The 72,089-nt window shown below is 43.2% G+C and overlaps 1 protein-coding gene and 1 pseudogene across 1 annotated transcript; one reads left to right on the top strand and one right to left on the bottom strand.

The window, feature by feature from the left end:
- Nucleotides 1-25,522: 25,522 nt before the first annotated feature.
- igfbp5b (insulin-like growth factor binding protein 5b) lies at nt 25,523-42,017 on the bottom strand. Its single transcript, XM_034221495.1, has 4 exons — nt 41,343-42,017; nt 31,439-31,653; nt 31,136-31,255; nt 25,523-30,196 (listed from the first exon to the last, which is right to left on the bottom strand). The coding sequence occupies exons 1-4, from the start codon at nt 41,674-41,676 to the stop codon at nt 30,056-30,058; spliced, it is 810 nt and encodes a 269-aa protein (XP_034077386.1). The 5' UTR covers nt 41,677-42,017; the 3' UTR covers nt 25,523-30,055.
- Nucleotides 42,018-59,160: 17,143 nt separating this feature from the next.
- On the top strand, nt 59,161-70,924 carry LOC117549485 (annotated as a pseudogene).
- Nucleotides 70,925-72,089: the final 1,165 nt, after the last annotated feature.

Raw genomic sequence — 72,089 nt, 5'->3', positions numbered from 1 at the left:
TTGCTTTTTTGTAATCATTATTTGTAATACTTTCTGCTGTCACTAGGTGGGGCTGAACTTGAAGATCAGCTTGTTTACGTCATTTCTTCATTTACTTTCGTATATTGACTTGAAATCCATGTCCTTGATGTTATGGTGTTCCGGTGCAGTTTTCAGAATGAGTCTTTGTCTGTTATAATCCGGGCAGCTAAAAAATACATGATTTATTGTCTCTGGTTGTTGGCAACCATCATAATTGCCATTTGGATGTTTTCCAATCAGATGCATTGTTGATTTTAATCCAGAGTGACCCAATTTTATCCTGCTGTTAATGCTCTGTTTTCTTCTACTACTCCCCCAAGTGCTTCCCGTTCCTACTTCCCTTTGTATCTGGTATAAATGTCTTCCTTTAGTGTTACTGTCCCATAGTTTTTGCCATTGTTGCTTGATAACAACTTTTGTTACAGATTTGACTTCTGCTCTACTGATGGGTACCATAATATCAATCTGGTTTGCTTTCAAACCACATTATGCCAGTTGATCCACTACCTCATTCCCTCTAATTGTTACGGTTATCTGAGAGGACCCAAACGGCAGAGTGTTACAAAGGTTTTATTTTGAGGAGAAGGAGCGTGGAGAGTAATCCGGTTGTTAGCGGCTGTTGAGGTGGAGGAGCGTGGAGAGTAATCCGACTGGAGAGTAATCCTGGAGCACAAGAAGAACAGGTAAGAAGAACATTCAAGTGTAGCGGAAATAGCTAACTAATTCTAAGAAGGCTGAGAGTTTTACCACTGGGGTTTAAACAACGATCTGGCGCTGACAGGTTGTGGAGCCTCCGTTGATATGCCATTAGTAATGGCTGTGTAGGTTGGGTGATTATTGATGATGCGGGGGGGGTGGGGGAACACTCACTGGAGGAGACAAAGGACTGCTGGCAACAGGTTTCAACAGAGAGACATGAAATGTCGGATGAACCTTCATGTGTGAGGGAGATAATAGAGTCGATGATGAAGGGACCAACATACCGTGGAGTAAGTTTCTTCGACTCTGTCTTGAGTGGGAGATCTTTGGAAGAAAGCCAAACACTCTGACCTGGTAAGTAGTTGGGGGCCGGGGTCCTGTGGCGGTCTGCGATGAGGCGGTTGCGGGCCGCGGAGCGGAGCAGGGCTGCTCGGGTGTCCCTCCACACCTTACGACAGCGACGAAGGTGGGCCTGAACGGAGGGAACAGCAACTTCCTCTTCCTGGGCTGGAAACAGAGGTGGTTGGAGACCCATGGCACAATGAAAGGGTGAAATACCTGTGGCTGCACTTGACAGGGAGTTGTGGGCATATTCGTTCCATGGCAGATGTGGGCACCATGACGAAGGGTTCCTGAAAGCCACACAACGAAGGGCCGCCCCCAGATCCTGGTTGGCCCGTTCCGTTTGCCCGTTCGTCTGAGGATGATAGCCAGATGACAGGCTCACCGATGCTCCCAGAGCCTGACAGAAGGCCTTCCAAACGTGGGAAATGAACTGGGGACCCCGGTCAGAGACGATGTGGGTGGGGATCCCATGAAGTCGAACTACATGGTTGACCAGAAGATCTGCAGTCTCTCGGGCAGTGGGAAGCTTGGAAAGAGCCACAAAGTGTACCATCTTTGAAAATCTGTCCACAATAGTTAGGATGATGGTATTTCCTTGTGAAAGTGGAAGTCCAGTAACAAAATCCAATGCCACATGCGACCAAGGGCGACTAGGTACCGGCAGCGGGCGAAGCAGGCCAGAGGGAGACTGGTGGGAGGACTTGGCGCGGGCACATACTGTACAGGCAGCAACAAAGGCCCTGGTGTCTTGAGCCATGGAAGGCCACCAGAACCGTTGTCTGAGAATAAACAGTGTGCGATGGACACCAGGATGACATGAGACGAGAGGCGTGTGCCCACTGCAGGACCTTGGAGCGAACAGGGGTAGGCACAAAAAGACTATTAGCTGGGCAGTTACCTGGGTTAGGCTGCGTTCGCTGAGCCTCCCTGACCAATGACTCAATCTCCCAGGTAACAGCCCCCACCACGCAGGAGGCAGGCAGGATAGTGTCTGGACTGGCAGCTGGTCCTTCGGAAGCGAACTGGCGAGAGAGAGCGTCAGGCTTGAGGTTCCGTGACCCTGGACGGTAGGTGAGGGTGAATGAGAAGCGGCCGAAATACAGGGCCCATCGAGCCTGACGGGAGTTAAGGCGCTTGGCAGATTGGATGTACGCCAGGTTCTTGTGGTCCGTCCATACAATAAAAGGGTGTTCAGCTCCCTCCAGCGAGTGCCTCCACTCCTCTTGGGCAAGTTTGACAGCCAGCAGCTCTCTGTTACCCACGTCATAGTTCTTCTCAGCTGGGGTGAGGCGGCGAGAGAAAAATGCACACGGATGCAATTTTTGGTCTCGTTCCGAGCGCTGGGAAAGAACTGCCCCTACCCCGGTGTTGGAGGCATCGACCTCCACATCGAACTGGCGAGAGGAATCAGTGTGGATGAGCACAAGGGCAGTAGTGAAGAGTCTCTTTAGCTCTGAGAAGGCTGCATCGCACTCTGGGGTCCAGGAAAAAACAGTTGTAGGGGAAGTGAGTCTGGTTAAAGGACCCGCCACTCTGCTGTAGTCCCTGATAAAGCGCCGATAGAAATTGGCGAAACCAAGAAACCGTTGAAGCTGTTTAACTGAGGTTGGTTTGGGCCACCCCGCCACCGCTTGGATCTTCTCAGGGTCGGTCCTAAGCTTTCCTTCCTCAATGATGTAGCCCAGGAATGAGATTGTGTTGACATGGAATTCGCATTTCTCCGCCTTCACAAAGAGTCTGTTTTCCAGGAGTCTCTGCAGCACCTGCCTGACATGGATAATGTGCTCCTCCTTGTTACGAGAGAATATGAGGATGTCATCCAGGTAGACAAAGACTGACCGGTTGAGGAGGTCACGGAGCACATCGTTCACCATCGACTGAAAGACTGCTGGGGCATTCGTCAGTCCAAAAGGCATCACCAGATACTCGAAGTGACCGAGTGGTGTGTTAAAGGCCGTCTTCCACTCGTCCCCTTCTCGGATTCTGACGAGGTGGTAGGCATTGCGGAGGTCCAGTTTGGAAAAAATGGTGGCTTCCTGGAGGGGTTCAAAGGCGGAGTTAATGAGGGGTAGTGGGTATTTGTTCTTTACAGTAATGGCATTGAGACCCCTGTAATCAATGCAGGGCCGCAGTGAGCGGTCCTTCTTGGAGACGAAGAAAAAACCAGCACCGACCAGGGAGGAGGATGGCCGAATGACACCGGCAGCCAGGGAGTCATGGATGTAATTCTCCATGGATTTTCTCTCAGGGCGAGACAGGTTGAACAGACGTGAGGAAGGCAGAGGGGCCCCGGGAAGGAGGTCAATGGGACAGTCGTAGGGTCGATGAGGAGGAAGAGAAAGAGCTCGCTGTTTACTGAACACCTCTCCTAGGTTATGATATTCAGTGGGAACAGATGACAGGTCAGGCGGCTCGATCTTGGGTGGTGGAGAGGCGGCCTCTGCTGGCGGTAGGGCAGACTGCAGGCATGAGGATAAGCAAAAAGAACTCCAACTAATGATTTTGCCAGTTACCCAATCAATCTGGGGGTTGTGTGTTCTTAACCAGGGATGGCCCAACACTATGGGGGCATGAGGTGAGGAAATTAGGTGAAACTGAATAAACTCACGATGGTTTCCAGACAGAATGAGGTTTACTGGCTTGGTGCGGTGAGTGATTTGGGCCAGGAATTTTCCATTTAGAGCATTAGCACTAAGAGGTGAATCTAACACTTCGCAGGAAATTCCTGCCTGAGCTGCAATGTCAATGTCCAAAAAGTTCTCATCCGCCCCTGAGTCCACTAAGGCGAGCAGGGGTAGGGACTGTTGGTCGCAGCAAAGCATGGCTTCTAGCTGCGTTCTGGGTCGGGGGTTGAGAGAGGAGGAAGGGCTCGCCAGAATCCCCACAGCTACTGACGAGCCTGACCTTTTGGCAGATTAGGACAGGAGGAAACGAGATGACTGGTTTGGCTGCAATAAACCAACACATCCTCACTCCCAGGTCGGCCTATGTTGACGTTATGTCAAGTCCTGTGTCGGCTTTTTCCAACGCAAGGGGGGGGGCCTTAGCGTCCATTTTCAACGCAAGGGGGGGGCCCTTAGCGTCCATTTTCAGCTTTCCGGGATGTCCATATGCTTCTATGGACGCTCATGGAAGCACGGCATTCGTTTGTGTCGGCTGCCCTTAAAGGCAATGTGAGCGTCCATTCTCATTGGATAACGGAGAATTGTACACCCGGAAGTAAGTATTCCCCTTACTGTCGATTGATTTTACAGTGATATCTGCACTACTCATCGACTAAAAAACACCAGATTATCCTTGTTAATTACACAACTTTGATTGGTTTAAATTGTGTGCAATGCTTTTGTATTTTTCCCCTTCCATTCGGAGAAACAAATATTTTTTCGGAGTAAAGGATGGCAGAAGACACTACACTACCCAGAATCCCCAGCTATCGTTTGGACTACACCATGTGCTCTGTTTGACAAACCCCGTGATAGTCCTCAAGCTCTGTGATTGGAGAGTGTGCTCCGAGGGTTACGCCGATTCTCGAACAGCACTTGAAATGGGATGGAACCATGCACGGCAGACTGTCCAAAACTGGATTTGAACGGGTCCACCGCGTCCCCCCCCCCCCCCCACCCCATCCCCAGAACTACACATGCTGGCTATTCTGTTTCGCAACATGTTCTCTATCTATGGCACGTCTCTACTGGGAGTTGTAGTTATAAAAGACGTTTTCGTATTTCCCATAATAAGAAGTTGCCAGTATTAAACTGTGTACATCCCTGGAGGTTTAGGGGATAGGAAACACTCACATTTAAAACATATAATTAATAAATGGGTGAAAATTGCTTGTGCCCATAATGGGCAGCATTAATATATATAGGCCTACACACATGCCAGCTAAGGTCAGAAGAGCTTTATTTAACAGCTGGTCTTATGTGTGTGACCCCTGTTGTTAATTGATAACATTACATTACATTAATTGATAAGCCTGAAACATGCACTTGTCAAGGTTCAGAGGCACATTTTGCAAATATGGCAGTAGCCATCGATCAGCTTAAGATAAGATATACTTTATTGATCCCAAGTTGGAACATTTGCGTTACATCAGCATGTGTAACAGTTAAATATGCAGTGGTGTTTATTTGTAAATCATTTAGTATAATCACACAAATTCTGTGTTTTATATTCAACAATTCTGTGTTCTTTATTTATTGATTGTTCAATACCTGACAAGGTCGGAGATGAAATATCTACATACATCTTATAAGAGTATAATACATTATGTATAATATCAGTTAAAATAAGTGCTTCAACATAGTTAACATTGCTGGAGGTATATGCACAAATATTGATAGATGTCTTGTAATGCACTATTGAGGAACCTGCGACCCAAGTTTTTCATTCAATGCATAACTACTACACCATAGTTGTGTAGGCCTATATGATATGTCAATAAACCTTAGAAAATCTTGAAAGGGATTCGCAAAATAGTCATTATATACAGTCTTTAATTAACTATTAGTAGAGAATAACGAGTAATGAATATACTTTATAGGGATCCTATTAATATCTAATAATAAAAATAATGAAATTCAATAACATGCTTTAACCACTAGGTGTCCCTTTATATCAGCTGTGCACCTTTATGGTGTAAATACAGCCTATCTACCAATTGGATCAAATATAAAAGTAAGCCGAATTAGTGTTGATACTGCAAGGAGACGTATTGTGTGAAAATAAATGTAAGATGTTGTTTAATGGCTGATATATTTATGATCAACGTCACGTTTTCAGTTCCTCATGTTCGTCTAGAAGTCTTCTCATCAGGGCTCTATAAATACAGAACTACGGCAGATATGTAATATTTAATGCAGCCGAATCGTGTATTACAATGCCGGTATGTGATGACTTTCAAAGAGAAAAGCAAGCACACTCGGAATAAAGTATTATTTTTTTTTTTTTAAATGTTTTCGGTCTGTTTCCGGTATTTGTTAATGACGATGTGCTGTGAGATGTGAGACTGGAATTGCACAGGGGAAAATAACGTATCTTTAGATGCGGATTTTGTTAAACTAATATGTTTGCGCTGTGGACCAACATTATACATTGACGGGGAAGGGGGTAGCAATAAAGATAACACCATTAAACAGTTACACAACATAACAGAAATAATATCGATAGCAGCGTCCCTAGCAACCACCTTGGTAACAATGAAAACGTTATGGACGCAATTTCCTGAAGTAATCTTCGTAATAACTAGCAAACTAAAGATCATGTGGGCACTGCACACATAATCTGAAATAACAACTCATATTTCTCGCATCAAATGACATCAAAACGCATTTGAATGGCCAAACTAACTTTAAAATAGGCATTTTCCACCGAGAATAAAACAAAGTTCCGCCATGTTTGTTTTTTCTGCAGGGAGAAATGTGAAGATCACGTGACGTCAAACAGAGCACATGGTGTAGTCCAAACGATAGCTGGGGATTCTGGGTAGTGTAGTGTCTTCTGCCATCCTTTACTCCGAAAAAAATATTTGTTTCTCCGAATCGAAGGGGAAAAAATACAAAAGCATTGCACACAATTTAAACCAATCAATGTTGTGTAATTAACAAGGATACTCTGGTGTTTTTTAGTCGATGAGTAGTGCAGATATCACTGTAAAATCAATCGACAGTAAGGGGAATACTTACTTCCGGGTGTACAATTCTCCGTTATCCAATGAGAATGGACGCTCACATTGCCTTTAAGGGCAGCCGACACAAACGAATGCCGTGCTTCCATGAGCGTCCATAGAAGCATATGGACATCCCGGAAGGCTGAAAATGGACGCTAAGGGCCCCCCTCTTGCGTTGAAAATGGACGCTAAGGCCTCCCCCCTTGCGTTGGAAAAAGCCGACACAGGACTTGACATAACGTCAACATAGGCCGACCTGGGAGTGAGGATGTGTTGAATAAACACATTCCCCAGCCTGGATCCTTCTAGCACGCTCAGATGGTGAGAGGCGGGCCCTTCCCACTTGCATGGGCTCATCTCCAGGGGATGAGACTGAGTAAGGAGTCGGGAAAGATCTGGGGATTGGGGTAGTGGCAGTGCCAATTTGGGGATCAAGTGAGGAGTCGCTGGGATTGGAGTGACGGCTAGTCCTATCCCTACGTCTCTCTCTGAGGCCATTATCAATCTTAATGGCTGTGGCAATTAAATTATCCAAGCTACCTGGATCATCCCTAGCCGCTAGCTCGTCTTTAATTGCTTCGTTCAGCCCCTGAAGAAAAGCATCCTGCAATGACTCGTTATTCCAGCGTGAGTCGGAAGCAACTGTTCTAAACTCAACTGAAAATTCGGCTACACTACGGGAGCCCTGCCGGAGAGAAAGAAGGCGTCTGGAAGCGTCCCTCCCCCGTACCGGGTGATCAAAAACTTTTTTCATTTCGGAAATGAAAGTATCATATGACCAGCAAATTTGTGGCTGGCTCTCCCTAACAGCTGTAGCCCAATCTAAAGCCCTCCCCCTCAACAGACTCATTACATATGCTACCCTAGACCCATCTGTGTGATAAGTACTAGGCTGCTGCTCAAAAACTAACGTACACTGGAACAAAAATGCTCAACAAATACCCAAATCTCCAGCGTATCGCTCCGGTGTGGGAATGACAGCCTCTCGTAGCTGATGGAGGGGTGCGGCAGGAGGGGGGGAGGGGCTGTCGGCTGTGTAGTGGGCTGCGGGGGAAAAGCCTGTGAGTCGAGCAGTTCTACCTGCGTGCCGATCCTTTGCACATTAGCGGAGAGGTTCCGGAGAGTCTCAACTGCCTCACGGAGAACTGTATCGTGATGCCCCACGAGAGCGCCTTGATTGGCCAGGGCTTGGCAGAGTTCATAGCCGGTGTCCGCTGGGTCCATACTGGCCAGATCGTTCTGTTACGGTTATCTGAGAGGACCCAAACGCAGGACACGGCAGAGTGTTACAAAGGTTTTATTTTGAGGAGAAGGAGCGTGGAGAGTAATCCGGTTGCTGGCGGCTGTTGAGGTGGAGGAGCGTGGAGGGTAATCCGGTTGCTAGTGGCTGTTGAGGTGGAGGAGCGTGGAGAGTAATCCGGCTGGAGAGTAATCCTGGAGCACAAGAAGAACAGGTAAGAAGAACATTCAAGTGTAGCGGAAATAGCTAACTAATTCTAAGAAGGCTGAGAGTTTTACCACTGGGGTTTAAACAACGATCTGGCGCTGACAGGTTGTGGAGCCTCCACTGATATGCCATTAGTAATGGCTGATGGAAATCAGGTGTGTAGCAGAGGAGGGTGCCCAACTGATTGCAGCAGGTGGAGGTTGAGCCGGGAGCCAGGAGTGACAGCCACCACGCCCACACAGACAGGGGAAGGGAAAACACACACAAGGGAGGTGGCTGGAGAATACAACCACCACACTAATACCCACATGCGCTGGAACCCACACAAATTGAACAACAATTCCCAAATGAACTAACCTAAACATGATGTGTAACATTTCATGTAAAAAATCCTGACGACATTCTGAAGAGAAGTTGTTTATACTCTCCAGAGCTGCACTGGAGTCAGAGCAAATGACCACTCGCATTGGCTGTATTTCCTCTACCCACTGAAGTGCTAGTGAGATAGCCATCATCTCTACTGTATATACTGTGATGTGATCATTCGTTCGCTTTCCCACTTTGAACTTTAATTCAGGAACATAAAATGCACAACTAGTTTGACCATTTTCTGGATTTTTGGATCCATCAGTAAATATTTGTAGAAACTGCCCATATTGTTCATGTAGAACAGTGTTCACATAAGCCTGCACATTAATTTTACTTTTCATTGAATGTAACCGTTTCAATAAGGATACATCTACTATAGGTTGAGGTAGCAAACCATGGTGGAACAGCTGATAACAACACTGTCGGACTAATATTCCATTCTTTAACTTTGAATTCCTTACATAATTCTGAAACACAAACACAACAACTTTCTTTTTTAATTTTGTTACTTGTTTTTTACAGTTTGTTTAGTAGGGTGAGTATATTTATGGCCCTGTAGATTTGCCCAGTAATTAACAATTAACTGTTTTCTCCTAAAAAAACATTGTATTTCTCCGACCTCTACCTGAAGTGCCAACACTGGTGTAGATCTGACTGCCCCACAGCATATCCTTAGTGCTTGTGCCTGGACTCTATCTAATTTTTGAAGAGAAGAGTATGCAGCTGAACCATACACTATTAGTCCGTATTCTATGACTGATCTAATTAAGGCTGTGTTGTGGTGACCACCTATTAATACACTGGGACATAATTCATACATGGAACTACAGTTGGGGCTATTGTTTCCACACGGACATATATGTGTTGTTTACTATATATGTTGTGTGCCCTCCTGACTTCACTCTCTTCTTCCCGGACTGCAACCGGACAACATGTCCTTTTCTACACTCTAATAAATGACCCTTTTGCACCTCCATTGCACCGCCTCCGAATCCCTATCTCTCGGCACTACATTGGTGACCCCGACAGCGTCTTGGGAAGTTTCCGAGACGGACCCGATCACGGTAAAGGAAACCCAGGTTTCTTTCTCGAAATGCCGGGGATTTTTTGGAGTCGACCGTAGCTGCTACAGGCACGCGGACTGAGGCTCGGTGCGCGCCTCGTGGAATGGCTGAGGATGTTGCTCGCCGCATCTGCCTTCCGACTACAGGGGGGACGATGCACGACCTGCTGGGTAGGGATGAACCCGATTGCTACCTCGTGGGGTTGTTTCTTCGGGGCGTGCGGCTGCAAGTCCAGGCTGCGCTAGCTATCGACGACTAGCAGATAACCACGTTAGCTAACGGCTACGGCTAGCAGCTACCGATGGCTGCCAGCTAGCTGCTAACGGCTATCGATCCTTTTTGAGTTTTTTTCTGGTGCCGGAGAGGAGGTTCGACCAGCCGGTTGACCTCAGGTGGACACTCTCACATTTTTCACCACCTCCACGGCGGTTCCAGACGCCACTCACGTTTTCATCGACGCCTGGGTGGTGCACTCCTGGACCCCGTCTCGCCTCGACGGTTTTGGACGTCGCCCATGCTGCCATCGGCCCGTGGGTGGCACGCTCCGGAGCCTGTCTGGCCTCTCCTGCCTTCCGGGGATATCCAGACGCCACTCACGTTCATCGGCGCCTGGGTGGCGCACTCCTGGACCCCCTCTCGCCTCGACAGTTCCGGACGTCGCCCATGCTCCATCGGCCCATGGGTGGCGCGCTCCGGGACCCTGTCTGGCCTCTCCTGCTTCCCGGGGATGCCTCGACATCTGCTGAGGACTTCATGCCCGCCGCCGCGGCACGTCTGCCTGCGGCCGGGTTGCTCTCCTGCTTCCCGGGGATGCCTCGACGCCTGCCGAGGACTTCGTGCCCGCCGCCGTTGCACGTCTGCCTGCGGCCGGGGTGCGCTCCTTCCTCCCGAGGACTTCATGCCCGCCGCCGCTGTGCCCTCGCCTGCGGCCGGGCAGCGCTCCTTCCTGCTGGGGACCACCGGGTTGTTGACGCCCGTCGCGACTCAGCGACCCGGCTTTCACCGACTGGCGGGTGATGACTTCATTCGCCACGACGCCTACTGCGGCCCCCTTCAGACGGCCCGTTCCATGGCCCGGTCCTCACCTGCGGCCCCACCCTCCTCGGCCCCTGTGGTGCTTCCTCCACGGACGCGAGGATTTTTTTTGCCATGTTTGAATTCTGGGGGGGCTTGTGTGGTGACCACCTATTAATACACTGGGACATAATTCATACATGGAACTACAGTTGGGGCTATTGTTTCCACACGGACATATATGTGTTGTTTACTATATATGTTGTGTGCCCTCCTGACTTCACTCTCTTCTTCCCGGACTGCAACCGGACAACATGTCCTTTTCTACACTCTAATAAATTACCCTTTTGCACCTCCATTGCACCGCCTCCGACTCCCTATCTCTCGGCACTACAGTGTATACGTTCCTCAAAGCAGCTTTATCAGCCCCCCACTTAGTGCCTGCCAAGCACCTCATAACATTTAAAACCTTTTTACATGTATCTACTACTTTATCAATGTGAGTACTCCATGTGACTCTCTCGTCCAACCATATTCAGATTCCGGAGCTAAGAGGCGGCGCCGCTTACGTCTCTCTTACGTCGAGGCGGGGGCAGGGGCGGGATCAACCTCCTGAACAACAACAAAATGCCCGCGTTTTATCCTTGTAAAGTCGTCCCATGCCTTCCATTTCGTTTCGTAAGAGCATAACCAAAGTGAACAGCGCTTCAATACAATCGGCCATTGTTGTTGTTGTCGATGTGAGGGATTTCCGCGCGGTTTGGCTTTTATGAAGCAGGCACGTAAACGGTTACGTCATGATGCAAACGATGAGGCAATAGAGGCTTCTCAATACTCAAATTTCCCCTCCTCGACTCCCCTCCTCGGTTCCCCTCCTCGAGACTTAGACCCGCCCACAGGAGATGCGAGCGGAGGACCGAGGAGGGGAACCGAGGAGAGAGGAGGGGAAGCAGCAGACGTTTAAATAAATGAGAACTCCTCTCCTCTGAGCGGTCATTTTAAAGAGACCTCCGTTCATTATTACGTGGCAACAGCTGCATCAGCTGTCGAGTGTTTTGTCATAGCGCTGTATCTCTGTTAGATCAGCTGAACATTGTTCCCCCACATATTTACTTTGAATTCATTGAGAGTGCGGTATAATGAGACAATAACAGGCTACAGATGCGGACACACACACACACAGTGGTGTAGTGGGGATTTTTTTACTGGGGGGACGCTATTTTAATTAGGTCATCCCAAACAATGTCACACAAGTGGGCATGCGCGCAGTGCACTCACAAAACGGGCAGACAGGTCCACAGAAACTACCGGTATGCTTAGTCCTACTTTAGTTACTGCACTGCAAAAAGCAGAAGGCGCTGCGCTCAACACACACAGACTCAAAACCATGGACACACTGGCACATAAGTCACATAAACAATTTATAGGCCTAAATTGCATAAGCTACAGTATTGCAACTAAGCAGACAGTGCTGCTTCTCTCTCTATCTCTCTCTCTCTCCACTTTCAAAATATATTTAAAACTCATAACAAACAAACAAAATGTCCAAAGTTCTCCTGAAATTAACTTATTAAATAAACAAAACGAAAAATATAGCCATACTTATGCAAACAACATTGAATCTGTACTTGACATTATTCTGATTAGGCCTAGCCTACATTGCAAATAAGCAGACAGTGCTGCTTTTCACACACACACACACACACACACACACACACACACACACACACACACACACACACACACACACACACACACACACCACACACACACACAACACACACACCCACAACCACACACACACACACACCACACACACACACACACACACACCACACACACACACACACACACACCTTGGGTTTTGAAGACTGATAAATCCGAAATGGATGAACAAACTTTGCAGCCCAGTTTCCCAGCTTTGCAGTCTATCCACGGGTATGCCTCTTGTTTCCTCCGCCACATCTCCTCCGTCCATACCTCTGGGATAGGTGAGCTTGAGATAGCCAGGGGAACGTTGCTAGCGCAGCTAACGTGCACGTTAGCTAGCATTATCCACGTCTTTAGGCGGCTCTTCTGATGATGTATTACTCGCAGCTTCACTTGTAGCTTCGGTGCTGCGAGCCTCTTTCTTCTTGTAAATTATATTCTTTTTAGAAAATAAGTCAAGTAAAACATGTTAGCCTGCCATTATAGAGCTTTTTCGTTAGTGTTCTTGAGGGAAAGAGCTGCCGCAAAATCGACGGACGCGGCGAGCTGGCTCACCGTGGGTGTGTCAGTGACCGCGGGGTCAGTATGAATCATACTTTTTTAAGGAAATCGTTTTTAATTTTTAATTTTAATTACTGTGAAATGTATTATGTTTTCGTCATTATTACAACAAATACACACTTGCAACTGATAACACTGGCAATGATTTTATATTTATTAGACTTAAAAAAAAGATCATGCTCCAAATAAGTGGGGGTACGGCGTACCCCCGCGTCCAACGCCCACTACACCACTGCACACACAAATATATTTATATAAATATATACAATTTAAAGTATGAGAGCACTCTCATAATAACGTAACACAATCAGAGACTGGATATATCCCCCCCTCATGGTCGCTGAAATGGGGAATTGAAATTACGGGCCAAAAGTTGTATTTACAAGTATTAAAAGTAAGCAGAGGACACCAAACCAACTGAGACCCGTCTGTCAGCCGCATTTACGCACTGTACAACACACACCTACACACTGTACCACACACACACACATACACACTGTACCACACATACCTACACACTGTACCACACACACACCTACACACTGTAGGCCTACCACACACACCTACAGCTCCTAAAGCATAAGCCGTTGTGTATTTTATTATGTGAAGCAATGGTCTTAGAAAAATATCGACTCTTTGTTTGTAGATATCTACTAAACTAAAGCAAATAAAGAGAGTAGGCCTGTTATACTGAGTGATATATATTATACACACTGCTCTGCTTTCTGCACGGACCTTACAGCTGTTCTCTCTGGAAACATCGTGACGCGATGAAAGCAGTTTCTTAAAAATATTATCCAGGGGATGCATGCATAGCTGTCATTGGCTGAGATAAGTCCGGCCGTGCGTCACGCCCCCACCGTTCCCGGAAATGCATCCGTGGAGGAACCATCAGTGTATCCTCGGTTATAGCTCCTCCAGAGAGCCTCCTCGACGCTCGATGCTCGGTCCTCGGTGTGCATTTAGAGAAATGAGATGTCCTTCAAAATGGCGCGCTGAAATTCATTTCCGGGTCACTACCGGAGGACCGAGGAGTCGAGGAGGGGAAATTTGAGTATTGAGAAGCCTCTAATGACGCAGTACCACCCCGGCTCTGTGTGGTGTGAACAAAGCGGGAGCAGAAAAGGGAAACCGGAGCTGAACCAGAAAAGCTCTAGCACGGAGCTAGAACGGGAAAAGCGCTGGTGTGAAAGCCGCAACAGAGAACACAACTTGAACTCGGACGTGTTTGTTGTGTTGATGCCTGGTGGAGTATTCTTCATTGAAATATCGCACTTATCTTATGGCTCTGCAGTTCAAACAGACCGTCCATGAATGTAGTTTATTCGGTAAGTGAAATTCAAGCACTTTATTTCTTACTGATCTTTTTATTCAGCTAACAAGACGAAGCTACATCTGTGCTAACGATGCTATCCGTAGCATACAAGTTAAAACATAATAACAGGGTTGCCAACTCTCTCTCACATCAAAAACAAGATGAACCGGCGATCGTTTTTGGTTGGTTATTTACAATGTTGAGTTGACAGCTGCTCAAGCTGTCGATCCGCCCCCACCACTCTTAACAACGTTAACAGACAGCAGAGCAGTGGGAGCCGGTTGGTCAATCCCCGACCCGTATTGCAACCCAGTCTCACGGCATTTCGTGTTCACCAACACGATTTTTAATCTATTGATTCGTGTTCCCCAACACGATTTGCCCCTTTTTTCGTGTTGCACATCACGATTTTTTTTCGTGTTGCACAGCACGATTTTAAAAGCAATGTATTTCTACTGCTTGCAGCACGTGTTTTTCTCCGGTCGGGTCGAGAAAGACCTGAAGCTGTGTGGTTCATAAAAACATGTTCTTACTCAATATCAAGCCACAATTATTGCTTTTATTTTAAGTCGTATAATTTCGGACTTTTGTTGCCGTCTGTGAGGAAAATAAATGGGGCTCAGAGCCTCAGAATACTGAAATCTGTATTTTTAAAATATTTTTTTCCTTCTAATTTGTTATTATTTTCAAAATAACACACTGTTATTTACTCACCAATAATACACAATTATCCTTGATTTTATTTATTGGTTTAATTCCATAATCTCGGGCTTTTTTGGCGTCCGTCAGGGACTGAATTTCAAAATAAAAATAACCGGACATAGGCATTACCCAAGATCCTCAGCTATGGTTTTAAGCTTGCTTATTGGATGTTTTAGCCGCAATGCATGCTGGGATTTGGTGTTTATATGATATGAAATCCGGAAAACATTTGTGTACCTTGTGTGCATCTAGTGGTTAAAGCACGTTATTGAATTATTGTGTTTGATAAAAAAAATATTAAGAGTACATACTTTCATAGGGGAAATGTATACATATAGAAATATAGAATATAAAAAATCAAGAAGATACTATAAAGTGATCTCTACAATAAAACAGTTTAGTGCAGCATGTACAAAGATATTAATAGGAGGAGGTGCAAAACAGAAAAACGAATTAACCTTTATTTAAACATTAAATAACAGATTAAGGTCTTCTTTTAAATAAGAAAAAAACGTTGGGGGTATCTATCTACAGATAAATATTAAGCCTGACAAAGTACTTAACGTCTAATATATTGCTTTCCTGCAATGTTAACTATGTTGAAGCACTTATTTTAACTGATATTATACATATGAATTATACTCGTATGTATGTAGATAGAATAAGAAATGTGCAGAATATGACAGTTTAATGGTGGAGGTTCACACATATTGATAGATGTCTTGTAATGCACTGTTGAGGAACCTGTGACCCAAGAGTTTCATTCATTGCATAACTACACCGTAGTTGTGTATATGATATGTCAATAAACCTTTGAAAATCTTGAAAGGGATGTGAAAAATAGCCATAATATACAGTCTTTAATTAACTATTAGTAGAGAATAACGAGTAATGAATATACTTTATTACTCGTTTCCATTCATGTCAATTGCAGATACATGTTTAGTAGTGCTGGGGGGAAACGATTATTTTGAAAACGATTAATCGGGCGATTATTTGATCGATTAGTCGACTAATCGAACGATTATTTTTCTGTTGTTCAATTCATAAAAAACGTAATGTAAAAAAAAGTAATGTAAAATACAATACTGTGTCTCAGGGGATCTTAATATTTAAGAACCTGTTAATGTGTTATACCAGATTAACGGAAATGATCTCAGCTAACTGACGATACAAACCATGTTTACCAACACAAAACAAAACACAAGTCTCATAAGAAGCAAACTAAAATGCTATCTAAATGACCCCTGAGCAAAAAATGCTAACGGACATTGGCACAGAACTCAAGATAACCCTTATTACTTATCGTAGCTGCACATACAAGATATCCGATTAAAGCTGAGACTCCACAGATTATGTAGGTACATAGTATCATCACTGAGTGATCCGGACTCGCGACAGGGGAAGCAAATACAGTCATCACAACACGTACCTTCACAGAGCTTCTAGGGAGATCGTCTCACCGCCGTAGCTGTCAATCTGATCAAAATACGTGTTCAATGGCATTAAAATGAGAAAAAACGCGGCTGAATCGGTCAATCCATAGGTTTTTAACGTCTATGTATACAAAAATTATTGAATTTATAATCCATAATTCCATTTTTATGTAAAAATCGGAGAGCAAATGCTTGCTGCTAATGGTTGCCACCACAGCTAGCTGCTGCTTCCGGTCAAGCAGCAGTCTCAGTGAGATATAAATATATAAATATCTTTGCGTTTTGGACTAACTTTAAAATATTCCCATGCTTTTGAAGACCTAGGGCGAGATGTTTTCGTTTGAGGGCTTCGTGCGCAATCCTGTGAGGTTTCAGTCTCCATTGTGTTAGAAGTGCGATTGCGAACTGCTTGTTGCTTTGGGTGACCCACGTGTGTGTGGCGACCATATATACAGTCTATGGTGGCGACGCGTCGACGCGGAAATATGTCGTCGACGATATTTTGAAGCGACGCGTCGACGTCGTCGACGCGTCGCTACAGCACTAATGTTTAGTCTTCTCAAGCACCAACTATCAAATATCTCTCCTGATTGTTGGCACTTGACAATCACCTTACCTGAATTTTACTCAGGTGTAACTAAAGTCTGATTTAAGGGTTGTTTATATTTCACATAATTAATCAGAATCTGCAAAGTAACTCAAATAAATGCAGTGGAGTAAAAATACCAGGTTAACCTCTGAATTGTAGTGGAGTAGAATTACAAAGTAACAATGAGCTGTCATGTGGGTATATATAGCGATTTTCACCCATTTATTAATTATAATAAATAATATATAATAGTTTTACATTTGATAACGCCAATGTGTTTAATACTGGCAACTTCTAATTGTGGGAAAAACGAAAACGTTCAGTAGAGACGTCCCATAGAACATTTGGCGAAACACAATAGCCAGCATCCAGCATGTGTAGTTCTGGGGGGGGCGTTCGATTCCAGTTTTGGATAGTCTGGCGTGGGTTGTTTCGTTCCATTTCACACAGCTGTTTGACGCTCTGCGTAACCTTACGGGGGACTGTAGTCCTAAACGATAGCTGGGGATTATGGGTAGTGCAGTGTCTTCGGCCATCCTAAACTCAGAAAGGTTGACAATCGCAATGACGCTTGAAATGTCCCTTATAGTCCTACGTCTGTTTCCGGATATTTTATTTTGAAATTCAGTCCCTGACGGACGCCAAAAAAGCCCCAGATTATGGAATTAAACCAATAAATAAAAGCAAGGATAATTGTGTGTTATTGGTGAGTAAATAACAGTGTGTTATTTTGAAAAGAATAACAAATTAGAAGGAAAAAAATATTTTAAAAATACAGATTTCAGTATTCTGAGGCTCTGAGCCCCATTTATTTTCCTCACAGACGGCAACAAAAGTCCGAAATTATACGATTTAAAATAAAAAGCAATAATTGTGGCTTGATATTGAGTAAGAACATGTTTTTATGAACCACACAGCTTCAGGTCTTCCTCGACCCGACCGGAGAAAAATACGTGCTGCAGGCAATAGAAATACATTGCTTTTAAAATCGTGCTGTGCAACACGAAAAAAAATCGTGCTGTGCAACACGAAAAAAAGGGGCAAATCGTGTTGGGGAACACGAATCAATAGATTAAAAATCGTGTTGGTGAACACGAAATGCCGTGAGACTGGGTTGCGTATTGCGCATGCGCAGATCTAAGATCCAGTAGAAATTATAAAAAGTAAAAGTCTGTTGCTTATTGCACAGTTGCAGCTGTGCATGTTGCTAGCGGGTTGCTAGGCCACCTCACGAGCTGCGCCAGATGATGTAAACTAGAATACCTCCATAGACCAGACCATTTCAGTTTGTAGACTGCTCGGTCCAGGCTCCAGCCTATACGGCTGCGGTATTGTTTCTCTATAAATCCATGCTGAATTGGACCTTCTGTTTCATTCTTCTTCTTTAATGGCGACTTCCAAACAGAGTAGATGAGAATTATCACCACCTACTGTATCACTGCAGCATTGTTCTTTGTTACTTCCGTTTCATTACAATGACTTCCGTTACAACAAGAATCCCCCTCACACACATAGGTGAAACACATGCACATTCCCTACTGAGAACCTTTCAGTAAAATGTTTTCAGTTGTATGTGTGTGAGGTTAATTTTCAGTTTTGTGTGTGTGAAGTTAATTTTCAGTTGTGTGTGTGCGAGGTGTTCAGTGGTGAATGTGAAAGTATTTCAGTTGTTTGTGTCCAAGGCCAGATGTTTTCAGTAGTGTGTGTGTGAGGTGTTCAGTAGTGAATGTGAGAGTATTTCAATAGTGTGTGTGCAAGGCCAGATGTTTTCAGTAGTGTGTGTGAGGTGTTCAGTAGTGAATGTGAGAGGATTTCAATAGTGTGTGTGCAAGGCCAGATGTTTTCAGTAGTGTGTGTGTGAGGTGTTCAGTAATGAATGTGAGAGGATTTCAATAGTGCGTGTGTGAGGTTAATTTTCAGTGGTATGTGTGAGGCTTAATTTTCAGTTGTGTGGCTTAATTTTCAGTTGTGTGTGTTAGTGAGGTGTTCAGTAGGGAATGTGAGTCTATTTCAGTAGTGTGTGTGTGCAAGGCCAGATGTTTTCAGTAGTGTGTGTGTGTGTGTGTGTGTGTGTGTGAGGTGTTCAGTAGTGAATGTGAGAGTATGTCAGTAGTGTGTGTGCAAGGCCAGATGTTTTCAGTAGTGTTTTCATATCATTCTCTCTACCCCTTTCCAAACATAACAAACTAATCTCTTCTAATTCTGCACCTGTCCGCCGCAACCTTCGTTCCCTCTCCCCCTCTACCTTTGCCTCATCGGTGCTCTCAGCCCTCCCTTCCTCTGACTCGATCCAACTCCTGCCTCCAAACTCTGCTGCAGAAACTCTCCTCTCTACTCTCTCATCCTCTCTGGACTCTCTCTGTCCTCTCACATCTCGGCAGGCTCGTCAGTCCCCTCCTGCTCCCTGGCTAAATGACGCACTGCGTGCTAATAGAACCATCCTTCGAGCAGCAGAGCGGAAACGGTGGAAATCCAAACACCATGACGACCTCCTAACCCAGGGGTCTGCAACCTTTTTGACCAAAAGAGCCATTTTGCTCCTTTTTTCCAAAACATATTTTTGTCTGGAGCCGCAAAACATATTTCATAGTTTTTTATTGTTATATCAGACAAAAACTACAGTTTTTTTGCATTTATTAGGCTATTTATTACATGATATAAAACTGTTAACCTCTAATAAGAAACAAATAACTCTTATAAGGAGAATACAAAATAATACACAGGCCTACTTTAAAATAAATTAAACACAGCACTTGGGGAGTCCTCTGCACATTTGAAGGAAAAAAAAATATTATTAAAATGGGCCCACTTTGAAATAAATAAAACATATAGCTGCACCCTAAAAAGAGTTAAAGGTAGGGTAGGTAAGAATAGAGAAACCAGCTCGAGTGCGCTAGAATTTGAAAGTACACAACCGGAAAAAATATGCCTCTTCCTTCAGACTTTCTTACAGAGTCCCTCCTCCAACACACAGGAACGCGCACATGACCAATGAGGGCACGAGATAAGTGTGTGCACAGATGGAAGGCTGACAGGCAGGTAGGCCATCCAGTTATTTTAGCCGGGCCGGCTCAGATGATTGGTCGTGCTTTTTACAGCGCTACGAGTTCCAGAGATTAATTTTTGTATGTATTTATTGTCAAAGCATTTAATATATTCATTACTATCGGGACGTTAAGAGCATTCCATGGAATATAACAAAAAGTGTTTTCTGAAATAAATTACATACCCCATTGAATTATGACTGAAGATCGTCAGCTGTCTTCCTCTCCCTTGTTGTTCCTCGATACGTAAAGGCTGCACCACCGTTGACAACTTCTCTCTACATATCAAACATACCGGTAAACCAGCATCGTTTGCTGTGAAAGCATATAACTCTGTCCACACAGAATTAAATCCTGTGGTCCTCCGGTACTTTTCTTTGATTTATCCATAGTTTGCTCATCGAGCCAGGGGTAAGGTTATTCGCCTCCAAGAAAAGGCGCTCGCGCGGGACCGTAGCAGGATGTGACACATATTTTAGTTGACCTAATTAAAACCGTTTTGTTTTTTATTTATGTGTCACAGTATCACCTCAAAATACAAGATATGAAACATTTTCAACCATGCAATAAAATATAAATAGTCCTACAAATACTTTTATTTTATTTCCTTCTTATTTTTGTCTAAGCTCAAGGGAGCCAGAGCAGAGGGCTTAAAGGGCCGCATGCGGCTCATGGGCTGCCGACCCCTGTCCTAACCTATCAGGCTCTCCTCTCCTCTTTCTCTGCTTCGATCTCTCAGGCAAAAAGCACTTTCTTTCAAGATAAGATCCATTCCTCCTATTCCAATCCCAAAAAACTATTTTCCATCTTCTCCACCCTCTTGGACCCTCCCAAAGCCCCTTCCCTCTCATCTCTTCTTCCAAGCGACTTTGTTAACTACTTTGAAAAAAAGGTTGATGATATTCGCTCTTCTTTTTCTGACTCACCTTTACTCACCACTGGGTCACCAGACCCACCTTTCACCAACACACTGTCCTCCTTTTCCCCTCTCTCTTCAAGTGAGGTTCTTACCCTCATTACCTCTGCCCGCCCTACCACCTGTCCTCTGGACCCTCCTTCAGACTATCGCTCCTGATATTCTACCATTTTTCACCCATTTCATCCACACTTCTCTAACTTCTGGTCACTTTCCAAACAGTCTCAAGGAGGCAAGAGTAAACCCTCTCCTAAAGAAACCCACTCTCAACCCGTCTGATGTTATAAACTACAGGCCTGTCTCTCTCCTCCGATTCCTGTCTAAAACACTTGAACGCGCCAACTTTAAACAACTCTCCTGTTATCTCCATCAACAACCTTCTTGATCCGCACCAGTCTGGTTTCATGGCAGGTCACTCCACAGAAACTGCTCTCCTTGCTGTCTCTGAGGAACTGCACACTGCTAAAGCAGCCTCCCTCTCCTCTGTCATCATCCTTTTGGTCTGCTGCATTCGACACGGTGAATCATCAGATCCTCCTTCGCACTCTCCAAGAACTTGGAGTTTCAGGCTCTGCACTTTCCCTCCTCACCTCATACCTCGAAGACCGCACCTACAGGGTAACTTGGAGAGGGTCTGAGTCCAACCCTTGTCAATTAACTACAGGGGTCCCTCAGGGCTCTGTCCTTGGTCCCTTCCTCTTCTCTCTGTACACAAACTCGCTCGGATCAGTCATTAGCCTGCATGGTTTTTCATACCACTGCTACGCTGACGACACCCAATTAATTCTGTCTTTTCCCCGTTCAGAAACCCAGGTCGTCGCACGCATCTCTGCTTGTCTAGCGAACATCTCTCAGTGGATGTCTGCTCACCACCTCAAGCTCAACCTTGACAAGACTGAACTGCTTTTTCTTCCGGGAAAACAGTGTCCCACCCTTGACCTAACAATCAACATCGGCCCCTCTGTTGTTTCCCCGACTCAGACTGCAAGGAATCTGAGTGTGACCCTAGATAACAAACTGTCCTTCATTGCAAACATCGCTGCTACAACCCGCTGCTGCAGATACACGCTTTTCAACATCAGGAGTGGAGTGCACCAGCTGGGCGTAACTCTACGTCCGACGTAGAACCGAAGGTTAAGACCAAACTAAAGTTATGACTAGTGCACCACTTAGACTTAAGCCCTGTATGCGTTGCGCCCGGGTGTAACTTTTACGCCTAGTATGGAGCAGGCGTAAATCGGAAAGACAGACTAGTATCCATAGTAACGTAAAACAGGCAAGAAGGATATTAACGATGGCAGGGCGTCTTGTTTACATGTTTAACAATGAAAGGGCATTAAGAAGAGAAAGAGTCGTCCGTGATCAAACAAACCCACTGGACATCTATTCAGACAGTGAACTGATAGAGAGGTTTCGGCAGACAAGCCCTTTTTGATTTAATCGAGGAGATCTCCCCTCAACTCCAGCACGGATCAGATCGAAACGCTGTGCTCTCCCCAACCTTGCAGGTGCTGATTGCGCTCAGATTCAGAATTGTTTTGTGTTCCGCTCTCAATTTGACAGTCTCCACCTCCACACGAACGATTTATTTCTCCGTCAGTTCCCGCTGTAGCTCTGACAAATCCCTCTTTCTCTTTCGGGGTGTGGCCATTTGAGATTCCCCTTGAGTCATCGCTGACGCTGTGGGTGTGGGAATTCCCTCTTCTCTGCGGTCCTCTGAGTCTGTAAAATGGTAAAATGGCGTTGCTTGGTAACAATTACTGTTTCGCATGTATTCACGTGGACGCGCATCTTAAGACCAGGCGCAGCTACGCCCGAGACTAGTCAGGCTTGGTACATTCGAATCACTACGTCGGACGTAGCTAAGCCCGACGTTAGAGTTAAGCCCTACTTTTTAACGCCCAGCTGGTGCACTCCACTCCAGGAGGATACGTCCCCACCTGACCCAGAAAGCGACGCAACTTCTGGTCCAGGCTCTCGTCATCTCACGCCTAGACTACTGCAACTCCCTCCTGGCTGGTCTACCTGCATGTGCCAACCGACCTCTGCAGCTCATCCAGAATGCAGCGGCTCGTCTGGTCTTCAACCTTCCAAAATGTTCCCACACCACACCGCTCCACTGCTCCCTTCACTGGCTTCCAGTAACTGCAAGAATCCACTTCAAGACACTGGTACTTGCATACCATGCTGCAAATGGATCTGGCCCTTCCTACATCCAGGACATGGTTAAACCATACACGCCAGCACGTGCACTCGCTCGGCATCAGCCAAACGGCTCGCTGCACCCGCACTGCGAGGGGGACCCAAGTTTCCATCAGCAAAAACACGTTGATTTGCTATCCTGGCTCCAAAATGGTGGAATGAGCTCCCCATTGACATCAGGACAGTAGAAAGCCTACACATCTTCCGGCGCAGACTAAAAACTCATCTCTTTCGACTCCACTTTGAGCGATAGAACTATTAACAAAGCACTTATATACTAATAAAGGACTGGCTTATCTAAAGCCAGTTGAGTAGCACTTGAAATGTTTTGCCTCTCTGAAACCTGATGTACTTATATGATTCTGTTTTCTTCAAGTTTGTATCTTCTTAGTCGAATGCACTTATTGTAAGTCGCTTTGGACAAAAGCGTCAGCTAAACGCAATGTAATGTAGTGTGTGTGTGAGGTTCGTTTGAATTTTGGCCTACACGGCTCCTCATAGTAAACGTTTCCTTTATGTTTGTAGACAGCCCCACCTAGTGTCAGCAGAAAGTAATGCAAATAATAATTCAAAAAATATGCAAAAAATATATATGTTAAAATGTATTTCAAGATCATTTTTAGTCATCGGATTCGTCTGTATATTGCTGTTTTAGTCTGCGTTCACAGTGTGCATATTGAGCCGTGTTGAGCAATGTGGGGCAAGCCCCTCTCTCTGCTGTAGAAATTAATGGGTGCTGTAAAAACTACACTGTGCATGCTCAGAGTATTTTTCTATTCAATGTGTGCGGAAAAAAAAAAATCACCAGTGGGGCATAGTGCTGGCATACCTACCAAACGTCATCTCATAATTCTAGGGATGCACGATATTGTTTTTTTGAAACCGATACCGATAACTTCCTGCTTCTCAAGACCGATACCGATAACCGATAATATTATAATATATATATATGAAATGTACCTGTAGATTTTGCACACCTTGTGGTAAAAAAAAGACTAGTAGTGAGCAAATGACATGAGCATTACTACTATGAACAAAACTAACCCTGGGGTCGTCTCTGGCAAACTTCTTGCCTTTTTCAAAAGCCTCGTCGATAGGTAAAAGCCCCGGTGCCTTTGCAGCTGGCTTTGGATTTGCCGCTAGTTTAGCAGCGCAGGCGTCTTTGTACGCTTTTAACACACCATCGTAGCGATGGCGATGTTTCAGGTGACTAATCAGGTTGGAAGTATTATAGCTCGTTGCCTTTTTCCCTCCTCGTGGAACTTCTGCATTGCATTTGTTAATACAAATAGCAAGCAAACTATCTAACTCTGAAACTTTGAAATAGTCCCATACTACCGACGACATGTTTGTTTACTGTCCTGGCTTCACGGCCGCACACCATTTACGTCACAGCCAGGCATGAGTTAGGGAGCGCTGGATTTGTGAAAAACTCCCTTCTTCCTAAACCACTAATACCACAGTACTGGCAAAACGGGAGGAGCCGAGGGAAAAACAAGCGCCCCTCATCCCAATCCACCCACACCGCAGTATTTTTTCTTTTTTTTTACCCAAAAAATATATTGTATATTATCGGGGCTATTAATACTTGTATCGGGTTTATCGGGATGACGTCATAATTCCTAATATCGGACCGATAATTATCGGGCCGATAATTATCGTGCACCACTACATAATTCAGAGAGCTGATTGGCTGTAAGTACGTGTGACGCGAAAAGTGTAGTTTTCACCCAGAAGTGAAGAGGAGATGAGAGAGAGCAGCGTGTATAGCGATTAAAATCAGTAAAACGGAAAGAAAATGAATGAAGTTGACCATCTACTTCAGCTTTGGTAAGTTCATTTTACCAAAGCTGAAGTAGATCGTCAACTTCATTAATTTCCCCCCCCCCCCTCTCTCTATCGGAACCATGGATATATACACATCTAAGTTGTTCGTGCCACACCACTTTTGTACATATAAAAACGCCACTGAGAATGTCAAATCTTAATCTCCAGGTTGGTTTACTTAACATGCAGTTGTGGTTCTCACAGTCACATCCGATCCATGCTGAAGAACCCTCCATTTGGGATCCGGGTCTAAGTCCATCTTTGATGAAAGGGCTTGGATGAAAACTAGCAGCCACTTGTCTGCCGTCTACTACCACCGGCATCGGAGGATTCCAGCGCTAAGTCATGTGATTTACTCCGGAGCGCTGTACATTCGAATCTCCTTTCATCTCCATCCCAGTGATGAAATGAGCAACCATTACCCCTGTAAGAGATAGTATAAAACACAAGCAATGATTTACAAAGATCCCAATTATGCAGTGTAAACATCTGCATGCCATTTGTACACTGATGTCTTGAAACGCATTGTTATATATATATATGGGCCACGGGCAAAACGATGCACAAGCAAATGAAACAATCTACAAATCTGATGCATGTGATTTTACAGACTGAGCATTTGTTTATTCACATATTTACAGACAATCTGAGGGGAGAGAAAAGTTAAGGTCCGCATGGCGCAAACACGTCGATGTCAGATGGAGCCATTCGACGTTGTTGGCCTAATTATGTAATAAAAGGGGCATAAATGCTTTGAAGTCCTAAGTGCAGTTGTCAGTTTCTTTGAAGGCAAATAGTAATTGTCATGTTCACTGCCTCGCAAATCAAATCTTCTACACATGTTTCCTCCTCCCCCGAAGTCAAAGTCTGTGCCCTCCCTTCTGCATGTACGCACACCACAACAACCTTTACGGCAGCCTTGATCTGCTCGCTGCTCAGGGTCTGCCGGGCCCTCCACCCTTTCATGCCCGCTGCACTCACCCACATCTGGAGTTGGTCAAAGTCCTGAGCTCCCCAGGGAAAGACTTTAGTGGCCCCCCAAAAAGAAAAGTCCAACTCTGTCACTTCCTGGAATCCATACGGGAATGAAAAATGACCTGACATCCCCCTGTGGAGATGCACACAAAGATTCCTAGATCCCTTCCAAATGTTATCCTTAGGGTTAGAGTGTCTATGCATGCTGAAGGAATTTAAAATAGATATCATTTGTGTATATTGTACATTACATGCAACATGTTTTTAAATGGATATTTGGACAATATTTTAAAAAGATATATAGAGTAATACATTTGTTGGTGCTTTTTTAAAGAAACAAAGGTCGGGGGATAACTTTCAGAGTCTAAATTCAATTCTTATAACTTGTATATTTTCATAGATTAAAATAAGTAAAAACGACAACTTTTCTGATATCAATGTCATAACATTTGTGTATTTCTCTCAAGGAGACACACTTCACCACCATTGTTTTCTCTAAAATGTGTGAGATTTTTATAAAAATATGAAACCCTTCCCCCAGATCTGCAATTATTCTTCTCCAAGCCTACAATGGCCTTAATGCACTGTTGCAAACATATGGCTTTGTGAGTGAGTTTACCTTAGCCTGACCATATCATCAATAGCTATGTTACCAGACATTCTACAGCTTTTCTGCCTCCACACCTTGTGTCTATGTATTCACTTTAGGCTTTAGTGCATGTCTTTATGAATGGACGTGCCTCAGAGGAGTCCATTCTGCCTTTAAGTTGTAATAAAGGTTTTCCATAACATGATGAATTAACCCCAGGGCTACAAATCCCTTCTTCCTAGTCATTTGAATAGTGAGCTGGTCCAAGTAGATGTTATCCCCCCCCCTTGAAGTTCAAACTCATGTTAAATGACTTCCTTGTTCCTGTGCAATCTTTTCTGACTATGGTGTTGAAAACCAGGTGACTTGCCCTCGGGCGAGGCTTTATAAAGTCATATCCTGCATGCTGCATGAGATCCTTGTGGGCTAGCCTGGGTGTCTCAGACGTATGTCTAAGAGGTTTATCAGCTCGTGCCTCAGAGATTAGTCAGTGCTTACTAGCAGGATAATTGTACTCCAAACTGTACTTTTCAAGCCATTTCAGTGGCCCGTCTTGAAAAAAAGCCACCAACAGAAATAAGAAACCTCACCAGAGTTCTTAAATGAATACATAACTTTATTTAAATAAATGCTTTGTCATAACAAAGACAAAGGTTAAAAGAGTACATAAATTACAAGTTGAATAAATATTACACAGTGATATTCACTTTAATAATTTGAGATTTTTCCTCTTTTTTTTTTCTTATTCGTTTTATGTAGTTCCAAATACTGACCATTTTTATTTCCCACTGTCCTCCTGCCACCGATGGGTCCGTTTCACAAGCCAGTGATCACCAAATTATGAAAACCAATTGTATTGACCCATTACATCCAGAAAGCGTTATGTACTCAGAAAAAAGTTGTTTTGTATTGTTGTTACTGTACTACAAAAGTATGAAATATGAGTTTAAACCAAGTAGGAGAAACCTGAGGAAGTCACTACTCGCAAACAGGCGTGGGGAACAGGAAGTCATTATTATACTTTTTTAAGCCTGAACCTCCACCTGCAATCCAAACAACAGATTAAAGAAACACATGGAACATTGAAGTATTCACACAGATGATTGATCCGGACAGTGAATGGTCCCAGATATTTCCTAGTTAAAGTATTGTATTCCCCAGATCTCCGTGGTTCCTGTCAACTGTCCTGCTAACTGTTTCTAATGTCATGCAATTGGTGACCCCATATTGGGGAAGTGGCTAGGCCCATGGCGCACACTCTTCTTCTTCCCTTTCCCCTCCGTCTCTTTTATCTCAACTCTCTGTGCAATTGGCCATGAGAACATCTCTAGCTGCGTGTTACTTTAAATCTATTTTCCCTAAAGGATGTTGCTGTATTGGAGGTCCCAGGCATGGGCTGCACAGCCCCTGTCGACAAAAATCACCTCGAAGCTCCACCTTTAAAAGGTAAGCACAAGATAACCCAACATTTAGCTTTTGTGGCTGATTTTTGTATTACTTTTTTTCCGTTCCACCAACTTCATGATACCACATCTAAGGACGTCGTTGTGTGTAAATATCAATAATGAGTAACTGAAATAAGTGCAAGCTGCTTTTTTTTTCTTTTTTCGAAAGTGGTAGTGGGGATTTGGTGTTGGAAGTGGGGCAAAGAACCTTGATAAAATATTCACAACCGGAAGCCATTGAGGATGTACATAGCATTTCTGAAATACTTGATTCAACATCCATTGGCTTCCCCTCTCTGGCAATCATATACATTGGCATTTACATGAAAAAAGCAAGAATCATAGCTTATTGGTTGTCAAAGAAAGAGTTAAGGGAGGCTAACTGAGTGTGCTAACACAGCATCTCCCCAAACATCATTCTTATCCAGAATTGCCCCGAGGTACAAAGATTACTAATGGATTTGCTATGTGTTGCTGACGCCATTTACAGGACATTCATTGTTCTTCTTCTAACCAGAACTAAAACCTAGACCTCTTGATCGCTGTATCAGCCCTGGCACAGGCTGGCTGTCCTAAAGAGGAAATTGCCCCGTTTGATATCCATGTCACTTTCACGTCACTATTTAAATGTATTTGCATGAAGGAAGGCACTGTGACTTGCACACAGAGAGAGAACAACTCTACTTAATGACCCTGTTATAACCTGTAACCTTTCTACTTAAATCATGCTCCCTTTAGATATATAGCCTTAGCATGGAAGCATGTTAGCAAAGGGTTGCAGAGTGTTAGCTTGTTTGACCGCCCTGTAGTCTAAAGACTCTGGGTCATTCTCCTGACAAGGCTACAAGGACCTATTCAAATTCTTTACAGGCTAAAATATTTTTTGTTCCAAGCACAATTACATTGTTGTCATACTATGTTTCTACAGGAAAAAAAACAACATTCAATAACTATATTTAAAAGTAATACACCATGGTTACACTGTAGAAGCAGTACTGAGAGGAAACCACTTGATAAGGAACATGGCTCAAAAGTGAAGGCAAAGAAAACAGCACAAACAAAAACCATACAAAACTACACTTCACAAAACTGGATCAGAGAAGCAACTGGCCCGACTCTGAGCTCTGTGTCGCCCTGCATGGCAGTGTCTGTTTCAATAGGCACAGTTGGCATATCAGGCTAGCTACATTGTCGAAGAGCCACTTAACATAGGTTCATCTGTGACCATCTGCTTTACTCTTTTGTTTCCACCAATCACTGTCCCCGAGACAAACTTTACATCGGTTAAAGAGAAGGCCAGCCCCGAGACCACTTCAAGCGCTAGCAATACTTGTTGTGACAAAATCAAACAAAAGAGAAAGAAAAAAAAGGACTTTCTTTTCATAGTAGGCTCACTCCATCATTCACCAACACAGGCGGATACATACCACACGCACGCACTGTACACATCCACGCATTCATGCACGCATCATTTTGTGAAGTTACACATATCTAAGCAGGTTCCCCTATTCATAAGTGCTCTGACAAAACCACATACCCAGATAGAGTCAACTGTTACAGCATATCCCTATCTATTATTTGTTCCTTTTCAAATAAAACCCAATTACTCTGCCAATTTTCAGTTCCACAGTGGCATCATGTTGCACAACCTAAAACTGATCTGTTTTCAACCAATGTGCCTGATACATTTTTTTCTTCACAATGATTTTGCGATAATTTTACATCATACAAGTATTGAAACCCCCAGCTTCCATACAAATATTTCTGTAATGTGCATATATTTTCATTGATCTGCAACCAGGGGACCCGCCTCAGACAAAGGGGTCCCATGGGCAAGATTCAAGGGATCGAGTAAATCTTCTGGGACTGTTCCGCTCATTCAGAGAAGAGTACTTGGTCAACACAAATATATAAAAGAAAACAAATACAGGTGTCTTTTTTTCAGCCTGTTCTTTCGTTTGGATTTTTTTCTTCCTTTTTTTTTTTCAACTTGAAAAAATCTTGATGTGAATGGAGGGCGGAGCATACAGATGTGATACAGAGGGGAGGCGTGGGCCCTGGGTCACGTGGTGGTTAGGGTTCGGGGGGGGTGGGGGTCAAGGGTGGTCCTCCCCTTTTCACTCGTTGTTGTTGTTGTTGCTGTTCTCCAGGTCTTTACATTGAATGTCTCCGCCGCTGTAGTCTGTGCCGGGGAGCTGAACGCCGTACTTGTCCACACACCAGCAGATGCCTCGTTTGCGTCCGCGGGATGGCTTGCACTGTGGGACAGAAAACAAAATTATAGTTGTGATGTAGTGAGGTGAAAATGTTGCAAAGGGTAAAGATCTAGAAAATGGTGCAGCAAAGTTTATTTGCACATCTATGCTAGTAGCTTGGTAGCATATATGGCGTTTCCACTGAATGGTTTTTGCTTCGCTCGACTCAACTCACTTTTTGTGCCAGGTCCTTTTTTCTATAGGGGATTATGTCCTTATTGCTATTGCTACTCCTGCTATAGCTATGTTCCATGAAAACGTCCTTTAATAGATCTTCAATCCAATCACTATTGATGGTAACTTGGCTATTCAGAACTGGCGAGTTTTGGCCCTGGTTGAGCCAGTGAAGTTTGACTTGGTGGTCTGCAGTCTTTAAACTTCACCATCTGGCATCCACAAAGCTTGCTTGGAGACTGGACTGAGATGGTAGCAAAGAAGTAATAGGGAGTATACACAACTTTTGCTTATGGTGAACCACGTAATAGCTAGTGGAGTTAAGTTAAGCTAAGTCATATCATGCAGTGGAAATGTGGCTTTAGTTACTTCCTGAATTGCTAGTTTTTAAACGTTTGTACCTAACAGGCTAATGCTTAACATGCTAGCCAGCTTACCAACATGTTTGCACTAGTTAGTCACAATGGCGGCCACAAAAGCTCTTTAAATCTAGCTTGCTAGCAAACTATCAGCCAGCTAACAAGGTAAGAAGCTCCTTGACTGGTTTCTTGACAGGTCAATGACCAACAGTTCACAACAAACAATTTAGCTAATTTATTTTGCTTGCCAATGCAAGCAAACTAACTGAACATTTTTTTAAATGCTGGTGTGACCTTTTAGGTAAAGTACTTGGAAAGAGGGTGAAAAAAAAGACAACAATGTTTGTAAACACAAATATCGATTTTGGAAAGCCTTCTAATTGTAAAGACTTTTCTGAAGCAAACCCACCTGCTTGCGCTTGAAGAAACCTTTTCTGTCACAGTTGGGAAGGTACAAAGACAGGGCCATTACACGAGAAGTGTCCTTCATTCCCTGAATGATCCCATCCAGTTTTCTCCGGCATGGACCCTTTGAGGAAAGACAGATTTGGGTTACAAATAGTGAGCAAAGGGGATGAAACAAACCCTTAGTAATTCAAAACTCAAATTAAAAACACTTGAACTACTACTATTCATACTACTATTAGGAGTCTGCAAAGTAGTTCAACCTACACCATTATGATAAAGGCTCAAACTGACAATGAAAACGTACAAATTCAGGCTCATGCTTGTCAATGGGCAGAGGGGAGTAGTCCATGGGGGAGCCAATGGAGCGCTGCTTGCCGAGCTTCCTCCTCTGCTCCTTGCGCAGCGCGAGGACTTTTTTGCTGTTCACAATGTCTTTGGGAAGGAGTGGCACTTTAGCAGAATGCAGCTCCTCTGTAATCTCTGTGGTAATGGTGTCCTCATGCTCCCGAGACTCACGATCTGCAGCGGAGCAAATAAAAAACGGTCAATTAATGTCACAGTTTTAAACCCACAACCAAGCTTCAGCTTTACATTAATGCATTTGCGTTAATATGTGTATAACACATAATATGAAAAGTGTTTCCCACTGGCTGGCTTGTTATGCCTGCCCTCTTTTGGAAATTAAAAAGGGGTTTGAATGGGTTTAATAAAACTGCCTCACGTTAATCTCCATAAGCTGTAAACACAACATTGACTAAATGTAAGTTTGTAATTGACTAGAGCCATGCAAATGGTTAACACCAAACTCCCCGTTTAGACCCTTAAATCTATATTTAAAATAGAGCTGTTCCCCACTTTGCTGGGAATTTCCCCTGTGTTCGTTTATTTAATCCCTAGCGTCATTATTTCATGATGAAACAAGTCTTACAATTTTATTTGAACAAGAACATAAAATTCAGGAATGAAAAATGTCTCTGGAAAGGGTAATGTCCTAACTAATTATAGTCATCATAGACCTGTAATTAAGTATTACGAGGAACCAGTAGAATGTTGATGTAGGATTTATGTTTACAATGTTTAACAGTCACTTAAAAAAAATGCTATCTGCATAATTTAGAAAAGGTTCTGCAGCTAGTTGGTCCTCAACCATAAATCTCTGGTGCTTTTCCCAGGGTCTGTGCCACCAACTGTTGCTTGCCATTTGTTTATAGAGGAGGGGATATTGACATCTGATGAACTCCTACAGCTCACGCAGGAGTTTTACCTCCCAATCTCCTTACTCTACCTCTTAAAACATTTGAAAAGTCATGCAAAACTTCCCTCCATGTAAGACCACTCAGCGCTGGTCTGCATCCATAAAAACAGAGATTTCCTTTTGGTCTTAAAGTCAGTTAAGGTCGCACATAAACACAGATATACCAAATATTTGTAAGCATACATATCTCTACAACTATGAGGTTGTTGCTCAGTGGCTAGTGTGCTGGACTTCGAATCAGGGGATAGCATGTTCGAGTCCCACTGCAGTCAGCATGTCGATGTGTCCCTGGGCAAGACACTTCACCCCAAATTGCTCCTGTGGGGATTGTCCACAGAACTGAATGTATGTAAGTCGCTTTGGATAAAAGTGTCTAACAAATGACATGTAATGTAATGACATGTCAACTTTGGAAAACTGCATCATATGTTGCATTGGAGTATCTAGAAGATTTGCTAACACGTTATCTGGAACACTGCAACAGGGACTTAGGCCTCGGAGTGTCGTAACTTTGCAGCGACGTGGCCCACATTACACTGATTCAAATGTCAAGCTGAGGAAAATCCAGTTGCTCCGTGGACTCATATAAATGCTTTCACATTTCTGTCCCATTTTATGCGCCTCTTAGACGTAATATCAGCTCCCCCAGGGGGCACTATAGTCTCTTGATAGGATGTTCACAGGTTTAGGTCCTTTATCCTTAACATAGCAGCCCCCCCCCCCCCCCTACTCCTATGTTTGGGGCTCAGCCTCTTAATCTTGGACCCCCAGCCAGAGGTTCTTTGAGGGCACAGAAAGAAGCCCTGAGCTCCCCCCCCCCTTGGCTTAGCTGTACCATAAGTACAGAGTTATTGTGGGGACTCTGCCAGGCCCCAACTGGCTGAAGCCACGGTGCCAGTGGATGACCCTGGTTATTTTTATCTGACAAGGAAACCCGCCGTGGTGCACACGGCCAGACGCACTGAACCAGAGAGGAATGTTGGCTACTGACTATAGGCCAACTGCTGCTGAGAGACATACTTGTATACGGACGAGAAAGAGAAACACGGGTAATAAGATTGTTGCCATTACTTTGCTGACTGGCCTGTTAGTACACAGCCACCATAGAGAAAGGCACTGAGACGTAACAAGGACACGGGCTCCGTGAAACTGATGTTCAAAGAGCCTGACACAGCATGAGCGTCTGGAGTCTGTGGGAGGGGAAGAGGGGGGGCAGGGTGATTACCAGAATTGGGTCTTTGGCTTCTGCGCTGAACTGCCGTCTCTTTGAAATTAATCGCACAACTCATGACTTGGCAAGCCTTGGTTTGTGTTTAGATATGTCTTTGTGTCTCCCCCGCTCAGACTACGAGGCTATTACTCGCTATAAATAAATACGTCAAACAAGCATTCCGATGCACGCCGGGGCTGTGACCACTGCGGAAAAAGACTTCATTTCAGCCGCCCAGTCCAATAACTGCTTGATTAAAATGCCACATATTTGGCTGTTGAAAAATATGTGCGCGTTATTTTTTTACATGCATTCTTGCTTCATTTGTAATCTAATTTGAGCATATAAATGGCCAGACTAATAAAGGTCCAGCCATGCCACATCAGTTTTATCCACCTTACCTCACAGGATATATTTTACTTTTAATTAAAAAACTATTTTCTTATGTATAAAGTACACTATTTTTATATGTTGAGTAGATTCGAGAGTATTCTTATAATCTGTATATTTTATAGTGTTTAGATAGTCTTCTGAATATATGAGTTTCTTTTGTTAGTTTTTTTTAAGACCTTTCTGTAATTCTTGTACATTAACTGTCAAAATGCTCCTCTGACAAAACAATTTCCCAATTTGGGATTAATAATATCTGTACCTATCTATTTCTCTATCATATTATAAGTCACTCACTTTTAGAATGGTGTAAGGACAGAAAAATAGTTTTTGTCTCGATCTTTAAAAACAAAGCAGCTTTTCTGAAGACAATGGTGTTTGACTTTTTTTCTCCTACACTCATAAAATCACCAAATTCATCTTTTCTGAAGTAGGCTCTCCGGCGCAGCCACAAAAACTCAGTTTTTCCATGCTCAGGGTACCCAGCTTGTAAAGGAGGCTTAGAGGGTCTGTGTTTAACTCCTGAAACTCAGCCAAGACGCTGGACAGGAGCCAAGTGAGCCGAGTCATGTGCAGCTCTGCCATTCAGCTGAGCCCAAAGCTGAGCTGCTATCTCTCTCCCCTCTCTGCTCAGGCTAAACATTTCACGAGGACGAGAGGAGCAGAGTAGCCAAAGGAGGTGCACCTGATACTTCTCTGTTTAAAAATTAACATCTGCACACAATTATGCTTCATGAGTATCCCAAGTTTCTTACCGGCAACAGTCCAGGCATGAAAGATAAGTTACCTCGTCTTTAGATTTTCCTCTCCTCCATATCCTAACAATACAGCAAAAAAAGCATTACCAGACAATAGATTATCCCACCTTTCGTTTGAGGTCCAACCATTACAACACTGTTATACCCTGCCTTTGATTAAGTGCGCTTGCATCTGATATTACATCTTTACAAGACGTAAGAGACGGTTGAATAGATGTGCCGATTAATCTCAACAGGGGGTAAGACAAGATCATGTAGGAACAAATGAGCCTGTGGGCCTGTGTCACTTGAAGCATGAGTAAACCATCCTTCCGCCTCAGACAGCCTCCGCTACTTAATATTTGAAAGCAAGGTCATGGCCTGATAGCCCTGCAGTTTCTAGAGCAGAAAGGGAGGTGTGAACAAACCAGAAGAGTTGTGCAAGTCACAGAGGATGCATTAACAGCTGCACAAAAGTGAAGTCCCAATGACCAAAGGAATATAGGTCATAGAGGCTTTTGAAACATGGGGTAAAAGTAACTTTTGCTAAAACTCTTCAGTAGCAGAATAATTTGCAGATACAATGACAAGGTCAGTAACAATTCTGGAGTGGCCAGTTGCATTTTCATGACAGATAAGATACACCCTGTGCACATCTGACAACAGTGCACAAAGCCTGGTTACATGAGAAGACAGACTATTCCAAACCAATTGGAGATGTAGGAAATTATGGGCTTCATCAAATGCTGTGTCCATGAGTTGCATCTTTGATCACCCCCGACTGCAAGGGACTTATGTTTTTGACCCTCATGTACTTTTGTTGCCATGGAATCTCAGTTGTTGGACCCAGTGCGTGGTCTCCGGCAGCTTCTAAAAAATGCAGGAAATAACTCTTCCCATGGTATTGTGCACACATAATATGTTTGTTGCAATCAAAAAGTTTGCTGCTTTTCTGAATGCACGGTATAAATAGCAACAAGAAGAATTCAAGGATTGTAAATCACAAAACAGGACTTATGAGAGGATGCAAAATCTTTCCAAGAGGGAAATGCTGATGTAGGTAAGCAAACTTTCTGACCTGTTTACCCTTACCCTTACCCACTCCCCATTTTCCCTCTGCTGGTCTATGGCCTTGTAGAGGGTAACAGGATACAGAGTCGCTTAGATAAGCGGGGGAGTGCATCTGACGAAGAGGTTGTTGTGCTCCCTATCTCTGTTTCTTATCCTATATCTAATAGAACTGCTCGGGTCTTGATAGATTGAGTGGGGAAGTTCATGAGATCTTTCTAGAGGGTTATCAAGAATAACTTTTATCCAATGACCTTTTCCCTCTCTGTCTGTGTCTGTGTATTCTCTTGTTCCGATTAACCCAGCCAAATCTTTTTTCTTGTTTTGTATCTATATCTACGCCGGGATCTGGAGTCGAGGCTGATCCTGTTGCTGTAGTCCTGTGTCTTGGATCCTCTATCCCGAGTTCTGGATTAAGTCGTGGACTTCGGGTCGTGGCTGAACCTGTCTCTGCGGTCCTGCCTGGGTCTCGTCATGCTGCTTCCCTGATGGCTTCCACAGGATTGTAGCTGACATCCTCGTGGATTCATCTTCTTATTACAGACACATGCATTTCCTAACATTCGGTCTATATGCTGTAAAATGTATTATCTCTTCGATTTACACACGGCATCTATTGCACGTCTGTCCGTCCTGGGAGAGGGATCCCTCCTCTGTTGCTCTCCCTGAGGTTTCTCCCATTTTTCCCTTTAAACTGTGGGTTTTCTCTGGAAGTTTTTCCTTGTACGATGTGAGGGTCTAAGGATAGAGGGTGTCGTTTTTCTCATACTGATATTCTGAACAATCTGTGCTGTTGTATTTGCTGTAAAGTGTCTCTACTGTAGGCTATTTTTATTATATGTACAGCACTTTGGCTCGAGCAAAAATCGTTTATAAATGTGCTATATAAATAAAACTTGATTTGATTTACAGCTTCCGCTGATAAAAGCTTGGTTCATGTTGCAACCCGGTCATGTGAAAATCACATAATCAGGGAGAGGTGCATATTTATTCTACTGTACATTCCTAGCAATGTCTTTTCTTTTTTTTTTAAGTAACATGGATGGACACAACCTCTTTTTGGGTCAACTTCACCACAACACAATTGCTGGGTGCAACCATGTTCTATCCCTCCAGTGGCATAACAAATATATTTTGGCGAGAGTTTAGAACTTCTGGTTGTAATAGACAAGAACAAGAACTTTTAGGTCTTGCCTTCAATCCTGCCTTGCCTCAATATGGAGACTTTTAGTTTTGTACCACGGTTGCCCTTCATACCAACAGTGTTGGATATGGCTTGATGAATCTGTGCCATCTGAGTAGACCTAGATTAAAGTCCAGGAAACAACTGTTCTCTTTTCAACAACTGACGCCCGGCCTGGCCTGGTTTCTACAAAGTTCTTCTCAAGCGTGCATGCTAATGACCAAGAGCATGTTTGCCATCTTTAGACTTTGGCAAACGGATGGTTTCTAGGGGTCACTCTGGGCACTTAGATGAGAAAGATCTGGCAAGCTAAACAAGAGAATGCTTGATTTAAAGTTTTGTACGCTTGTGGTGCTGTTTGCTATGCGAAGGGAGACTATGGCTTCAAAGTTGGCAAAATTGTGAATGAATCATGAATCAATTAGTAGCAAGCATCGGACCAAGCTCTGACCTTGAGATACTCTGGACATGTGGTTGATGCTGAAATGGAACCTGGAGTCTTTCGATAATGATAATGCACCCGTCATCCCCATGCCTTCTGATTAGATGTTTGTACCCAGATGAACAGTCATCAGTGTAGTCCTGGTTTGCAGGGATTAGTCTATTGATACATTGTTTAAAGTATAAGTGCTGAAGAATATGCGTTAGCACGTTAGAAATGAACGATAGGCAATGAGGGACAATCAAGTGGTAAAATAATGACTTTATTGTTTTAAATCGAAAGTAGGCAGCAATCAGGATCGAAGAACCAACGATCCTAGCTCCCAATATCTCCGAGCTAGCTAAGGCAAAGAAAGCCTGGCTTTTGGAACTAGTTTTGTAGAACAGCCCTTAAGGTGTTGGTTGCAGGGTTACAGTACTCAGGTCAGGTTAACACGTGAGCCCAGCATGAGGCCATCCCTGTGCTTATTGAATCACATGCTTCTATAGCGTAGAAAGACTACAGTGAGTGCTGATTTCTTCCACAGCTGGTTCCACCAGCAGGCTAGGTGTCAGTGACCAATAAGCTGTACAAATACCACTGTAAAGTTTTACAGGGAGAAATCAGGCAAGTGTGCCAAAAAGGTTATGTGTTTGCCAGCGACAGCTCTACTGCTGTACACCCTATGGCCATGCACCTAATGCTATGTGCAGACAAAAGCAGTTATACAATGGTATCAATGTCACATCTAAGGAACCAGGTCCTCTTTATTTTCTTGGCGTCGCATTTTCCACCAATTGCATGCTTCTTTTCTATCTTGAAGTCCTCGACAAAGTGACCTTTCTAATAATTCTCCCAAGCACCTGCAACAGATCAGTTGCATCATGCTAAGCTTTCACTGCGCTATCTCAGATGTTCAAGGTGAGACGGATGGAAAGCCACATACAGTCTTTCCTTTCGCATGAGCCTGTCATGAAGCTGTCGGGCAGCTGGGGCCACACGTGACCTGGCTATATCTAATGTGGCATGTCTGTATGAGCACGCAACGTCCACAGGGGTCGGAACACGGTGGCTGGTTGTCATTAGCCCGAGTGTACGGTCGGAGAATATCAGCGTTTTACCAATGGCTTCGGTTTCTCGGCTGCGACGCAATAACCAGCTGCGTCGTCGGTGAGGCTGCAGACATGGAAAAAGCAGATGGTGGTTCTAAATGTTAAAGAGCTTTCTAAACTAAAGTGATGACAAGCGATTCTGTATGCTGCTTAGATATGACAAGGCAGTGTGGCCATACATATGTAGAGTTCTCTTGAAAAGTATGCAGTCGCTTGATGTACTCGATTGATTGTAAATACCAATGGAAATGTGTCTGAAAACTGTCTGGCAACAAGTTTAAAATGCACATGTAAAGAGCCAAGACAAATGTAAAATATTACAGCTGTCAGTTAAGGCACCAGGTTTCCGGTTGCAATGCTAATAAGGGGCATAGTATTTCTGCCCGTATGTGTGGAGTATTCTTGAATTGGAACCATGCACTCCCTAATCATCTTTTGTTTCTTGGCACAGAGCAATCCGTTAAAACATAGGACCCTTTCAGAAGCTTGAAGGACGAGGGGCCTGCTGCTATGAAGTCATATCTGTTGGCAAGCTTTCCCGGGTCTGATTCACCCGAAGGGGGCTAACAAAGTTTGAGTGCCCCCACAGCCTTACAATCTAAGCAACCCCTGGGCTCATAGTCCAAGAGCAAAACGTGAATTAATGCACTTCTGGGATACAGAGAAATGGCCTGGGCTCTTTTTTCTTACAAGTGAAGAAGGGAGGGGGGTTGGGGCTGTAGGATAGCAAATATTCCTCTCTCCCATTGTTTGGCTGCCCCAGTCAATATTTAGTAGGCTGCGACATTTGAGCTCCTCCTCCCTGTGTTTGGCTTTGCTCAGCTGGTAAAGCACACAGAGACAGCTGCAACCCCACACCACAGGAAACCAGAAGCTCACCTCACCAGTACCCGTCGGGCGGAGCTGCTTGACAGAAGGCCCTAGAGGGAAGACAGAGAGGGCCAGAGGCATTCTGCTGAATCACTGCGTTGTGACTGAGCGCCCATGCAATGAATGCAGCGCCAGAGGCAGGAAAAGATGCTCTGATTACCTCTGAGGGCCAACAAAGAAGTCAGATGATGTGTGTGTGTGTGTGTGTGTGTGTGTGTGTGTGTGTGTGTGTGTGTGTGTGTGTGTGTGTGTGTGTGTGTGTGTGTGTGTGTGTGTGTGTGTGTGTGTGTGTGTGTGTGTGTGTGTGTGTGTGTGTGTGTGTGTGTGTGTGCAAAGCAGGAGTGAGACAAAACTGCCCGAGGTGTCATCATTCAATCACACACAATACACACCACAGCCCCGCCCGAGCACGCAAACACACGCACACACACACACAACTGGGAATGATCAGTTATTTTAGCTTTGCTAGCTCCCATTTGTATTTTTCCGAGCAATTGGAAGAATGGCAGTCCCAGACAAACATCATTGTGCTGTAATGTCATTACAAGGAGAGGTGTTCGGCTCACTGGGTGCAAAGGGCCTAATGACTGTCAACAGCCAAAATGAGCCCAGTGGCATCCCATTTTATAGAATGAGGCATGTAGCCAAACCCTTTGTGGTTACCACCTACTTATCTACTTGTTGACAAGCTGCTAAAGGTCTGAGTGACAGTGAAGCTCTCCGCTACACTGAGAAATGCCTTAAATCACTCAAAGCTGCTACCTCCACTCTCTTTCTGTCTGAACATCTCCATGTCTCTCTCACGCATACAGTATAGAGGGTGTCGTTTTTCTCATACTGATATTCTGAACAATCTGTGCTGTTGTATTTGCTGTAAAGTGTCTCTACTGTAGGCTATTTTTATTATATGTACAGCACTTTGGCTCGACCAAAAATCGTTTATAAATGTGCTATATAAATAAAACTTGATTTGATTTGATACAGATTTAGAGGTAATCCGACTCTGAGGGTAGCCTGCGGACCTATCTGATTTGAATTCAGCTTCAACTACGCAGAGGCACCTCTTTCTTTCAGATGTCAATCTACTCACTCTTTATTCGTGTCGTGCCTCCGTAGACTTGTCTCAAGGTGCGAATGATATTTGAAAGGCGAGAAATGAAAGATATAAAAAAACCTAATGCGCTCTGGCGCGGGGATGGAAAATAGTGAGGTTTGACAGACACTTGTTACACGAGTGGATATTAAAAAGGCGGCAATTAGCAGAATGAGCTCTACTTTAGGGGTTCCAACAATTTCCCCTTTAATATCCTTTATATAAATACACTATCACACCTTTTCATTAAGTGTTTAGACCTTTTTTTGGCATCAGGATAACAAACCTCTTGAGAGAAATGCGTGTAATGATCGGCTCTGCTTTAACATGGAAATATTTTCTGGATCATTGTCAGCTACGATCTCCTGGGTCTCTGTAGACCGCAGTTTGACAGCCGCCGCCCCGCACCAAAGGCTCAAATCAGCCGGGACACCTCATGCGTTTTACCCGCAGCGGAGCGAGCAGCCGCCCGCAACAGATTAACCACAAACACCGTGCGCACACCCGGACTATTTATCCACTTTGTGTGTTTCTAATATGATGATTCATAACCGACAAGCAAATCAACAGGGTTACAGCTTGATGGTGAACCTGAGGTGCATTTTCTGAGGCGGAATAAGCTCCTGCAGCCAGTTTAATCAATGGATAAAAGTTAATCATATGGCACCTCAAACCATCTGTCAAACACGCGCTCTGACAGACAGCATGGAGAAAGAAGGGAACCACATGACAACAAATGTAATATCTGCAAACGTTTTAAGATGAAAAAACTAGATAGTGGAATTATGTATCCCATAATATGATGCACTTTTACGCTGCACAAGTTGATCCGGAGCATGCATGGAGACGGTGGTCCGGTGCGCTCTTACCTATGGGCGGGTGCGAAGGTTTGTATCCTTTCTCGTTGGTGCACACTCCCCTGCCGTGGAGCAGCGCGTGCAGGGGCTTCTCCTCCCCGCTCCTGGGCAGGCAGCGGAGCCCCTGAGTGCACGTCCCGGTGTACACGCCGCACGCCTGCCCCTCAGACAGGGCGCATGTGAGGCAGCAGCCGCAGCCCGGCTCCTTCACCAGCTGGCAGCCGACGGGCACCGGAGGGCACATGGACAGCGCCTTCTGGTCACACGGCTCGCACGGCACGTATGAGCCCAAGCACCCGGACAGCCCCAAGATAAATGTCACCAAGAGACAGAAACTAAGAAACATTGTTCTTCAGTTTTAGCATAAAACCTCAAATGCGAAGAGGATGGGGGAAAAGTAGACTAATGAGCACAATGCCTCTGTCAGATAATCCGATTTAAAAAAAAAAGCTAAAGCCAAGAGTCTTTATCCAAGAAGAGTGTTGCTATCTGTTTCAAAAACATTAATTACAAGCTCTGCAGTGCACCCTGCAAAAAAAGTCAAATATGTGCTTTTTTTTCTTCTCCAAGGTGTTGTCCTCTGCAGGAGAAGGGATACTCTGCACAAAATCTCTCTCCTCTTCAGGATTTGGACTCCAGTACTTTCTCCAGCAGAAGTTTCCTGAGCAGACTGATCAACTGAAGCGCTGCCTTGCCTTTATAAAAACAGCCGAGCCCAAACCCCTAACTATGAATACGCTAAACAGCAGGGAAGGGAGGCACTTGTTTCTTTGGCAGGCGGCCAGCTCTTTTTTTCAGCAGCAGGAGGATCGCTCTTTCACCCTGAAGGCTCAACTGATGCCGAGGTGCAAGAGACAACAGTAACAAAAAGTATCGTGAACACATCTCAGCATAGAGACCAATCTGCAGGCTTCCACTGTCTGTAGATTCATATTATTCATAGTAGAGCTTTCAAGTGCGTCACACTGCAAGCAATTATATTTTCAACAAGTCAAACACATGCTTATTTCTACACAAGGGGGATTATTCTCCTGGAGAAGCAGCTTAAATAATGATAATTACTTCTCAAATTTATAATAATTTGACCATTTCCCAAATGTTCTTTACATAAGTAAAGGTAAAATGCATAAGAGAGAACTCCTAAGTAGCCCCTGCCTGCATCAGAAAATATCCCAAAAATATCCTTATCCATTATCCATGGTTGGAGAAAAAGAAGAACCGGAATGACCATATGTGTATTCATTATTGAATCACTCTCTTACAAAGCTGGAACATGGATTTGCAAATTATTTATTTTTGTTACACTTTCCATGCTTTTTGTTTGGTTAACACTCACAGGGATGCCTGCTCAGGGCTATAAGTCACCTTTAAATCCTGCACCTGTTGCTTCCATTGGACATAATTTGTTTTACAAATGTAGTGAGAAGGGAACTCCACCAACATGTATCTCTCTGTCTCTCTCTCTCACACATATACAGAGAGAGCCAGAAGAAAGAGAGAAAGAAAGGGGGGGGAGAAACATGTCACGAACTTTGAGATTTGAAGCAGCAGCCTGACAACTTAAGTGCAACTGGGCTCTATTATTTTATAGCCTGCATGCAGAATAATGCCTGATTGCTTCAGCGTGTGTTCTAACTTGCACCACATATGCACTCTAAATCAGCGCTGGATGGGAGCTGTTATTCCCGTCTCTTCAGCTTTTTCAGGGCAGATTTTTCTTCCTCAAGTTAAAGCGCAGTGTCAGGAAATTGTATCAGTTGTCCACTCACGGCTTGATAAACGGCCACACGGTCATTCCCTGAAAGTCATCATGTTGTCTAACCATGCTGAGGCTGAGGATCCACAGAGAGAGGATTTATTGCAGTGGACGACCACTAGAAGGCACTGTTAGCAATGATAAGCTGCAGAAGACCTGACTCACATGTCCTCTTTGTATACTTAGGAACACACACTAACTGATATATTAGGAACACACACTAACTGATATACAAGGACACATTCCGAGGTGAAAAAAGTTTGCAGATCTTCTACTTAAGTAAAAAAAAAAAAGTACCAGTGTAGAGATACTCAATTAAGTAAAAGTCCTGCATTCAAAATGTTACTCAAGTACAAGTATTAGCATCAACATTTAATTCTAGTACCAAAAATATTCATTTTACAGATTGGCCCATTTCAGAATAATATATATGATATGTTTTATAATGATTGATCATTAAAGTGTTATCAAAGCTGGTAAAGGTGCAGCTAGTTTTAATGATTTTGTATACTGCAGGGCAGAGGTCGCGTTAACCGAATATTTTCCGTCTGTGACAGATATTTTTTAACAATGACGGAAAAATCTGAAAGCAGTCCATCATTTTGACAGATTAGAACAAACTCAGAACAGCCCCAAAGCTTCCCCGCAGCGAGGCTCCGGTGTTATGCATGCCCGCCAAAAAGGAAATGATATTGTTTCCAAATCGAACTTTGCCGTACAAATCATTGATATGTCGCTAACAGTTCACGAGCGTTCTCTCTATCTCCCCCCAGAAATAATGCTTGAAGTGGTTGGGAACATAATATGGCATTTAATCACGGCAGCGTTTAGCTGAGTTTCTCCCGGTAGAAAACTCTCTTAGCATTGGAAAGCTGCGTGACGCTAGCAGCAACAGCCGTTCCATTTAAAGCTACGGTCACAGAATCAGCCTGTTTGGAACAGGGCTGTAAAAGAGGGGTATGAGCAGTATGAGGCATGGCTACAATGGGTGATCTGTTTGCTATATTAAGCAAAAAACTTCACAGACATGTTTTGTATAGGTATGGCCCTACAATATATTTTTCAAATATAGCATAATAGGTCCACTTTAAGTACAAGATCTGAGTACTTCTTACAGCTCTGAGTAAATGATAGCGGTAATAGCATAATATAGCACTGTGTTGATTTTGTCTAAAAATAGAGCTTCTTGAAGGATTTTATTCCAAAGAATGTTCTCTTTAGAATTAGTGAGTGGATAATTACATACTGTCACTTTCATGAAATGTAATTCACATGGGCGTTTTTAATTTCTTTGGAGTTACTTGCAGAAATGTGATTTGTTTTCACCACAATTTTAATATGGCACATGTTGAGCGGTTCCGTTACACCATGATTGTTTAAAACTCGGTTTGCAGAGGATGTCGAAGGGGTTCCATAACCACCATTTACATATCTGGACTGTCTTTTTTTCCAAGGCTTTTCCTTTTGGTTTCTCTTGCATGCCTTCATCACTTCCCATATTTTGCATTCAGCCATTAACATCTGGAGAGGACACTCTCTTTTCACACTAAAGGGGACAGATCCTGAGAAAAAAAAACGAGGTCACGAATGAATCCAGCAGCCGCAGAGAGTGCCCTGAGTGATGTTTAAACTCCAGGCCGAAATGACTTGTGGTGAGTCAGTGTTCCCTCCAAAACCAACAGGAGCGGCATAACCCGGCGACAACGAAACTAAGACATAAAGCCGAGCTACTTTGGCCGAACCTGGGCAGCGATAATGAACGGGATTAAGGCGTTAAAGCAGCGTGGATTAATGGTGCATCCTCTAGCTGGGCATGAGATGGTGGATGAGGATGACAAATTACAAGGAAACTATCCACCCGGTTCAAGCTCCAGTTGAGGATGTCCAGTACTCATCGTGTAGTCATCACTTAGAGGACACAGTGTTCTTTTCCTGTCTCTTCTCTTTATTTGCACAATGAGAAATCTTAATTCCCCAAAAATCTGTGCACGCATTAATCCATCCGCCCATCCCTCGGTTTTATTCTGTCATCAAATGAAAAGTGCAAATTCTTGATGATTAAATTACTACTAATGAGAATGATGAGGAGAGAGATATTTGTGAATGAATCACAGTGGAGGGGATTTCTGATTGAACTTCCCCCATGCTTAATTAGTTACATCATAATGTTATGGCGCATTTCCATTGCATGGCCTCGCTCGGCTTAGTAAGGTATAGTTAGGCCTTGTTAGGCCAGGCTCACTTTATGCTGCGTTTCCATTACAGTTTAGTAGCTGGGGCAGTAACTATAGTAACGCAGTGTAGGCGGAGCCGTGACGTCATCTTCAATGCGAACCACAGAAAAACAACATCAGCCGTTAGCTGTTAGCTCCAAAACAGCAAGCTCTTACTTGTTTTTGTCTAGATGAAAACCCTCAATTTACGAAACTCTTGCTATGTTGGTAAAAGTTGAGCATTGGCATAAAACGGTCAATTAATAAGTCGTGGGGGAAACGAGTCTCACAAGTGTTTTCATAAAGTTTGTTCAAATCCAGGGTTACCGTTTAGACTAACTTTCAATCTTGCAACATTATAAGATAAATAAAACATAATAAGATATGGTACACTTTATTGATCCCAATTTGGGAATTACTTCCGTCACAGCAAGATGTAAACAAAGCATTACACACAATGTGAAAATGAAAAAAAGTACGAAAAAACCGACATTAACATAACCTCTAAACATCTCAAAATATAAAATAAAACAGTGTCACATATATACATATTGACAGTGAAAGATATACTTCTGAATACTATCTACGCTATGAAGGGCCAATCTAACAATAAGAAGGATACTGTAATATTAACATTGAGTGTGCAAGAAATAGCCGACTAAATGACATATCAATGTACAAGGTATAGTGTGAAGACAATGGACACATTATAGTTTTTGGGCACTTTACTCCCTGCATTGAAACTTGTGAGGACCAAAAGACAACATAAAACCTCTGTGGCTCAGCTTTCTGACCCGCAACATATTTGAGATGCCAAACCCGAGAGACTGTTTACAAAATACTCTTATTTATGATAACATTTAAATCAAACTATGCAAGCCTGGAGGACTGGCCAAAAAGATAAGGGAAGCCTGGGCCAGCCAAACCAGGGGGAGTTAAGGTCCTTACACACCGAGCCAATTTTCGGCGTCGATAGATGTAGGGCCGTCAAATGAGCGTCGTGTCGCCCTACTCAGATTGGTGTGTACTGCACCGTTGTGTCTTTTTGGCCGTGCCGACACCTTCCGCCGCAGATTCGACATGTCGAATCGGTAGGTTGTCGGCCAAATAAATCACTCTGATTGGCTGTTCAGCTAGCGAATCAGTGCATGAGAAGCGAAACGGAAGTGAGGGACCCAAACAAACTATTAAGAAGGCAAATCTGAGATTTCATTTAACTCCAGCTCTCGACAGGTTCGGGAAAGCCCCATGAGCTTCTCGTTGTAGAGTGAAAATGGAACGCACACGCTATTTGTTGTTTGTTTATATCACGCAGTCTGTTCTTCTTCTCTCGGTTATCACGCAGTCTGTCTTCCAGTTGTTGCCTCTTTTGAATGACGAATACACACTACCGCCGCCTGCTGGTAAGGAGAGTTATTGCCACTCACGCATGCGCAGTTCGTACGTGCAACTTGGCCGTTGGCTGAAGTCTTTGCGGTGAGTTCCAGTGCGAAAAATGGCCAAGATGCAGGAGACGTGAGGCGACGTTCCGTCGGGACGTGTTCTTTGGTGTTCTTTGGTGTCAGTTTGGTGTGTAAGGAGCTTAAGAGCCAGAGCTCCCCCTGCGTAAACTAAACAGTTAAAACTAAACAACGTAACAAAGCTGTGAAAACTGGAATACCAGACCCTCCAGCCCCGAAAGAAGCAACAAAAAGAAATAAGGGCAAACTAAACTACTAAAGAGCAGCCAACAGCACTAAATGTTGGCACTTGACATCAATTATTTACGAAATCGCAAACAAATTATTGTAATTCTTAGGATACGCTGTTTGTAATATAAAACTTGCTTGGTTTGGTTGAATACTCTGATTATAAGTAAGTAAGTAACACTTTATTTATATAACACCCTTCTCAACACGGATGTACAAAGTGCAGTACACAGGACACAATTCACAGTACAACTATAAAATGTAGAATAAAAGGCATAAAACAAGAGCAGGTAATACATAGGATAAAACACCAATGAAAGACAGCTACTAACTCACCTCCTCCGGCGACCCAAAGGCCTGTCGGAAGAGGTGGGTCTTTAACTGCCTCTTAAAAATCTCTATTGAGGCTTTTATTTCCTGGGGGAGTTTGTTCCAAAGCCTTGGGGCCACCGCCTCAAAGGCACGGTCACCCTGGGTCTTTAGCCTGGTTCGGGGCACCCTTAGGAGGCCTTGCTCAGAGGACCTCAGGGCCCGGGTTGTGCTGTGAGGGTGGATCAGGTCATTAATGTAGGCTTGGCCATGGACAGCTCTATATGTGAGGACCAATATTTTGAATTGGGTTCAGTGCAGGGTGGGTTAGGGTTAGATTGCTTAGTAAATGAATCCTTGAGAGTTGAGCAGCCATGTTAGTTGTCTCATGTTAACAAATATAGACCACAATTTATTAGGTAATACAACAGAAGTATCGGATTTGTTTGTTTTTTGTGTGCATACAATTCTTCCAATTATGGGTTTTTCCAGAACGTCAGAGTGGACACAATCATGTTCAACTCTTTGTGAGGATATTGCTGATTCTAATTAATTTTAGGCTTCGTAAAAATAATGAATCAAAGCAAATGAAATACCCAAACCCTAACCCTTTTCTTTTTTTGAGTATTATGTAGTGGTTTAATAGGTGCGTAATAAACAATAAAATGTACAGGAAGTTCATCACTGCAGAAGTAAATGCACCTCAGCCTTTACTTTTAGTTATGACATTTTCCCCTGAAATTACAGAAGAAGGAAAAGATTGTAAGGGCAATCTTTAAACTTCACCAAGGCCATTTCCATAAGTGAAAAATAATGTGTGTATCCGCCCCGTGATTCGGATGTGCTCCAGAATTTAATGGGTTCTCCCTTGGCCCATGCTATACCCTACAAAAAAGCTTTATGGAATTCTGGCCGTAGTTTTTTCTATAATCCTGCTGACAAACAAACCACCGAAACAAAGACATAACCATCCTTTATAGAGGTAATAAAGGCAGCAGGCTGGTTGACCTGGATGTAAATACCTAAGCAGTTGTAATGTAAGCTATCTTCTGTTTTAAATGTTCCTAACCCTATACCCATTTTTATTTGGAAAGCTAATTGCCTCTATTTTGTGCATCTCTTATCATTTAAGGTACACAAGGCATACAGTCAGTATTGTTGGACACTATCTGTATATTGTTTAGCTAAATGCTAACAAGTATTGTTTGCACATTGCTTAGAGAACACATACAATACTGGTTTTGTGGGTGTGTTGCATATTAAAGATGGCACTTAGTGCTACAAATTGTGTATGTCTGCGTGGGCATGAGTCTTATGTCCTTGCATTCCGCATAGATGGAAAATAACAAACACCAGAGAATGCGGCTTGTACATTTTCTTGTTCCACTTTGTCAAGTCGTCATTCTACATACACAAGAGGAGTGCACGATACACAAACACTCCCAGGCACACAAACAGTGCCTTTCCCAAGGACACACACAGAAAGGTGTTGTTGTGTATATCTGTTGAGACCAGACAGCATGGCTCCAGGAACGAACCTGTTAGCACTCCGCTGTCATTTAAACTGTGTGGAGTCAATAATGTGCATGAGAAAGATACAAGAAAGTCTAAATGGGAGTGAGCAAGTAAAGAAAGGAAGGAAGAGATTTATATAATACACCAAGCTTATAAAGAGCTTTGAGTTAGAGAAATAATGGACGAGGTCGGTTTTATTCTGTAAATCAGTGGATGTATCTGCTGTATACAGAAAACCTGAAATCATTTCATTTATTTGGGGTTCAATGGAGCAATTTGAAATAGCATGCATACCATTATAAGATTTTACAGTCTTTTATTCTCAGTCAGAAATAAAAACATTTACTTTTTGTGGTACGAATGTCCGCTGAACTGAGCTGTCTAAAAATCACTACAAGGAATGAGCCATTTACATCTCCAATACCAAAGGATTCTGAATCAGCCTTGAAACATTAAAAATCCACATTACTTGACAAAAAATAATTTCATTATAAGCTTGAATGGTCAGTCTGTGGTTTTATCTGTATATGTGCTCAATAAAAGCAATTGCAATTCTGAAAGACAAGAAATTAATGTTGTGGTCATTTGGAAGCAAGCACAAAGTTTTGAATTCCCCAAATAGTGAGAAATATCCTACTGGCTTCCACTTGGATTGCACCCCTGTACAGTTGACAGTGTTGCTATAGGCATTGTCAACAGCACGGTTTCCAGTAACGCGGGATCGCCTCGATATGACCATGAGAAGACCTGCAGGATCTTGTAATGTGAGGCGGAGCGGAGGCTTATCTGAACGCTGCGATGGAAACTCTGCAGATGAAGATAAGCTGGCCGCTAAGTGTAAAACCTTACACAAGTGCTGGTCTTTTTATAGTCTATTAATGTATGGTTGGCTAAAGGCATTTCCAAAACAAAGCCCATTCAAACATGTGCATGAAACCGAAGAGATGAGCGGTGTGTGAGCAATGCACTATGGGATGGTTTTGCTTTGTGGCCTGGTCCCAGGCCAAACCCTTTAGCTTAAAATGGCTAACGTTGGGGTTTGTTAAAAGGTGATGTATTTGTGGTTTCTCCTCCCCGCTGTTTCACTCTTACAACGCCACAGATGATTTACTTTGGGCTACATTTTCTCTTCCCCATCTTATTCCTCATGCTTGTTATTGGTAGGCCACTTAACGCAATAAACCTGACTAAAGAAATGTCTTTTTATAAGGGTGTGTATGTGTGAATGTGAGCCTGGGGGCAGGTCAAAAGTGAGTAACCATACTTACAAATATTAGAATTTCCACATCAAGTACTCCTTGAGTATTCTTTAAACACTTCCAAACAATGTCCCCAATTTGTCAGTTTAGGCATTTAGCTAATGCTCTTATCTATAATGTCTTACACTAAGATCAACATTAAAATGCCTCTACTATAAATTAAACTAAATTCCTCTACTGGCAATATTCCAAGAGAGCATGAAGGCCAAAAGCTACACACACAGTAAAACAAAACAATCCTCACTAATCGGCAGTAGGCTATAATATATATATATATACACTTATCATATTATATATATATATATATATATATATATATATATATATATATAATATGAGAAGTGCTAAGCTAACATTAAGATCTAAAAATAGCAACAGCTAATGTCAAGGTGGAAATTGAGAGAAAGCAGTCAAATGCATTTATAAAAACGGACAGGATCGTAACATTTCCGTCACAATCCATTATGGGGGGGGGGGGAGAGCACGCTCGTGAACTGTCAACGGGGGACGGGGACAGGGGGGTTGCGCTCGTGAACTGTTAGCGCTGGTGTCATGCATGTCCACTGCACCTCGCGGGAGCGCGCCACAGCGTAAAGCACTCACAGACATTTCAATGATCTGTACGACAAAGTTAGGTTTGGAAACGATATCATCTCCTTTTTGGAGGGCATGCATAGAACACGGCATAACACTGGAGCCTTGCTGCTAGGGAAGCTTTGGTACTGTTCTGAGTTTGTTCTAATCTGTCAAAATGACGGACTGCTTACAGATTTTTCCGTCATTGTTAAAAGAAAATGGTCATAAACGGAAAATATTCGGTTAACGCGACCTCTGGTGCCAACCTTTGGGTTTGAATGGCATTTTGGATGGTGGGAGACAAGCTGGCAGAGAGGAGAACATTTGAACCAGGACTCAGCTGGAGAGCAGAACAAACAGATTAACATATGAGCGTGATCTGCCAGGCTCAGTGTGTATGCTTGTAGGCGAGTTAGAGCTGAGCAGGAGGATAGTACATCTGCTGATGTTTAGCAGGTATGATGTTTACCTTGTTCCCCATCTTAGGTGCTGTTTACACGGGAACTAAACGGGTTGTATCCGCTACTTTTCTCTTTCATATAGCCTGTTCGTTCACACGAGGCCGTAACGGAACCGCGGAAACGCGATACAATATTTAGAAAAATAGACTTTACATTGCTTTTAAGTTGATGGTTTACCATTATATACAATGCCTCCTCAATCAATCAATGTTTATTTATATAGCCCAATATCATACATGTTACATTTGTCTCAGTGGACTTCACAGTTTGTACAGAATATCAGTATGACAATACCACACCCTCTGTCCTTAGACCCTCACATCGTACAAGGAAAAACTTCCAGAGAAAACCCACAGTTTAAGGGGAACATGGGAGAAACCTCAGGGAGAGCAACAGAGGAGGGATCCCTCTCCCAGGATGGACAGACTCCTCTGCTGTGTGACATCACACAGCTGCTTTTCCTTGAATTCAGGGTAGATGGATTTGCTCCCACTTTCAAAAACTGGAACTGGGAGCTTGAGTGGCTTTTAATTGTACTTTGTTTTTATAGGGGGTCAGAAATGTTACATTGGACTAGTGTTCATTTCGTTGACTAAAACTATGACGAAATATGTTCGTCAACGACCTTTTTTTCCATGACGAAAACGAGACGATGACGAGACGGCACCGACGGCAGTAAACAATAACTGTAACGAAATCATGCACTATCGTTGACGAAAAGTGACGAGACGAAAATGTAGTTAAATTACTTTTTTTTTTACTAAATAAAAACTATGCCAAAATCTCTCTTTACTTTCGTTGACGAAATATGAGGAGACGAAATATTATCAAAGATAACGTTACATCTCTGATAGTCAGTTTTTCTCCCAGCAGTTCCACTTCCAGTGCTGCGGCTGGGCAGCAGCTGTGTGTCTGTGCTGCGCGCGGCGATACATTTGAATTACACCGGGCAGCGGCAAAAAATATGAACTGTCAGGAAGACTCGGGTCTAACTCATGGTCTAACTAACCTTATTTAACAGAAAAATAAAATGGCAAAAACAGGGCTTGGGAGCAGTGGTCGCACTCGCGTTAACCGAATACCCCCCCGTCAGCGCGAGTGATTGATAAATTGTGTACTCTACGGATAATAATGGATTATGAAGGAAATTGTACGATCCTGTCTGTCAAAATTACTGACAACGAAAAAGTCTAAATCCACCACTGCTTGGGAGAAAGAAACTACGTGATATTTGGGCCCATTTTCGCTACAATGAGGCGGAGAAAAAAAGTGAATGCATTGTTTTATCAAAAGGGAAGCAATGTGGCCATAACACAGAAAACAGCACAAACCTGACCAGATACTCTCTGCAAAGCTGCATTCGTAATCATTCAACCTGTGTTTTTCATCAAATAAGGACAAGATATAATCTTATTGTGAAATACGTTTGACTAAAATGACAAATTATTGGTTTTGGCTAGACTAGTTTGACTGAAATGTTCTATATAATCTGATGACTAAAAAAGACTCAACAGTTTTCTTTGACTAAAATAAGACTAAAATGCTCAGACTTTTAGTCGACTAAAACTTGACAAAATAAAAACAGAATGATGGTGACTAAATATGACTAAAACTAAAAAGGAAATTTAACACAGGACTAAGACTAAAACTAAATAGCTGACGAAATTAACACTACATTGGACTGACATTGCCCTCCACAGAGCAATGCTGCTAGCAGGACAGCTTTATCAAGATTTCATGGACATGCAATTATACACAAAGGAAAATATGCATCAAACTCACCCTGCTGCAAACATTTTCTGAAACATCTTTGACTAATTTTCCCATTTTGTTGAGGGAGCGGCCATCTGTTGAGTGTTATTTGTGTAGTTTATGACATCATTCATAGGCATTTTACTTAGCCAGCTGAAAAGATGATATATGGGGTTACAGTGACATCACAGAAGAAGCAATGTGGCAATCACAAGAGTTATCAAAGAGGTTTGCAGGTTGACCCTTTTATCAGTTTCCACTTTTATTTCCCCATTAATGTGATTTAAGACATCTTAAATCATCTTTATCTGCACTGTCTAAAAGTATCAAATGCATTCTGTATGAGCATGTTCCAGCTCTTCATTGTAGCTTTATGTGTTGCTATATTCTGCATTAATTTATTCACATTGTCTCCAAATCCAACCAAAAAATTAAGTTGGTTTGGCTTCACAGCACGTGTGTAATGATTGACCCACCAGCAGATCAAGAGGTCACAGCTGTCCAGATTTATCAGAACCACCTATCTGCCGGCCAAAATTGAGGTGAATGTATAACTGAGATGTGCTGTAACTGTGTGCTCCCCACCATGGCAGGTGTTATACAATCGGTCAAAGTAGAATCAGCTGCGAGAAACAACAAGTTAATAATTGTAACATTCACTATGCTTAGCTGGCGGGAGCTGCAGGCCAGGTGCAACTCCAATGAAGCAGTGCATACAGTGCAGAGTGGGGGGGGGGGACGGTCAATCAATCAATCAATCAATCAATCAATCAATCAATCAATCAATGTTTATTTATATAGCCCAATATCACAAATGTTACATTTGTCTCAGTGGACTTCACAGTGTGTACAGAATATCAGTATGACAATACGACACCCTCTGTCCATAGACCCTCACATCGTACAAGGAAAAACTTCCAGAGAAAACCCACAGTTTAAAGGGAAACATGGGAGAAACCTCAGGGAGAGCAACAGAGGAGGGATCCCTCTCCCAGGACGGACAGAAATGCATGTGTCTGTAATAAGAAGATGAATCCACAAGGATGTCAACAATCCTGTGGGAGTCATCAGGGAAGTAGTATGATGAGAGTCAGGCAGGACCACAGTGACAGCAGGTTCAGCCACGACTCGAAATCCAGGACTCAGATCAAGACTCAGGATCAGCCAGGACTCAGGATCCCGGCGTGGATAGACACCAAAAAGAAATGTGGGGAAGCTGGGTTATTCGGAACATGAGAGTACACAGGTACAGACAGAGAGAAGGAAGAAGTAATGTGTCCCCCGACAGGCTAAGCCTATACCAACACAACTAGGGGCTGAATCTAATCAGCCCTAACTATAAGCTTTATAAAAAAGGAAGGTCTTAAGCGCACTCTTAAAAACGGATAGGGTGTCTGCCGCCCGAACACAAACTGGAAGCTGATTCCACAAAAGTGGAGCTTTTGTCAGTAGGTTAATTACTACTAAACGCAGGGCTGCCAACATTTAAGTTCAGCTTGGAGTGAGATTTTTTTTTGGTGAACCGAAAAAAGGAACGTTCATGTGTACAGTGTTACAAATGTATTGAACATGTACAAACTAGGGTTTCCCATTAATGTACCAGGCGCTACAGTGGAATACACACATACACAGTGTAACCGCGACTCTAAAGTTAACTATCTAAACACTCAGAGTCCCTTACCTCACTGAGCTGTAGTTCTCTCAGTCTGACAGGACAGAGCTCTCCCTTTCCTTGTTTTAGAAACAGCTTCTAATATCTGTTAGCGCAACTAGCTAACCAGATGCTAACAACAACAATGCAATTAGTGAGTTTGGTAGAAATATACAGTATGATAGTAAAGTTATTGAAGATGATTTTACATAATAAATATTCCCCAAAATTATTTAAAAGCATATTCTTCAAAACTCTCTGCTGTAGTATGACCACACAACCCAGTCTCATGGCATTTCGTGTTCACCAACACGATTTTCCCCTTTTTTTCGTGTTGCACAGCACGATTTTAAAAGCAATGTATTTCTACTGGTAATGACGCTCATGGAAGCACGGCATTCGTTTGTGTCGGCTGCCCTTAAAGGCAATGTGAGCGTCCATTCTCATTGGATAACGGAGAATTGTACAACCGGAAGTAAGTATTCCCCTTACTGTCGATTGATTTTACAGTGATATCTGCACTACTCATCGACTAAAAAACACCAGATTATCCTTGTTAATTACACTACATTGATTGGTTTAAACTGTGTGAAATGCTTTTGTATTTTTCCCCTTCGATTTGGAGAAACAAATATTTGTTCGGAGTAAAGGATGGCAGAAGACACTACACTACCCAGAATCCCCAGCTATCGTTTGGACTACACCATGTGCTCTGCGATCTTCAAATTTCTCCCTGCAGAAAAAAAAAACATGGCCGAACTTCGTTTTATTCTCGGTGGAAAATGCCTATTTTAAAGTTAGTTTGGCCATTAAAATGCGTTTTGATGTCATTTGATGCGAGAAATATGAGTTGTTATTTCAGATTATGTGTGCAGTGATGTACATGATCTTTAGTTTGCTAGTTATTACGAAGATTACTTCAGGAAGTTTTCATTGTTACCAAGGTGGTTGCTAGGGACGCTGCTATCGATATTATTTCTGTTATGTTGTGTAACTGTTTAATGGTGTTATCTTTATTGCTACCCCCTTCCCCGTCAATGTATAGTGTTGGTCCACAGCGCAAACATATTAGTTTAACAAAATCCGCATCTAAAGATAGCCTACGTTATTTCCCCCTGTGCAATTCCAGTCTCACAGCACATCGTCATTAACAAATACCGGAAACAGACCGAAAACATTTAAAAAATACTTTATTCCGAGTGTGCTTGCTTTTCTCTTTGAAAGTCATCACATAACGGCATTGTAATACACGGTTCGGCTGCATTAAATATTACATATCTGCCGTAGTTCTGTATTTATAGAGCCCTGATGAGAAGACTTCTAGACAAACATGAGGAACTGAAAACGTGACGTGGATCATAAATATATCAGCCATTAAACAACATCTTACATTTATTTTCACACAATACGTCTCCTTGCAGTATCAACACTAATTCGGCTGACTTTTATATTTGATCCAATTGGTAGATAGGCTGTATTTACACCATAAAGATGCACAGCTGATATAAAGGGACACCTAGTGGTTAAAGCATGTTATTGAATTTCATTATTTGTATTATTAGATATGAATAGGACCCCTATAAAGTATATTCATTACTCGTTATTCTCTACTAATAGTTAATTAAAGACTGTATATTATGACTATTTTGCACATCCCTTTCGAGATTTCAAGATTTTCTAAGGTTTATTGACATATCATATAGGCCCACACAACTATGGTGTAGTTATGCATTGAATGAAAAACTTGGGTCACAGGTTCCTCAATAGTGCATTACAAGACATCTATCAATATTTGTGCATACCTCCAGCAATGTTAACTATGTTGAAGCACTTATTTTAACTGATATTATACATAATGTATTATACTCTTATAAGATGTATGTAGATATTTCATCTCCGGCCTTGTCAGGTATTGAACAATCAATAAATAAAGAACACAGAATTGTTAAATATAAAACACAGAATTTGTGTGATTATACTAAATGATTTACAAATAAACACCACTGCATACAACTGTTACACATGCTGATGTAACGCAAATGTTCCAACTTGGGATCAATAAAGTATATCTTATCTTAAGCTGATCGATGGCTACTGCCATATTTGCAAAATTTGCCTCTGAACCTTGACAAGTGCATGTTTCAGGCTTATCAATTAATGTAATGTAATGTAATGTTATCAATTAACAACAGGGGTCACAAACATAAGACCAGCTGTTAAATAAAGCTCTTCTGACCTTAGCTGGCATGTGTGTATATATATTAATGCTGCCCATTATGGGCACAAGCAATTTTCACCCATTTATTAATGATATGTTTTACATTTGAGTGTTTCCTATCCCCTAAACCTCCAGGGATGTACACAGTTTAATACTGGCAACTTCTTATTATGGGAAATACGAAAATGTCTTTTAAAACTACAACTCCCAGTAGAGACATGCCATAGATAGAGAACATGTTGCGAAACAGAATAGCCAGCATGTGTAGTTCTGGGGACGGGGTGGGGGAGGGGGGGACGCGGTGGACCCGTTCAAATCCAGTTTTGGACAGTCTGCCGTGGTTCCATCCCATTTAAAGTGCTGTTCGAGGCTCGGCGTAACCCTCGGAGCACACTCTCCAATCACAGAGCTTGAGGACTATCACGGGGTTTGTCAAACAGAGCACATGGTGTAGTCCTAAACGATAGCTGGGGATTCTGGGTAGTGTAGTGTCTTCTGCTATCCTTTACTCCGAAAACATATTTGTTTCTCCGAATCGAAGGGGAAAAATACAAAAGCATTGCACACAATTTAAACCAATCAATGTAGTGTAATTAACAAGGATAATCTGGTGTTTTTTAGTCGATGAGTAGTGCAGATATCACTGTAAAATCAATCGACAGTAAGGGGAATACTTACTTACTTCCGTAACATCATCTTTCATTACATTACATTACTTGTTAGACGCTTTTATCCGAAGTGACTTACATACTCAATACTGTGGGCAATCCCCACAGGAGCAATTTGGGGTAAAGTGTCTTGCCTAGCAACACAACGACATGCTGACTGCAGTGGGGTTTGAACCTGTGACCCCCTGACCCCAACACCAAGGATCCACTGCGCCACACACCTCCCTATAAGCTAAACCACGGTAAGTGCTACTGCATTGGCTTCAAATAAAGATGCCAACTGGGGTGGCAGCTGGGGTGGCAAGGCTATTGTTTAGGGTGGCAGTTGCCACCCCATGCCACCCCGGTAGATCCGCCCCTGGAACAGAGTCAGAGCGGCTTTTATTCCAAGTATTTCCTCGTTCCCAAACGGGGAGGGAACGGAATTCGGCCTATACTAGATTTGAGAGCTCTGAACAAATATCTCAAAAGATACAAATTCAGAATGCTCACTCACACATCTCTGTTGCGTCTTGTGCGCCAACACGATCAGTCGACCTGAAAGATGCGTATTTCCACATCCCAGTATATTACCCACACAGGAAATATCTGAGGTTCGCCTTTCAGGGTGTCTGTTAAGAGTACAGAGTACTTCCCTTCGGTCTGTCTCTCAGCCCACGAGTGTTTGTACGGTGTACGGAAGCCGCGATAGCCCCGTTAAGACAACAGGGTATTCGCCTGGCAACTTATCTGGACGATTGGCTCCTTCTCGCACAGTCGGAGCAAGAGGCTATTACGCAGACGAATGTCCTCGTAAAACACCTGCTCGACCTGGGTTTCGTAATAAACACAGAAAAGAGCATGTTGTCCCCAGCCCAGACTGTACTCTTCCTGGGCCTACGCCTGAATTCGGTGCCCTTTACAGCCCGCCTGTCAGCAGAGAGAGTGAAAGCCTTCAGGGCTTGCCTCGCTCATTTCCAGCCACGCAAATATGTTCTCTTCAGATCATGTCTGCGGTTACTGGGGCTAATGGCGTCAGCCATCCTGGTGGTACGACTGGGACGCTTACACATGAGGGAGTTTCAGCGCCGGGTAGCTGCCCTCAGACTGGACCCCATGCGTCATGGCGCGCGGAGAGTGATGGTCACTATGAAATGCGTAATGGCACTGCGCCACTGGCTGCACCCGACTTTTCTAGTACGGGGCGTGCCTATGGGTGCTGTCCTATCACGGAAGGTGGTCACCACAGACGCATGTCTGACGGGCTGGGGGGGTATATACGAAGGTCGACCTGTGAAGGGTCTCTGGAGCAGAGACCTCCAACGGTCACACATAAATTATCTGGAGCTTTTAGCGGTGTTCCTCACCCTGAAACGCTTTCTGCCTTTTCTCAGAGGACATCATGTCCTCGTGAGGACAGACAACACAACCACAATATCGTATATAAACCGCCAAGGGGGTTTGCGTTCTCTCCAGTTACACATGCTGGCAAGCAAACTGATCTTATGGAGCTGCGGACGTCTCCTCTCTCTGAGAGCGACGCACGTACCAGGAGTGATGAACCTCGGGGCAGATCTGCTCTTCCAGAGGTGCACCACTATATGCAGACTGGACTCTACATCCAATTATTGTGAGTCAGCTGTGGGTGTGTTACGGCCGGGCCGCGGTGGATCTGTTCGCATCAAAAGAAAACGCTCAATGTCAGCTGTTCTTTTCAATGCACGATTTAAACGCACCGTTAGGCGTGGAAGCGCTCGCGCACGTTTGGCCTCCGGTCCTTCTGTACGCGTTCCCACCCCTGGCTCTGATACCCCCAACTCTGGCCAGAGTGAGAGAACAACGCCACACACTGATCCTAATAGCTCCACACTGGCCTGCAATGTACTGGCTGGCGGAGATATATCAGCTGCTGTGCGGGCAGCCGTGGCAGCTCCCGCTACGCAGGGACATACTGTCTCAGGCGGGGGGGACGATTTTTCACCCACACCCATAGCGCTTGGCACTATGGGCCTGGCCCGTGAGTGGTATAACCTGAATACAGTGGGACTCCCTCAGAAGGTGATAAACACTATTCAGAGTGCAAGAGCTTCCTCCACCAGGTCCCTCTATGACTGTAAGTGGAGGGTGTTTGAGGAGTGGTGCCTTCAAAAAAGGACACATCTCTTTTCAATGTCCTGTCAGGATGATTCTATCATTTCTACAGGACCTGATTGATAAACACAGAGCTTTCTCTACGATCAAAGTGTACCTGGTTGCTATTGCTGCATGCCATGTTGGCTTTGAGGGAAAGACGGCTAACATCCCTTGGTCTGCCGTTTTATGAAAGGGACCTGTTTCCATGTCACTGGTGCCCTTATGGGACTTGGCAGTGGTTTTAGATGGGCTCACTCGACCTCCATTTGAACCCCTGGAAGAAGCTGACATGAAACACCTGTCACTGAAGACAGTGTTGTTACTGGCTCTGGCATCTGCCAAGCGAGTCAGTGACATTCATGCGCTCTCTGTACATCCTTCATGCACTCAGTTTGCCCCGGGGCAAACGAGAGTGTTGCTGAAGCCCAACCCTGCCTTTGTACCTAAGGTGGTTGGCTCATGTACCCCTATTGACATTGAGGCATTTCCTCCGCCACTGTGTTCCTCTGAGGAACAGCGGCCGAATTTGCTGTGCCCAGTCCGTGCTTTACGCACCTATATGGACAGGTCAAAAGAGTTTTGATGCAATGACCAACTCATTGTATCCTGGGCTAACCCTCATAAGGGCAAGCCCGTTACCAGGCAACAGCTCTCCCACTGGATTGTGGAAGCGATTGCTCTGGCTTATACGAGTCAGGGTTTGCAGGCACCAACGGGCCTGCGTGCTCATTCTACTCGTGGACTGGCTACATCCTGGGCTTTGTTCAAGGGTGTTTCCATCCAAGACATTTGTGCAGCAGCGAGCTGGTCCTCACCGCTCACTTTTGTCCGCTTTTACAGGCTAGATGTCTCTGCTCCAAGTGTGGCCCGCGCAGTGCTGGGTCCCGTGTTGAGACAGAGTTCTACCTGTTAAGTTCTGGTTGTTTTGGTGATTTTCGAGATAAGCATGTCTAGCAATACGGGAGTTTCAATATCCCATAGTGAGACATCGAACGGAGTGTTATGAATGAGAACTATAGGTTACTTACGTAACCCCAGTTCTCAGAGTAACATGAAGTGAGATGTCTCACCAGACGGCCCTAAGGCGAAGCGAGAAGAGGTGCTTATTTTGAATGACGCTGCGACGTAGCACAAGCTACCTAAATGGTGGGTGGATTCCCTGACGTAGACGTCAAGATCACCAGCCAATCAGGATTGGCGTAATGAGATTGATGCTTCTGTCTGCATACGCGTTGAGGCGCATCCCATAGTGAGACATCTCACTTCATGTTACTCTGAGAACTGGGGTTACGTAAGTAACCTATAGTTCTCTCTCTCTCTCTCTCGCTCGCGCCACACATATGCTACACACACCCTCCCGGTCCTCCTGATGGCCAGTCGGGGCCTGCCGGTGAGCGTGAAAGTGTGGTCTGCCGCAAGCGGACGGCAGGAGCGGGGCTGTCAGCATCAGCTTGTAGATGGTATTTTAAACTCGATGCGCTCTGAAACACGGGGCGGCCAAGGACAAAAAATACACATGCGTTAATCGCATTAATTAAAATAATTAGTGCCGTTAATTTTGTTTTGCATTAACGCGTTATTAACGCGTTAACTGGACAGCCCTAATTTATATACATTTATTTTGGACGAAAACTTAGCGTGAGGAAAGGCAAGTGTGGCGTGAGTGCGTGAGATATGGGTTAATTGCGTGACTCTCACGCTCAATGCGTGAGTGTTGGCAGCCCTGCTAAACGGTTACCCTCTTATCTGCCTGACCTGTAGGAAACAGTAGGCTATTTTACTCACATCCAGTTGCTAAATCTTATATTTCATTAATATTTATTTATACAATGTTCAGACTTGTACCACACCATTGTTGAAGATCAGTGGCGAACCGTGTCTATCACAACTGGACCTTCTGTAGACACACACACCCCCCGCCGCAGTTCCCCCCGCCCCCCGCCATTATAATGTCCGTCTTTTCACTGAATTGTCGTCTTGAAAAGGGTACTCACAACAATTCCGCAACAACTTCATCTTCACCTGTTGCACTTGCCATTTCAATGTTAAAAACAATAAAACGGCATGAATTGCTTCGTGGCATTTATCTAGATAACTCTGTCTCGAGCCAGTTAACTAGCGGGCCTTCTAGAATACCCTGGAACCGAGGGAAACTCTGAAAGAATACGCCCATTGGCTACAAATCAATATATGATTGGTTGATCAAACTGTCACTCTCATTCAGTGCAACGGCCAGGGCATTCGATCAAGGATGTAGAATACCTTGGTTGAAGGATATTCTACCCAGAGACCCAGAACAAGATCTGATTGGTTACTTTCTTTTCTAACACAAAACCACTGAAATGCGTAGTGCATGGTCCGAGAAGGACAAACAAATCAACGTAACACTGTAATATTACAGATCAACAACACAGATACCATTCTCATTTATTCATTTTATATACATTTTATTACATTTTATTTATATAATTAAATCGATGTTTTGTTTGTTTTATCTGTATTCTCTGAATACCTTGAAGGCCCTGACGGTTTGCCACTGCTGAAGATATAATCACTGTTATGTGCTATACAGTATACACCTTTCTACAATTTATTATTTTGTATTGCTGACTGCTTCTTCAATACTCTCTTCACTTATTTATTTTTATATGATGCTACTCTTTTTTCCCATGAATGTGTACTTTATTGTTTGCCGATTTAAAAACACATTTAAACATATGTATTTGTTTTTATTTAGTACAGGTAATAGACAGTGTTGTTGGGATGATGTTACAATCTCACAAAAAGTAAAACGTAATATAGTGTAGTTAAGTGTGCTTGCACTGTAGACTAAATTGTCATTTCTGAGTATGAGTTTTGTATTTTTATAAATCCAAGACTACGTGTTTTCTGTGTTTATATCATAGGTTTATATATACAGTCTATGGTTTATTCACCTTGTTTACACAGGCACTGTTCTAAAAATGGTTAACCTCAGTTTTAACAGGTTTACACAGTGTACTGACAAATCAACAACAGACCTGATTTTCAACAGGCAAGTGATTCAGTGAGTGGAATTTAGATAATCCCAGAGTCTGATATATTTAAGAATACATCCAGTTTACATGTGTTAATCAACAGCAGTATCAATGGTGTGTTTGTGATTTTTGAACACGTGTAGTGAGGGTATGATTCAGAAAACTTGTGTTTAAATAGTACACTAGTTATTGATGTATATAGACTAGCTAGTTACATGATTTTCCTACCGTGTTTTGTTATTTTTTGTTTTATAACATCCAGCAAAGGAAACTCTGTACCTGCTTGTGACACATTATAAAAGTTGTTTGTGTTTTCCCAACTTTACAGCAGATGTCAAGTTGATTTGATAAAACTACATCAAATTGAAATGTGGAGGCCATTACAAACAGCTGGACTGCATTTCTGCATTTACAACTAAAGTATAGGATTCATTTTAACACTGAATATGGGAATATTCTTCAATAATGACATGGGGTCAGGTGAGAAAGGGAAGGTAGAGCCTCAACTGTCAAACTGTCATTCAATAAAATAAATACTAAGATGTCCACTTAACTATGTTATCAATGTCATTTCTGTAAGATTCCAATCATATCTTACTGGCACAATTTAGCGCGATCGCAAAATGGAAAACATTATATCCAACCTTAAAAACGTCTCAAAATGTGATGTTCAATTAAAACAGGAAATGATAAACATGGAAGACCAATGCACATGGAGTGGTAACTTACCTGTAGTTCTTTGTGTGTTGTAATCAATGTTGATATCAAATTTGAAACACATGGTCACCTAACCAATAGGCTGATCATTGTGCAACCTCCCAATTGAATGGTGAATTTAAGCTACCTCTATTGGGTTCAGATGTGTTTAAATCTGTTTCTGATTCCCCATCCACTGACCTCGCCGTATATCACTCTCTTCTACTGCTTTAGGGTTATTTGAGACACAAGTCTTGACTGTGCCTGTTGCTGTAGTCTTACTTGATATTCACCTTGCTACTTCTTTGATGGATCCCATAGGATTGTTGACATCCACCTGGATTCATCTTACTATTTTTAGAAACATTCATTTTCAAGCATTTGGACAACCTATGTTGTAAATGTATTATCTTTTAATTTAAACACAACATCATTTGCACGTCTGTCCGTCCTGGGAGAGGGATCCCTCCTCTGTTGTTTGGTCTGAAGTTTTTCCTTTTTCCTTTTTCCTTGTCCGATTTGAGGGTCTAAGTACAGAGGGTGTCATATTCATATTCTATGTTCACTGTGATATTTGTGATATTGGGCTATATAAATAAACTGTGATTGATTGAATGATCTTTCATCCACCTGACCAATAAGCATTCATTTTGATAGACCCTGGTTTCAATCGTGCTTAAACCTGTGTGACAAAGGTTGACAGCAGTTATCCCAGTCTTAAATTCGCATGTGCTTCCCATCAGCCACAGAGATAACTCTACTGCAGCGTGCTGTCATTTCTCTCAGCGAACCCCTACCAGCAGTAATAACGGGACATGTTTTCGCTAAAGTCCTTCTCAGACTGCAGCGTCTCAGCCGAGTGCTGTTGTGCAGGGCCTCGCGTTAAAAACAAAAAAGGTTGGCAACGCTGCGAATCATAAATTACACCCCAATTGTTGGTGTAAGGGTATTTAGCAAACTGCAGACATAAAGCTCTGCGTCTGGATGTGTGTTTTCCAGTTTTCTGATTAGAGAGTGGTTTTGAGTTTTGATTTGGTCAAGGCTCTGGTTATGAGTGCAGTGCTACAGAGAATCCCAAATGGGCCCGAGTGGACACAGAGGCTTTTGCAGAGTATGTAATTACATAGTAAATTATTCAGTGGGTCCAAACCAAAACATAAAGGCATTCATTTTCAAAACCAGCTTACAAGGAAGCCTCTGGCAGTGCACAGAGACACTGTTTAAAAAAAAAAAAACCCCGACTTTCTACGTATGCATGTACCTGGAAGTGGTTTATTGTTTTTGTTAAGAATGAGTGTGGCTACGGTGAAACACCCTCAATTATGACAAATTAAACACAAGTCATACTGTATTTGCAGGAGGGAACACTGAGTCCTATCTTGGAATAAAAGGGACTGCATACATTCTACGATGACAGAAAGCAAGTGAGGGGAAGAGGGAGATATATTATGTGCGACTGATGGGATTGGCCATGACTTTGATTCGGTGTAAGCAGATTCAAGCAGAGTGTTTGTTCAGGCAGAAAGTATCCCTTGGATCCAGTGTCTGAAGGATGTAATACGAGGCACAATTGACTGCTGCACTGAGTTCAGCATTCCTCTCCGAGTTGAACATCCTCTCCCTAACACAATAATTAGGGAAAGATGAATTTGTTGGGTTTTCCAGGACTGCCGAAATAATGACACAGGATTTAAGATTCATATCACATTAGAGACTTCAGGGTCTGTGGTTATAATTCTAATTACTGACCTTTGAAATGACCTCTGCTGCTCTATTAATTATTCCGCCTGTCTGATATTGCTTTTCTCAAATGTATCAGATAAAAAAATTATGGATTTCTGATTGCGGAGGTTCCGCTCAATACAGTTCTAATATGGAACGAAGCCTACTGGTTCTGAATGACTGACTTGTCTTGGGTTTTTAGCCTTTCTTTATATTTATGTATGGTGATAGTGAGGACAAGTGGAAAGATAATAGTTTATGTTCCAGGCTTAGAGGCGGATTGAAGGAGGAATCCCAGTACTGTTCCATCATGTCCACACCAATTCAAACTAGGGTTAGGCTGATTTCACCAATGAGTGGCCAGTCCCACCTTGACCTGATGTGTGTACAGTGGATGTCATAGTCATGTTTTGAACACATTTAATTTCATAAAACAAGAAACACTGAAAGATTCCACATCCAGGACATGGTTAAATCATACACCTCAGCACGTGCACCTTGCTCTGCATCAGCCAATCGGCTCACTAGTCCCTCATTGAGATTAAGGCCCAGATGTCCAATAACAAAATCACACGTTTGCTATCATGGCTCCAAAATGGTGGAACTCTACACATCTTCAATCCAAGACTGAAAACCTTGGCTAATAAAACAAAACTCTTGTACGTAGCACTTAAGGTGTGTGTGAGGTCGCCTGACGCGAATGGAAGATTTTGATCGCTTTATTCGCGCAAGTGTATTTTGCATTTGTGTTTACTTTTGTTGCACAAACTAGAGCGCTGGCGAGGAGGCGGGGCTTATCTCCATGTTGATACCACCAACAACATTTCTATATTTTGCCATTATTTAATTGTAATACCTCTCAAAATCATACCGAAATAACTACATACTGATACCGGCTCGTAAAATACGTGAAATTAATGCTTTGGCAAGTGTGCGTACAAGGTGGCAAAACACGTTTAAAGTCTGTCTTTCTGAGTGTTGACATCAAATAATTGAGAGCAGGCTTTGCCGGCTTTTATAAAATGAAAAGCTTTTACACACACAACACGAAAATGCTAAATGTTCACCATCGGAATTATCCATTATGGCAGGCATGGTAATTTTATATTGAAATGTAAGAATTGGATCTTGTATTCTCTGCCTTTTTCAAGGTCAAAAGGAGTAATAATTTGTGTTATAATCCTTAACACTATAGTATATGTTAATATCTCCATTCTTCACAATGTGATTTGGTTTTTGCCTTTATTCATGTTGCGAAAGCTCTGAGAATGAAACCTTGTTGCAAAAAATGTCTTACTTCATTGGGAAAGAAAAGTTTCCGTGTGAATAATTTATTACAAAAACAACAACATCCCCGGTGAGTTTAGCCTTAAGAAAGTGCTAAACAAGGTTCTGAAGACTCTGCAAAATAAAACATCACTTGGTGTAGTAAGTCAGAGTTCCTGTTTGTTATGATTGTCTTGAGGCTATAGACATTGTGACTACGGAGTCCCATTACAAGTTTAACAGATTTCAGATTGTTTTGCGTGTCTATTTCCATTTGTCAATCGGATATGTGTTTGTTGGTTTGGAGTGGTGTCAACTACCAAGCTTTGCTGTTTATTTGTTTGTGGTTGTATTGGAACCGCCAATATTTTCTCGAAGTTTCCAAAAAGCATTAAAATGTTTCTTCAGTAGCAGTTGCCTAAATGCTTATGCGACAAGTTGCAGTGAAGTCCCAAATCCTTCTCCGACTCCTCTACATTGACCCCTCCCCCCTATGCCTAAAGTGAATCCCACTCCGCTCTTAGCAATGCATGATATCACACTGCCATTAACTTTATGGTTAACTTGAGTATGTCCATGGATTTCACCTGGGTCAGCTTGGATTGATCTTTATTTTTTACAACAAAAATAACAACTGGATGATTAAAAAAAGGGGCCAAAGAATGTGTACGGCTCTCTGTGGGCCACATGTTCCGATCTGTCAACATGTGTTACAGATACACACCTGCTTCTGGTTTTGAGTGGGAAAAAGTGCTCAAAGTTAAGTTATAGTACAAATTCCGCAATGTGAACTTTACAGTGAAAAGTTTAGTCCAGTGGTAACAAACCTAGGGGTCAGGAACCTCCAAAGGGTCACAAGGTAAATCTAAGGGGTCGGGAAATGATTAATGGGCCAGGAGAAATGGGAAATGTCTCTTTGTTGTAACTGCTAACAACATCTGTAATGGGACAAGGGGGGTTTCAGTAGTCACTGCTTTAAAGAAAACATCTTTTGCTCACTTTCAGGTTCATATTTGTACTTTGTGCCTCTACTGTGACATGTTTGCATTACATGTCAGACGCTTTTTTCCAAAGTGACATACATACATTCAATACTGTGGGCAATCCCCACATGAGCAATTTGGGGTGAAGGGTCTTGCCCAGGGACACAACGACATGCTGACTGAAGTGGGACTCTCTCCCCTGATCCGAAGATCAGTGGACTATCAATCAATCAATAAATGTTTATTTATATAGCCCAATATCACAAATGTTACATTTGTCTCAGTGGACTTCACAGTTTGTACAGAATATCAGTATGACAATATGACACCCTCTGTCCTTTGACCCTCACATCGTACAAGGAAAAACTTCCGGAGAAAACCCACAGTTTAAAGGGGAAAATGGGAGAAACCTCTCCTAAACCTATCTCACTGAGCCACAGCCTCCCATGCTTTAGAGGGCTCCTATTATGCTATTTTTAGGCATATATTATAGGTCTCAGATATATAACAATCATGTCTAAGAAGTGTTTTGCTCAAAATACCAAACAGATCACCCATTCTAGCCATGCCTCCTACCCTTCTATTTCATCCCTGTTAGAGAAGTGCTGATTCTGGGTCTAAAGCTTTAAAAAAAAAAAAGAGCTTATGCTTGGTATTTTATCAGGAGAATTCTACCCAGATACAGCCAAATGCTGCCGTGATCATGTTCAAAACCACATTATTCAGATTATTTCTGAAACAGTATGGAGCTGAGAGAAACTCCCTCTGGAGGGAACTTTGAGATTTTTGCCTTTGCAGACCATTTACATGCACAAAAACCTACACTAACGGAAAAGGAAAACCCCTTTTCATTTTTTAAAGGTAACTACATCTGTCATATAAATATGTGAAAGAGTGAATACAGCAGCATAAAATAGAAGTACGTCAAAAGTATAATAAAAGTGCTTCTATTGAGCAAATGTGTTCTTACAATTTCATTAGATAATGAAAAAGAGAAGTTTAAATGATCCCAACTTTCATTCCTGGTGAAATATTTCTGCCTGATCTTTGGGCACCTTAATAATCCTCTTCTCACGTGTTTCCACTCAGAGAAAGAAAGAGGGTGAAGTGGCCTCATAAGTCGAGATGTATGCATTTATGTGCTTTGTTACACAGAACGTTGTGGCAACCTTGGTTTTGAAAGCACTTCATAAATTACGACATTGACCGGACCCAACATCTAGGCTCCCTCTCCGCTATGAGAACTGCTGGAGATAAACTCGAGAAGTCGAAATCAGTCCAACAAATAAAGTGGCTCCATCTGGTTTTCTTAGGGCTCTGGTGTTGACATTATTAAGGCAGAAAAACCTCCAGCGTGGTGGGGCTATTTTGGACTCTCTACAGTGCATCTGCTCTGCTTCAGCCTTAACTCGACGCAATAGATTTGTCACCAGACACGAATCATTTGTCATATACGTCATCTCAGAGTCCCTTATTAGTGGTGAGTATCATTTCGCCTTAATGAATGCATATGAGAGTTGAGAACCTTCAACCGAACAACCATTGCGAGTTGAGCCAAAACTGTAATTCAAACATTACATCGATTTTAATACAGTGGAAGCCAAATAGATGTCTCTAAAGGGAAATTATTATGGTCAGAAACAAGACCGGGGCCAAGTATGAAATGATCCAAAATGTCTCTTTGTTTGCAAAACATTGGTTGTAGAGCCTTCAATTAATTGGTGGTCAAATTACAGCGATGAAATGTTATACAGACTCGTGCATGGAGCTGGTTAAGTATTCATCTTCTATTATTTACTAGTAAAGCATTCCCATTGTAAATCAAAGATGAACGAAATGTCGAAACTAGGCTCCTCACAATCTTGCTTGATTGGGTCCCCTAATTACCCAGAAGCCTCGGGGGGTTGTTATCCCAGCAGAGTCTCAGTCGCCACACGTCATGGAGTAGTGGGGGTCAGGGGGTCTTCATCAACATGTGGGCCTGCTTTCAGCATGTGACTGCTGACCCATGCATTGTATCACATTGCACTCATTTAAAGAGGTCAAGACTTGTGGAACCTGGTGCCTTTTGCCTAACCCGACCCTCGACCTGCTGTGGACACTTGCTCCGTTTTTTTATTCCCAACAAAAGGTCCCATTCAGGGAGCGGGGAAACCTGTAGAACATCTGTTTCTGTGTTCAGGAGCAGACCATAGATCAGCAGTGAGGGAGGGAGGCGACTGTAGGTGCTGCTTTATCACCAATAGGCAGCTTTTGCTTAGAAGGCTGACAGAAAACAGCCCAGAAGAGTTTAAACTGGAGGTGCAAAGAGTTGTCAATTATATCTGTTTAACTGTGATATATTACAATTCCTATCATTACTCCAACAATTTAAACCAGTTAGAATCTACAAAGTTCATTTTGTACAAAGTATTTATATAGAACATTTCATAGACAGGGGAAAACACAAGTGTTATCTGCGTACTCACATGATAATTCTCTGTGCCATATAATCTGTTGTCCAAAAACGTGTTCCTTTATTACAAAGAACAATGCACCAAATGTGAAGTAATCCATGGCTGTAAATAGTCCCCAATAAATGCACTATTTAGTCCTGATTGAGTAACGTTTTATAAAAAAGGACGTTGTTAGCTTTTAAATTTAAATAAGAAGTGATTTAATTATAGGCTACAACATTGTTTGTTTTGGTCTTTGATTGGGTTGTGTTGACAACATTGTGATAATCTTATCATTTACTCTTGCTAATATAGGTCCCAATTCCCCTCAATGTTATAATGAACAACTGATCTGTGATTTCATAATACACTTGAGACAATACCCTCTACGGTGTACAATAACAGCGTACAGAGTACACACATCTGACCTGAAGCATGGAAAACAAAATCATTTAAACAAGTTATTGTCAGTGTATCCAATTTGTTTCATTAGAGCCACACATTAATGTTTTTCGTTATCTCATTACGAGGTGAAACATTGTTTTTATAAGATAAGTTGGTATGTAACAGTAACAAGAAAAGTATGTCTTGCGATAATGAGAAAAAAAAGTCATTTTAGGACATGAACATTTCTTTATTGTCTCTGTAATAATTAAAGACTGTTTTTTCTCATGGTGCCTGGAATACACACCAACATTCGTGATCCAATGTTTGCCACAATAAATGATGATATAGGTATAGGCAAGGCAAGTTTATTTATATAGCACCTTTCAACACAAGGCAATTCAAAAATGAAAGACATTAAGAAAATGGCATTTAAAAACAGACAGTAAAAAGCAAAGATAATAAAATAAACATTAAAAGAAAGATGAAGTCTTCAGCCTGGATTTAAAAGTAGTAAGAGTTGCAGCGGACCTGCAGTTTTCTGGGAGTTTGTTCCAGATATTTGGAGCATAATAACTGAACGCTGCTTCTCCATGTTTAGTTCTGACTCTGGGGACAGAAAGCTGACCAGTCCCAGAAGACCTGAGAGATCTGGATGGTTCATAATTTAGCAGTAGGTCAGAAATGTATTTTGGGCGAACGCCTCGACGGGGTAACTCAGGGGGGCAGGCATGAGGGCGAAGGCAGTTGCGGCGACTTTCAGGGGGACGGAGACAAGGGCGAAGGCCGCGGCTGGGCAACTCAGGGGGCCAGGCACAAGGACGGGCACAAGGACGGGCACGAGTGCAGCGAAGGGACAGCTCCGGAGGATGGGCAGGAAGGCAGCGCCATGACAGCTCCAGAGGACGGGTAGGGAGATGGCGTAGGCCGCGATGGGGCCCCTCCAGGGTCAGCTGGATCACCGGAGTAGGAGTACAGGGATCGGGAGCTCTAGGAGCTGGAGATGGCGGGACACCCGGTGGGACAGGAACTGGTGTTGGCCGGACAGGAACCGGAGCCGTCGGGACAGATGTAGACGGAACCCCCAACGGGACAGGCATAGACGGGACCCTGGACAAAACATGGGCTGGTGTCAGTGGGACCTCGGACTGAGCAAGGGCTGGTGTCGACTGGACCCCAGACGGAACAAGGGCTGGTGTCGACGGGACAGCCGGCGGAAAAGTACACAGTGTCGGCGGAACAGGTGTCAGTGGGACCCCCAACATAACTTAACATGGTGTAGGTGGGACCCCCGGCGGGTCAGGATCTGGTGGCAGCGGGACCTCTGACTGAACAGGATTCGGAGCTGCCTGGACCTCCGACGGAACAGGTGTCACCAGGAATAATCAAACAAACAAGACAGGTGAGGAGGGAGGAGAAAACACAGGGGCACAAGGTGAACACAATCGGGTAATCAGACAGGAGGGAACACAGAGACATGAAGCAACAGACAAGACGGGGGGTGAACACTTTTCAAACTAAAACAGGAAACCAAAAAGACAGATCTACACAGGACAAAAATAAAACACATATATATATTCTTAGGAATAGGCTTACTCTTGCATATTACAATGATGATACAAATATGTAGCACCATGATGGTTGTATTACCAATCAGGTACCTCCCGAGGGGACCCAGAATTAATATAAATACAAACACATTGTAACAGTCAGATTACACATGTTACAACAAAACAGTTTCACTCACACTTGCCAACCTTGAGACCTCAGAAATCGGGAGCATTTTCAAAACCACCGCGGGGGGGGGGGGCGGGGGGGGGGGGTGCTAGCTGATTGCCGGAGCTGTATTAGATCAATGTTAACGTGCAACATGTTGTAAGTGCACTGTCTTGCTGTCTGTAGCACCATCCTTGATGGAGCAGCATATGTGTGAGCTGGACCTGTATTTTACAGGAGTGAGCAGAGGGTCGAGTTGTCGATTCTTGTTCAGTTTTCTGTGACTATCTCCCTCACCCTCTCAGACTTTCAGTTGCGCGCGCTACTAAAGAGACGCGCTACCATATAAACCAAACAATGGT

Source organism: Gymnodraco acuticeps, unplaced genomic scaffold (assembly GCF_902827175.1).
Source record: "Gymnodraco acuticeps unplaced genomic scaffold, fGymAcu1.1, whole genome shotgun sequence".
Lineage (NCBI taxonomy): Eukaryota > Metazoa > Chordata > Actinopteri > Perciformes > Bathydraconidae > Gymnodraco > Gymnodraco acuticeps.
The sequence above is the reverse complement of the archived record's forward strand: the minus strand, read 5'-3'. Positions and strand labels throughout refer to the sequence as shown.

Bases quoted from the DNA above. Each gene is read 5' to 3' on its own strand.
- igfbp5b (XM_034221495.1), bottom strand. From the start codon at position 41,676: ATGTTTCTTAGTTTCTGTCTCTTGGTGACATTTATCTTGGGGCTGTCC. The intron at 31,256-31,438 runs GTACGTTTTCAT...CTTTCCTCAAAG, and splicing joins ACAAGCATGAGCCTGAATTT to GGTCCATGCCGGAGAAAACT. The intron at 30,197-31,135 runs GTGGGTTTGCTT...TCTGTCCCACAG, and splicing joins GTTTCTTCAAGCGCAAGCAG to TGCAAGCCATCCCGCGGACG.